Source organism: Procambarus clarkii, chromosome 19 (genome assembly GCF_040958095.1).
Source record: "Procambarus clarkii isolate CNS0578487 chromosome 19, FALCON_Pclarkii_2.0, whole genome shotgun sequence".
NCBI classification, from domain to species: domain Eukaryota; kingdom Metazoa; phylum Arthropoda; class Malacostraca; order Decapoda; family Cambaridae; genus Procambarus; species Procambarus clarkii.
This window is the reverse complement of record NC_091168.1, coordinates 40914265-40986353: the sequence shown is the minus strand read 5'-3', so window position 1 is coordinate 40986353 and position 72089 is coordinate 40914265. Positions and strand designations below refer to the sequence as shown.

The 72089-nt window shown below is 41.8% G+C and overlaps 1 protein-coding gene across 1 annotated transcript; it reads right to left on the bottom strand.

Annotated features, from left to right (window-relative positions):
• Positions 1-35885: 35885 nt before the first annotated feature.
• Positions 35886-42216, bottom strand: LOC138366454 (uncharacterized). The gene is made up of 3 exons (XM_069327501.1): positions 42033-42216; positions 40547-41866; positions 35886-35953 (listed from the first exon to the last, which is right to left on the bottom strand). The coding sequence occupies exons 2-3, from the start codon at positions 41775-41777 to the stop codon at positions 35886-35888; spliced, it is 1299 nt and encodes a 432-aa protein (XP_069183602.1). The 5' UTR covers positions 41778-41866; positions 42033-42216.
• Positions 42217-72089: the final 29873 nt, after the last annotated feature.

Sequence of the window (72089 nt, the reverse complement as noted above, 5' to 3'; positions counted from 1 at the left end):
ACAACAAATTATGATTTGTTATAATAATAAGATTGAAGACCAGCTTATGACTGGATATTCTTAAAAAATGCTATTTGAGCAAAGAATGATGATACCATGTTGGTCACGTTGCGATACAAGGTTATACATATGATCAGAAAAAATACTAAAGGCTTTGCACAGAACATCTGGTCTGGGAAGGGTGAAGTGATACTTGATGGTTTGGGCTTGGAGGGGGTGGGAGGGGGTGGGGGTGGATGGGGGAAGGGTAAGGCCATCCCACTACCTTGTCCATCTCACAACGTCTCAAACCGCCGCGAAGGTTAGACCTTAACGAGACGGATTGCCGTTTCATTCATTCAGGAGTATTGAACATTCTGTGACATTGTCTTGCTATGATAACGCCGTTGTGTGATACAAGCTCTGCACAACAGTAATGGCTGTAGGAAGAAGAGGTGATGGAGATTGAGTAAACATGCATACATTTCAATGATCACAGTTAACAAGAACAATTTGTAGGTAGAGATCGCGTCTTCGTGACGATGTGAAATGTTTCCCTCTTTTAGTAAACGCTAACCTACTGACTTTAACTGAGTTTACTAAGAGATGTGCCATGTGGTGACACTTCTCAGGTCGATGTGACGGTATGTGATCCTGGTCCGTACCACTCTAGAAGGTAAGGGGAAGAGGGGTGCCCCACTCTAGAAGGTAATGGAGGGGATGGAGAGGGGGCCCCTGATGGTATGGGAGAGGAGGGGGATGAGGGGTGGGGGTGATTGACGATGACAGGTGAGCCCCCTGCTGGTGAAAGTAAGACCCTAGCCCCCTCCTTAACGAATCGCAGTGGAGGTAGAGCCAGGCTGGGGTGAACATCTCCAAGACTTGTCTGAAGTCATCGAAAAGCCATTAAGGCAAATGGACCACATCACTCCTCCTTGACTCTGCTCTCTCCTACCCTCCTCTCCCACTTACGGCTTCCTGTAGGGAAAGCTAATGGTTGTCAAAACCGCAAATGACCCCTGAGCAGTCTCACGCTGAGGGGGACCTCCCCTCACCCCTCCCCCCACCCCAAACAACATATCCGATATGTTGGCTACCTGCATACCTACACTCAGCCTCTACATAGCTTACTTACTATCATCAAAACTATTATCTACACACAGGATTAAGTCTACGGCAAACACACATACATATTTAACTACTCCTTCCTCATATTCCACTCTTATCCTTGTATTTCTTACTCTACCACATAACCCACATACTCTCCTACATCCCCAACAACATGACCTCCCATCTTTCCTGACCACATACCCTAACACCGGACGCTCACACGCGTCCGACACGCGCCAAACTTCCGGGAAAATTCCCCCCCAAACCCTTTGCGACTAGACACCTGCGCACCACCTGCCCAGCTGACTCTATAGAGCCACCTGGGCAGATGATGCGCGCGATTCTAGGCGTACTTTACACTACTGACATGTAGCTATAAAAGAAGGACAGAATCAGGTGTACCAGTTTGACCATTGCAGCCTCCAAGTCAGATAAGTTGACTCAACTTTAATTATATTAACAATTATTAATTTATAATTATATATAAATTTTATGTGAATTTCACCTTTAATCATTTAGTTACAGTTTATTGAACTTAATAATTTACTAATCATTTAATTACTGTGTAGTAAAATTTAACCAGAAAAAAAGCTTGTAAGGAGTTTATTAGTGGGGGAAAATTATCATGATTCAGTCTACTTGTTAAATAAATAATTTATTAGTAAAATTGCATTCTTATAATTTAATCAATAAAATAAATGAATAATATAATAAAATTCCACTGGTATTTTCAGGGTCAGCAAAAGGGGCTGATCCTGAAACTAATACCTAAAGAGCAATTACAGCCATCAAGTACCATCTCAACAGAAAACTTAATAAGTCTCAGAACTTGAGCACCCAATCAACAGTGGACTAAATGGAACTGGAAATTGCAGTTAAAGTAGCCACTGACAAATTTGACCTCATTAAACGGTTGATTCAACTTTATTAAATTGAACTCGCAAGTAGTTAATTAACTGTTGATGAATTGGTTGTAGTTCAAGCAGACAGACCAGTAAGAGGATGAAACCCAGCTGAAGTAAATCAGTACACCCTCATGCTGGCGAGGCATAAAGCCTCATCAACCAAATCAGCTTCACCCAATACACACAGCCTCTGTGTGTACTTGTAAGTGTAAAGATAACACTTTACCCTCTGCTGTCAAAGTGAAGAATCACCTTTCCTCCAAGAGTGGCTTCAACTTGCGACTGATGCCGTGTCGTCCTGGGCCACCAATCATGACTTAAGGTCTTGTACCAGAAGTTTAACTGCAATCCGGCTAGTCTGCCCACATTCTCCTGACAACAAGAATAAATTTGGGGCAACTTCTGGAATAGATTCGTTGACTTGGTGGATTCTAAACTCTCGATCCTAAAGCTACCAAATTCTCATACCTCCAAGGTTAACTTAAGGGTGAAGCTGAAAAAGTGGAAGCAAACTTAAGTTTAAATACCGATGGCTAGGATCTTGCAGTCCAGCTCCTTAAGGATAATTACACATACACAGAGAGAGCTATTGCACATCTAATCCACAAATTGTTGGACGCCTCCACCTCTTCAGGCAACTGACTCACTCCAACCCTTTAGATTAGAGCTTGAGTCATTGCTTAACTCTCTCAGCCTAAAGGTTGACATAACCAGTCCTGAGTGGTTCGCTAAAGTTATTAAACAATGCAAACTGCCTAGTGAAATACCAGACATGTTATGCACTCACTACCACAAAAGCATTCTGCCCATACAGGATATTTCTGAAGGTTTACATTCTGTTGTACAAAGAACACACAAATAATTTTAAACCCACACTAATTCTTATGCATAGCAATGCATAACAACAAACCAAAGGGTATGCAAAGTACTCCTAATAAACCCAAACAAACCACTTCCACTTCTTAGTGGAAGTCAAGCAGTGTTGGCACCCAAGGCTATGACACCAAAAATATGCTGTGGGCTGGCAGACATGTATATCTTGCCAAGAGAAACATTCTATTTACCAGATAAGAAATTATCCTGATCGTGCTACCTATGTCAAGCATCGGCGCCGACAGCAACGCTTGATTCTTTTATTTTGCATTGGAAAGCGAGTGTGGTGGTAGGGCCATCCATACTCCAAAGCATAAGAGTTGAAAAACGTATCTCTCACCATTACCGTTGACACTCCTCTCTCCAAGATCTGTGTTACACTCCCTGGTTATGACTTGGCTCGTGCCTTACACAGGAGTAACTAATACCTAGGCCTATCATGTTCTATGATTATGAACCTCAATTCCCTGTGAGGTACTAAAGCAGGCACCAGTATGAATATTCATGGAGGACACAAAACAAAGAACAAAAGTTAAACTTATAATTATGATAAACTTTTAATATAACAACTTATTTCAAGATGGGTTTAATGATCACAATTGACTATATAAACATTGATGGACATACATGTATTATCACTATTATAAAATATCAGATGGACCAAACACACTATGGCTAGGGAACACAATCATACAACTTTAACTGATACTAGATGTTATCACCAAGACCTCCCATATGCTACTAACCTAACGGCAGATACATTCTCTAATTACACACAATACAGACTCAATTCATCACTCTCATTTAGACACAATCACACTAACATAATGTTTCATACATTCTAATAATATAAATAAACTAATAAACATTCTTAATCGACTGAAATAAAAGATTTAATTATATAAAAGGATGTACAAGATGGCAGCACCACTGGCGGACTCCTTTCTCTCAAACTTATGTATATTCACAGGAACTGAACCTAACAAATACATATACCCTTTCAGGCAACACCTAGTCACGTACTCCAAACTACTGTCACATCTTACTATGAACATATTTCAGCAGCCACACCAATATATATACAATATACAAACATTCCCATTATATGCAAATTAAAGCCTATTCATCCTGTGAGTATCACTACTTCTAATACAGTACAGATACGTAACAATCTGGAAAAAAATCCTTAAGATAGCAGGTAAGTTTATTTCATGTCTCACCGGCCTTCACTTCCGCCACCCGCCCTCAACTCAAGTCCATTACATCCAACAGTTGACCCCACAGACGCATTCATAATTGTTTACATGCTGTTAATTCAAAACAGGAGTTTTCTCAAATATAAATTAATATCATAATATATTAGCATATTGTGCATATATATATTCATGGGTTTGGTTAGGTTAGGTGTTTAGGTTCAGTTGGCGACTATTTGTATTTGTAGTACGTGGTTGAAACATTTTAGCATTGTAGTTCGAACAAAATTCGTCAGTGAAGCACTTGTTCCAGAAGTGTTCGAACGTCAGCAGTTGGGAGTCGTGTGTGTACACCATTTTTCATTTATAAACAGGGGGGTTGGCAGGTGGATTGAATCACTTTTGGATCTTTGTTTGGAGGACGGGATGACTTCCGTGGTTCTGTTGTGGAGGATCCGTTGTCGGTTGCGACTGAACTGGGTTCACACTTTTCGACTGTTAGCTCCGGTTCTCATCTTCCTTCTCCTCCTTTCCATTCTTGTAAACCCCTTCTTGAATATTGTTCCTTAGATTTTCGCACACATCCCCAGTTTTCCTATAATGATCTTTTCTCTCTCTCAGAACTCCAGTCTGCTCTGACCCTCTGCAGTTCTACGGAGGCGTGCTCAGATGACATTCATTATGCGTTGCTGCTCCATTTCCCTAAATGCACGTTCCAGTATTTACTGAATAACTGTTTCTGGGAGTCGTCGTCAGTCCCTAAGGACTGGTTTGAGGCGGTTATTATTCCTATTTGGTAACCAGATTCTCTAGGGACATTCCCTAAGGAATTCTGCCCCATTGCCCTAATGAGTTGCGTGTGCAAACTTTTTGAATGAATGGTCAGTGCCAGTCTGATGTGGTTCTTAGAACACTATCACCACCTCTTCCTTCTCAATTTAGCTTTCGCAAGTGTAGCAGCTCAAGTGATGTCTTAGTGAACTTGGTCTATATTCGTATTGCCTTTGCTGTGAAGACTGTCGTTGCTGATGTCCTTTTTTTACCTTGAAACGATGTATGGCACCACCTAGAGATACTATACTGTCCCAGCTTTGTTCTTCTGGCCATTGTGGCAACCTCCCCCTCTTGGTACTACTATCTCTGCCCCTTTTTGGCAATACGAAGGTGTATTCCAAGATAATGTTCTGAGCACTATTCTTTTCCTTGTTGCCTTCAATGGTCTTCTTTCCTCCCTTCCCTCTGAAATTTTCTCAGCTCTCTGTGTTGACGATTTCACCCTCTGCTGTCGGGGTGATGACTCGCCTATCCTCCAACAGCGGCTACAACATGCGACTGATGCCGTGTCGTCCTGGGCCACCAATCATGACTTAAGCTCTTTACAACTAAGATTTACTCTGAAGCAGAACGTTCTTCTCCCTTCTTTGTCGCTTTATAGTAATCCTCTTTTGTATAAAAAGCTCTGCTAAACTTTTGGGGTTAATCTTTGACATTCATTTATCTTGGTCGCCCCTTATCTCTTAACTCCGAGCTGAATGCTCAAAGGTCTTTAACTTACTTAAGGTCTTTTGCCATATTTCCTGGGGAGCTGATAGACGCACTCTCCTCTATTCACATTCCTCTCTCGTGTTGTCTAAACTCGATTATGGATGTCCCACTTATGCGTCTCTCGTCCCCTTCAACTCTCCATCGTCTTGATGCTCTGCACCATACCAGGTTACGCCTAAGCTTTGGTGCCTTTCGTTCGACCTCTATCCTGAGCCAGTATGTTGAAACTGGCATCCTATCTCTACAGGATCCTCGTGATCGCTACTGTTTTCGGTACCTTGAGTGGTCCCTACAAGACCCTCACTCAGGCTGTCATGCTTTGACCGTTACCCCTCCTTTAGACGCTGTTTCTTTTCATCGCCTTCCTTTTTCTGTTCGGTTGCCTCGCTTTGAAAATTCTCTCTCTCCGTTCGTGGAACCAATATTTTTCTGCGTGTCGTACCATCCATGAAGGGGTCCTACTTCCAAAGTCTTGCAAAACCTTAACCCATATCATGAAGGTTTCTGCCCTCTCTAACAGTTCTGAAACGCCTTTTCCTTGCTCACTTTTCTTCACACTCCCACTCCATTTTCGTCTGAACTGCATTGTTCTTCTTACGGTCGTGCTGTAACATATCAGAAATTGAAGGAGGAAAATGAGATTAACTCATAGGGATAGGGAGGTATAGAGGTGGAAGGGAGTAGTGAGGAAGAGTGGTCAGGGTAAGGGAAAGTTTCGAATGAGAGAAAATGAGATTAAAGAGGAAAGTAGAAGAGTAGAAAGTAAGAGTGTTTGAATATTTAGTAAGACAGAAAGTTGCTGCCACCATCCATTCAAATTCATCGTATATAAGACAAGGAATGTAATTTGTCTGCACAACAATATTATTTGGTGTTATAATTTATCAACTGTAAGCATGTACTCGTATACCCAAGAATATTTGTCGTAATTTTCAGCCAGTAAACTTCGGAGTGCTCTCCACTCTAGCTGGCAATATATCATAGAACATCCAACATCTAGGGATCACAATTAAAGACTGTTTAAAAAATAAGTTAATCAATTATATATCTCCTATTAGCTCTTCACTCATATGGATATCATAATTCAGCCATATTATTTGATTTTAAATGTCCACATTCAATATGAGTCGCCACACAAAAAATTGAAAGCACCTACGGCTGACGGTCCCTCAGAATCACACAACACCTAAGTTGAAATCACAATATACGTCACCTTTGTAGGAACCGACCTGTGAGATTTATATTTATTTAATTTATATGAGTTGATATGGAATTTATATTTACGTTAATTTATATATTTCGATAGCAATTTGTATGATGTTTAGTGGACTGTATTTCTGCAAATTCTCACAAATCGATCCTTACACATTAGGGGGGGGTTATATTAAATTTATATATATGAAGCCAATCAAACTACAGTATTAAACTACATATATTTGTATATAAATTGAGGAGGTGCCTTATCTTATTGTACAGCAGGCTTAGTCCACAAGGTATAACTAGGATGTAGACACCAAATAATCCTCGTGGGAGGCTAGCATCCATCACCCAAGTAACTGATGTACCAAGATTAGTTCTTGCTTCCTCTTCTTGTTCCTGTCAAAGGGCACTAGCTGTAAAGCCGGATTCCTAATATATGACAGCTATATCAAATGAAACATTTATATATTATAAGATAAGGACCAAGGCTTAATTACCTGTATTTAGTGGCTCGTTCGCGTCCTAACCGCAATTAATCATAACTACCTACATTACTAGACAATAATGACTTAGATTAGATTTCGGAACGACACTTCCCTTGTGGTTGTTGACAGCGTGTTGATGATGGTAGAACAGTAATTTGATCTCCATAACACTTCGTCCAAGAGAATTATAGGAGCTGAAATTGCTCCAATCACTATGTTCTTAAACAATGGCTGACCTCCCTCACAAATGACGCTTCTGGCTCTCTTTGTCCAGATGTCAATAAGTGACAAAAAGGTCACATTTACTCTATTTTGATACTGATAATTAAGTAAATTCAAATGAGATGTTTTTATGATGTTATAAGTCCAAAGACTACTGTATTTAAGAATAATTCCCAACAGAATAACTGGTGAATTTAAAGTACTATGTGGCAATGATATCCCGTTTTCTATTGATGGAAAATTCCACTACAAGCTACATTTTCTATGGGTTAACTTGTGTATACAAAAGCAGCAATATTATCTGCATATGGCATTTAATTAAATTAATATTAGTAAATGGTGTCAGTTTTTCGTAAGGAAATTTGACTCCTGAGCGTCATTTTTTAGCCGAATTCTGGCTCTCTTTACCTATTTGCAGTTTCAAATTACTATGTTTTATACCGAAAATATGCAAATTACTGAAAAGGCGATGGGTCATATTTAGCCCAAATCCGCCCTGCAGTTTACAAAATATGTAAAAAGTCGGAAATTTGAATCCTGAGCGTCATTTTTGAGCCGAATTCTGGCTCTCTGCACCTATTTGCAGTTTCAAATCACGAATTTTTATACCGAAAATATGCCAATTACTGAAAACAGCGATGGGTCATATTTTGCCCAAACCCTCCCCTGTAGTTTTCAAAATATATGAAATGTCAGAAATTTGTCTCCTGAGCGTCATTCTTGAGCCGAATTTTTGCTTTCTGCACTTATTTGCAATTTCAAATTTCGATTTTTAAAACAGAAAATATACCACTTACTGAAAACGGCGATGGGTGGGATATTTTGCCCAAACACCCCTTGCATTTTTCAAAATATGTGAAATGGTGGAAATTTGACTCCTGAGTGTCATTTTTGAGCCGAATTCATGCTCTCTGCACGTATTTTCAGTTTCAAACTACGACTTTTTATACCGAAAATATTGAATGATTGAAAACGGCGAAGGAACATATTTTGCCTAAACCCCCCCCCCCCCCCCTCGTCCGTTTTCAAAATATGTGAAATGTCGAAAATTTGACTCCTGAGCGTCATTTTGAGTCGAATTCTGGATCTCTACCCCTATTTGTAGTTTTAAATTGCGACTTTTAAAACCGAAAATATGCCAATTACTGAAAACGGCAATGGGGGCATATTTTGCCCAAATCCCACTGCAGTTTTCAAAATATCTGAAATGTCGGAAATTTGACTCCTGAGCGTCATTTTTGAGACGAATTCTTGCTTTCTGCACCTATTTTCAGTTTCAAATTACGACTTTTATACCGAAAATATGCCTATTACTGAAAATTGTTTGGGGTCATATTTTGCGCAAACCCCCCCTGCAGTTTTCAAAATATGTGAAATGTTGGAAATTTGACTCCTGAGCGTAATTTTTGAGCCGAATTCACGCTCTCTACACGTATTTTCAATTTTAAATTACGAATTTTTATACCGAAAATAAGGCAATTATTGAAAACGGCGATGTGTCATATTTTGCCCAAATCTCTCTGCAGTTTTCAAAATATGTTAAAAGTCGGAAATTTAACTTATGAACGTCATTTTTGAGCCAAATTCTGGCTCTCTGCACCTATATGCAGTTTCAAATTACTACTTTTTATACCGAAAAAATGCCTATTACTGAAAACGGCGATGGGTCATATTTAGCCCAAACCCGCCTAGCAGCTTACAATATATATGTGAAATGTCGGAAATTTGACTCCTGAGCGTCATTTTTCAACCGAAGTCTTGCTCTCTGGACCTATTTGCAGTTTCAAATTACAAATGTATTTTACCGAAAATATTGCAATTATTGAAAACGGCGATGAGTCATATTTGCCCAAACCCTCCTGCAGTTTTAATATATGTGATATGTCGGAAAATTTATTCCTGAGCGTCATTCTTGAGCCGAATTTTTGCTTTCTGCACCTATTTTCAGTTTCAAATTAACACTTTTTTTTTTACCGAAAATATGCCAATTACTTAAAAAGGTGATTGGTCATATTTTGCCCAAACCCGCCTGCAGTTTTCAAAATATGTGAAATGTCGCAAATTTGACTCCTGAGCGTCATTTTTGAGCCGAATTCTGTCTCTCTGGACCTACTTGCATTGTCAAATTAAGGCTTTTAAAACCGAAAATATGCCTAATACTGAAAACAGCGAAGGATCATACTTTGCCCAAACCCCCCTGCAGTTTTAAAAATATGTGAAATGTCTAAAATTTGACGCTTGAGCGTTATTTTTGAGACAAATTCACGCTCTCTGCACCTATTTGCAGTTTCAAATTACGACTTTTTATACCGAAAATATGCCAATTACTTAAAACAGCGATGGGTCATATTTTGACCAAATCCCCTTCAGTTTTCAAAATCTGTGAAATGTCGGGAATTTTAATCCTGAGCGTCATTTTTGAGCCGATTTCACGCTCTCTGCACGTATTTTCAGTTTCAAACAACGACTTTTTATGCGGAAAATATGCCAATTAATGAAAATGACGATGGATCATATTTTGCCCAATCCCCCTTGCAGTTTTCAAAATATGTGAGATATCGGCAATTTGACTCCTGAGCGTGATTTTTTGCCGAATTCACGCTCTCTGCACGTATTTTCAGTACAAAATTACTACTTTTTTTTTTTACAGAAAATATGATAACTACCCAAAACGGCGATGGGCCTATTTTGCCCAAACCCCCCTGCAGTTTACAAAATATGTGAAATGTCAGAAATTTTTGTGCCGTCATTTTTGAGCCAAATTTTTGCTCTCTGCACCTATTTGCAGTTTCAAATTACTACTTTTTATACCGAAAATATGCTTATTACTGAAAACGGGGATGTGTCATAATTTGCCCAAACCCGCCCTGCAGTTTACAGTATATATATGAGAAATGTCGGACATTTGACTCCTGAGCGTCATTTTTGAGCCGAATTCTGGCTCTCTGCACCTTTTTGCAGTTTATATTACAACTTTATTTTACCGAAAATATGCCAATTACTGAAAACGGCAATGGGTCATATTTAGCTCAACCCCCCTGCATTTTTAAAATATGCAAAATGTCGAAAATTTGACTCCTGAGAGTCATTTTTGAGCTGAAATCTTGATTTCTGCTCCTATTTTCAGTTTCAAAATACTACTTTTCATACCGAAAATATGCCAATTACTTAAAATTTTTGGGTCATATTTTGTCCAAACCCCTCTTCAGTTTTCAAAATATGTGAAATGTCGGAATATTGACTCCTGAGCGTCAATTTTGAGCCGAATTCTGGCTCTCTGCACCTGTTTGCAGTTTCAAATTATGACTTTTTATTCCGAAAATATGCCAATTACTTAAAACGGCGATGGGTCATATTTTGACCAAACCCATCTTCAGTTTTCGTAATATGTGAAATGTCGGAAATTTGACTTCAGAGCGTCATTTTTGAGCCGAATTCACGCTCTCTTCACGTATTTTTAGTTTCAAATTACGACTTTTTATGCCGAAAATATGCCAACTAATTAAAATGACGATGGATCATATTTTGCCCAATCCCCCTTGCAGTTTTCAAAATATGTGAAATATCGGAAATTTGACTCCTGAGCGTGATTTTTTGCTGAATTCACGCTCTCTGCACGTATTTTCAGTTCAAAATTACTACTTTTTATACCTAAGATATGTCAACTACTCAAAACGGCGATGGGTCATATTTTGCCCAAACCCCCCTGCGGTTTACAAAATATGTTAAATATCGGATATTTGACTCTTGAGCGCCATTTTTAAGCCGAATTCGTGCTCTCTGCACCTATTTGCAGTTTCAAATTAAGTTTTTTTTTAACGAAAATATGCCAAATACTGATATCAACGATGGGGTCATGCTTAGCTCAAACCCCCCTGCAGTTTACAAAATATGTGAATTGTCGGAAATTTGACTCCTGAGCGTCATTTTTTAACCAAATTCTGGCTCTCTGCACCCATTTGCAGTTTCAAATTACGATTTTTTATACAGAAAATATGCCAATTACTTAAAACGGCGATGGGTCGTATTTTGCCCAAATCCCCCTGCAGTTTTAAAATATGTAAAATGTCGAAAATTTGATTCCTGAGCGTCATTCATGAGCAGAATTTTTGCTTTCTGCACCGATTTTCAGTTTCAAATTACGACTTTTTATGCCGAAAATATGCCAATTACTAAAAACGAGGATGGGTCATGTTTTGCCCAATCCCCCGTGTAATTTTCAAAATATGTGACATATTGAAATTTGACTCCTGAGCGTAATTTCTGAGCTGAAATCACGCTCTCTGCACATATTTTCAGTTTCAAATTACTACTTTTTATACCGAAAATATGACAACTACTCAAAACTGCGATGGGTCATATTTTACTCAAACGACCCCCCCCCCCCCCTGCAGTTTTCAAAATATGTGAAATGTCGGAAATTTGACTCTTGAGCGCCATTTTTAAGCCGAATTCTGGCTCTCTGCACCTATTTGCAGTTTCAAATTATGTTTTTTTTACCGATAATGTGCCAATTACTGAAAACAAGAAAGGGTCATGTTTAGCCCAAACCTCCCTGCAGTTTACAAAATATGTGAAATGACGGACATTTGACTCCTGAGCGTTATTTTTGAGTCGAATTCTGGCTCTCTGCACTTATTTTTAGTTTCAAATTACTACTTTTAATGCCGAAAATATGCCATTTAATGAAATTGGCGATGGATCATATTTTGCCCAATTCCTCTTGCAGTTTTCAAAATATGTGAAATATCGGAAATTTCACTCCTGAGCGTCATTTTTGTGCCGCTTTCACGCTCTCTGCACGTATTTTCAGTTCAAATTTACTAGTTTTTATACAGAAAACGTGCACACTACTCAAAACGGCATGGGTCAAATTTTGCCCAAACCCCCCTGCAGTTTACAAAATATGTGAAATGTCGGAAATTTGACTCCTGAGCGTCATTTTTTAGCCGAATTCTGGCTCTCTGCACCTGTTTGCAGACTCAAATTATGACTTTTAAAACCGAAAATATGCCAATTACTGAAATCGGCGATAAGTCATATTTAGCCCAAACCTGCCCTGCAGTTTACAATATATATTTGAAATGTCGGAAATTTGACTCCTGAGCGTCATTTTTGAGCCGAATTCTGGCTCTCTGCACCTTTTTGCAGTTTCAAATTACAACTGTATTTTACCGAAAATATGCCAATTACTGAAAACGGCAATGGGTCATATTTAGCCCAAACCTGCCCTGCAGTTTACAAGATATGTGAAATGTCGGAAATGTGACTCCTGAGCGTAATTTTTTAGCGGAATTCTGGCTCTGTGCACCTTTTTTGCAGTTTCAGATTACGTCTTTTTGTACCGAAAATATTGCAATTACTGAAAACGGCAATGGGTCATATTTTGCCCAAACCCCCCTGCAGTTTTAATATGTGTGATATGTCGGAAATTTGACTCCTGAGCGTCATTCTTGAGTCGAATTCCGGCTCCTTGCACCCAATTTGCCGTTTCAAATTACGAATTTTCATATCGAATATATAAGGCACTTATTGAAAATGGAGATGGGTCATATTTGGCCCAAATCCCCATGCATTTTTAAAATATGTAAAATGTCAAAAAAATTATTCCTGAACGTCATTCTTGAGCCTAATTTTTGCTTTTTGCACCTATTTTCATTTTCAAATTAAGAATTTTTATACCGAAAATATGCCAATTACCTAAAAAGGCGATGGATCATATTTTGCCCAAACCCCCTGTAGGTTTCAAAATATGTGAAATGTCGGAAATTTGACTCCTGAGCGTCATTTTAGAGCCGAATTCTGGCTCTCTGCACCTATTTGCAGTTTCAAATTACGACTTTTTATACCGAAAATATGCCACTTATTAAAAAGGGCGATGGGTCATGTTTTGCCCAATCCCGCTTCAGTTTTTAAAATATGTGAAATGTCGGAAATTTGACTTCTGAGCGTCATTTTTGAGCCGAATTCTTTCTCTAAGCACCTATTTGCAGTTTCAAATTGCGACTTTTTATACCGAAATAGTGCCAATTACTTAAAACGGCGATGGATTATATTTTGACCAAACACCCCCCCTGCAGTTTTCAAAACATGTGAAATGTCGGAAATTTGACTCCTAAACGCCATTTTTGAGTCTAATTCTGGCTCTCTGCACCTATTTACAGTTTCAAATTACGACTTTTAAAATCGAAAATATGCCAATTACTGAAAACAGCGATGGATCATAATTAGCCCAAACCCCCCTGCAGTTTACAAAATATGTGAAATATCGGATATATGACTCTTGAGCGCCATTTTTAAGCCGAATTCGTGCTCTCTGCACCTATTTGCAGTTTCAAATTAAGTTTTTTTTTAACGAAAATATGCCAAATACTGATATCAACGATGGGGTCATGCTTAGCTCAAATCCCCCTGCAGTTTACAAAATATGTGAATTGTCGGAAATTTGACTCCTGAGCTTCATTTTTGAGCCAAATTCTGGCTCTCTGCACCTATATGCAGTTTCAAATTACTACTTTTTATACCGAAAAAATGCCTATTACTGAAAACGGCGATGGGTCATATTTAGCTCAAACCTGCCCTGCAGTTTATAATATATATGTGAAATGTCGGAAATTTGGCTCCTGAGCGTCATTTTTTAGCGGAATTCTGGCTCTGTGCACCTTTTTTGCAGTTTCAGATTAAGACGTTTTTTACCGAAAATATTGCAATTATTGAAAACGGCGATGGGTCATATTTGCCCAAACCCTCCTGCAGTTTTAATATATGTGATATGTCGGAAAATTGACCCCTGAGCGTCATTCTTGAGCCGAATTTTTGCTTTCTGCACCTATTTTCAGTTTCAAATTAACACTTTTTTTTTACCGAAAATATGCCAATTACTTTAAAAGGTGATGGGTCATATTTTGCCCAAACCCGCCTGCAGTTTTCAAAATATGTGAAATGTCACAAATTTGACTCCTGAGTGTCATTTTTGAGCCGAATTCTGTCTCTCTGGACCTACTTGCAGTGTCAAATTAAGGCTTTTAAAACCGAAAATATGCCAAATACTGAAAACAGCGATGGATCATATTTTGCCCAAACCCCCCTGCAGTTTTAAAAATATGTGAAATGTCTAAAATTTGACCCTTGAGCGTTATTTTTGCAACCCGTTCTCACACAAGACAGCACATATATGACTTAATGCTTAAAGTCAATATGTTGAATGTGATTTAGTACATATGTGATATATTCCCAGTTACCTTTTTTACCAAGACCCAAACACATCCTCACGTACCAATTTACGTCTCACAGTACCCGTCCATCAACGTAGATAGCTGAATAGTCGTGATTGGTTCAATTATAATGAAAATAGTAGTTTTCAGGTCCCACATGGGTTGTGAAATTTACCTACTATTGTCCATGCTCTTAGAATATTACAGATCAGCTATATCCTATTAAAGGCTCGTAGTTTTGTTTTGAGAAATATTAGTTGTTCTTAGTAAATTATAATAAGCACTATAAATTATTACATAGAATAACAGTGCTTCACCAATCAATATTTTATACCATAGTTTGTGCTTTAAAAATCTTTAAAGAATGTTTTGTAGGAACGCTAACAGAAAACTATGTTACGTTGAAATGTTTATGGGGTAAACTACTGCAAACAGCATGGTATGGGGTCTACTATACCAAATATTGGATGGGTATAGGGTCCAATACCACCTGTTAGGTGGGTAAGGGGCCCAATACCACCCGCAGGATGGGTATGGGGGTCACATCCACCCACAGGATGGGTATGAGGATCACTTCCACCCACAGGAAGGGTATGGGGTCCAATACTGTAACGGTTCTATTGTTACGTAAAGTATGGTGACAATAAACACAGACACTAAGATACTATATATATATTTGGTCGAATATACAGAAGTACACAGGTGATACTTTGGTGTGAGTTGAGCGCACTGAGCGTCGGTTCAGTATCTCGCAAGTGTCTGCTCTAGACCACATTTGAAAGTAGACTAGTTAATGTTTTGCTATTCTGCTGCTTATATGCAACGCCTCACCTCATTCATCTCCAAAGGTTGACAGGAATATTAACAATGCATTTGGAGCGAGTATATTATTGGGATAATCTACTCGCTACAGAACTCCCCCTCCCAGGGGATGAAAGGAAAAATACTTGATCAAGGAACTTAGCTGGTCGGTGAATTGTACGCCCTGCTCGCGTTACATAACCATCAAAGTTAACTTCCTCCTCTTTGCTGATGTCATCTAACTGGGGTCGCACAGGATCGTCCGTCGTCGTAGGATCAGGTTGTGGTGCGGCTGGTAGCTGGGGTTGTAGGGTGGGAGGTCGTACAGGATCGTCCGTTGTCGTAGTTGGCGGTGTTGCTGGTAACTGTGGTCGAAAAGTGAACTGCGTAGTCGGCGGATGTGTCTCTGGAGGGATGTCTGGGGCAGCGTCACAGTGTGCTGGTTTAAGGCGATCGATGGAGATGTTTACCCGCTGTCCTCGGCGTTCAATGGTGAAGAACTTCGGTGTTCGAGAAACCACTTTAAATGGTCCTTCGTAAGGTGACTGTAGAGGGCGTCGAACAGCGTCGACTCTTACAAACACGTGTTCAGTTGTGTGGAGCTCATGAGGCACATATGTAGCACGAGTTGTCGGTTGGCGTGGTGGTGTAGGCCGAATGCTTGTCATGGCCGCCCGTAATTTCTGGACAAAAGTGGGGTCTGAGGGTGTGATAAGTGGCGTTGGGGTTAAGAATTCGCCCGGAAGCCGCAGGCTAGATCCGTATACTAAGTCTGCTGCCGAGAATCCACTGCCCTCCTTCGTGGCCGAACGGATGCCAAGCAAGACTAATGGAAGGTTGTCGATCCAATCATCAGGGCGTGCTTGAGCTCTTAGGGCAGCTTTTAGTTGTCTATGAAAGCGTTCTACCATTCCGTTCGACTCAGGGTGGTATGCTGTGGTTCGGTTATGTGTGGTGCCGAGGAATTCCATAAGTTCCTTCCATAGATATGATTCGAACTGTCGTCCTTGGTCGGTGATGATGACAGAGGGGCTGCCAAAACGGGCGACCCATCCAGAGAGGAAAGCCTGGACCACTGACTCAGCTGAGATGTTGATTAATGGGATTGCTTCCGGCCATCTGGAGAATCGATCGATGCAGGTGAGTAGATAAGAATATCCTCTTGCCGACGGTAATGGTCCAACGATGTCTACATGCACCACCTCGAAACGGTCAGAAGGTAACGGGAACTGTTGAAGAGGGCTCTTTGTGTGACGATGTGTTTTCGCTTGCTGGCACTGGAGACATGAGCGAGTCCATCGTCGAACATCGACATTGATTCCTGGCCATACAACACGCTCCATTAGTAGTTTCTGGGAAGCACGTACTCCTGGGTGTGCTAGGGAGTGAAATACTGAGAACGTTTTCCAGCGAAACTGGGCAGGAATGTAGGGCCTAAGTGCTCCCGTCCGTGAGGTGTCACAGATTATCCTTCCGCCACCTTCCATGGGAATCTCGATGAACCGGAGAGCTGTGTCAGATGTTCGTAATCGCTGCAGATCAGGGTCTTCCCGTTGGGCCTTACTGATTACACAATAGTCCACCTGAGCTGGGTTTGTCACGACGTGGTTTATGGTGGGTCGAGACAGTGCATCGGCTATGACATTATTAGTTCCTTTGACATGACGGATATCCGAGGTAAATTGGGAAATAAATCCCAGGTGGTTGGCTACTCGAGGAGAGTGAGCATCACCCTTGGCCGCCAGCGCATAAGTGAGAGGTTTGTGGTCTGTGAGGATGTGGAAGTTCCGCCCCTCGAGAAAGTGCCGGAAATGTTGTATGGCTGAGTAGATGGCGAGCAGTTCCCTATCAAAAGTGCTGTACTTCTCTTCAGTGGGTGACAGGCGCGCTGAAAAGAATGCAATTGGGCGCCATTCTCCTTCAACGAGCTGTTGTAGTACAGCACCAATTGCTGTGTTTGAAGCGTCGGTAGATAGATTGGTGGGAGCGTCAGACACTGGGTGTGCGAGCAAGGTGAATTCCGCCAGCTTGTGTTTTATGTCGGTGAATGCTGTCTCTGCCTGGGGAGTCCACTCCAACGGAAAACGGGACGTGAGTTTCCGACCACGTAAGAGGTCGTATAAGTGTCGCAAGATGTCCGAACAATGTGGGATGAATCGATGATAAAAATTCACCACACCAAGAAATTCTTGCAACTTCTTTGGAGTAGATGGGCGCGGGAATTCCTTGATTGCCTCGATTTTCTTCTCTAGTGGTTGGACCCCTGCTGCTGACACACGGTGTCCCAAGAAATCCAGCTCTGGAACATGGAAAATACACTTCTCGGAGTTGAGCTGCAAGCCGAAGTTGCGCAGACGGGTGAGAAGGAGTCGGAGGTGTAGCAGATGTTCTGTTGGTGATGTACTGGCCACCAGCAGATCGTCAATATAGGCGTAGCAAAAAGGAAGGTCCTTAACTACTTGGTCGATGAAGCGTTGGAATGTCTGGGCTGCATTCCATAGACCAAAAGGCATCCGGACGAATTCAAACAGTCCAAAAGGTGTTGTGATCGCTGTTTTCGGAATGTCTGCCGGTTCCACAGGGATCTGGTGAAATGCCCGTACAAGGTCAATTTTCGAAAAAAAACGGTTGCGTTCCTCAATCCCTGTGAGAAATCCTGGATGTGTGGTATTGGGTAGCGATCCGGTAGAGTGCGAACGTTGAGAGCCCTGTAGTCCCCGCTAGGGCGCCATTCCCCTGGGGCTCCCCATCCCATCTGGTCACCATTTGGTCCGGGAGACATCTCCCGTCACGCAGGGTGCAGTCGCACCTCCACAGATCTCCAGTATCATCTATTGATACTGGTGATGGCTCAAAAGGGCCACCACTTACGAGCTATTCATGCCTGTGCCACCTTTTGGGTGGCTTCATCTTCATCTTAACACATTCACAAGGGAGACATCTCCCGTCATGCAGGGTGCATTCGCACCTCCACAGATCTCCAGTATCAGCTCCTGATACTGGTAATGGCTTAAAATGGCCACCACTTACGGGCTATTTATGCCCGTGCCACCTTTTGGGTGGCTTCATCTTCATCTTAACACATTCACAAGGGAGACATCTCCCGTCATGCAGGGTGCATTCACACCTCCACAGATCTCCAGTATCAGCTCTTGATACTGGTAATGACTTAAAATGGCCACCACTTACGGGCTATTTATGCCCGTGCCACCTTTTGGGTTGCTTCATCTTCATCTTAACACATTCATAAGGGAGACATCTCCCGTCATGCAGGGTGCATTCGCACCTCCACAGATCTCCAGTATCAGCTCTTGATACTGGTAATGGCTTAAAAGGGCCACCACTTACGGGCTATTCATGCCCGTGCCACCTTTTGGGTGGCTTAATCTTCATCAATCAATCAATCCCTGGGGCTGTTTTCGGGACCATATGGAGAGGTGAAGCCCATGGACTGTTCGAAGGGCGGATTATTCCCGCCTCCTGCAGTTTATTGAATTCAGCACGTGCTACCGCCAGTCGTTCCGGTGCCAGGCGGCGTGGTCTGGCGAAGGTAGGTGCTCCCGTTGTAGTAATGTGATGCGTAATCGTATGTTGCACCTCTGGTCGAGGGCTGGCGGGTTGGGTCACATCTTTGAATTCATCCAAGAGTGCTTGAAGTTCCGTAGATGCGACTGGGGTGACGATGTTAACTTGTGTAGAGGTACTAGGAGAGGCTCGAAGTACTGCACCTGCGGGATCCACCATAAGTCGATGGTGTTGCAGGAAATCCCATCCAAGAATGGGTTGTTCCACATCCGCTATGAGGAAAGTCTACGTAAAGCGACCCAGAGAGGCGAACTCGAGAACCAGGGCGTGGGTCCCATATGTACGGACGGACGTACCATTGGCGGCTCGTAAGTCCAAACCAGGAGTACGGGTTGGTTTGACCAGTGGGGGAGGCAACACACTAGCTGCTGCACCTGTGTCAACGAGGAAACGGCGTTTGGTTATGACGTCAGATATGTAGAGCAGTGTAGTGTTTGAAATGGCGGGGTCACTGGCCGTTAACAGTCCCCGCCGAAGTAGTTTCCCGACCAGGAACAAGGAGCCCTACAGTTGCGGGCTTGGTGTCCGAACTTCTGGTGGTATGAACAAAGCTCTCCACGATGTTCTCGCTGTCGCCTAGAGACTGATACTGGATTCGCATGGTACGTTTTCCCTGGGTGGAAGAAACGCCGGTTCTGGAGGACGTCGAGTTGTTGGGTGTCTGTAGTCTGCTGTGTTACACTGGGATGGGACAGCGTAGCGTTATCAGACGTCGTATGAAGCCGGTCTGCCCGTGTAGCCAGCTGGTCTAATGGGGTGTCGTCAGCCATACTGAATAGGGCCGGTTGAATGTGTTTTGGACAGAGTTGTATCCACAGTGATCTCACAATCTCGCTGGGGGCTGGGCCAGTTGCAGTATGCATCACAAACTGAATATGCCGCAGAAGCTGAGCTGGTGTTTTGTCTGCTAATCTTTTGTCAGTGAGGAGTTGGTCCCTTTGTTGAATGCGGCGTTTCATTGCTGCCTGTAGAAGAGCGGCCTTCAATGCAGTGTAAGTCCTGATGTCCGGTGATGGCGCGGTGATGACAGCGGAGGCAGTGTGCATAGCCTCCGAGGGAAGTGTTGGCAGGGTACAGGCATATCGGGCTTTCTCAGTCGAAATTTCGTGAAGGTCGAAAATAGCCTCCATCTGCATGAACCAAAATTCTGGCTCATCTGCGTTGTATGCTGGAAACCTGGTAGATAAATCCATGGCGAAGATCTAGTTTGTGACTAGGTGTTCTTTTTCACTCACTGGGTCACCAATGTAACGGTTCTATTGTTACGTAAAGTATGGTGACAATAAACACAGACACTAAGATACTATATATATATTTGGTCGAATATACAGAAGTACACAGGTGATACTTTGGTGTGAGTTGAGCGCACTGAGCGTCGGTACAGTATCTCGCAAGTGTCTGCTCTAGACCACACTTGAAAGTAGACTAGTTAATGTTTTGCTATTCTGCTGCTTATATCAGGGGTCTCCAAACTATGGCCCGCGGGCCACATCCGGCCCGCCACATAATTTCATCCGGCCCTCCAAACAAATCCCTGTGTGGTGGCCTTGAAAAAATAATTATCGTACGAATGGCATCGCAGAATTATTCAAAGCTGGGGCTGCTGACTGGTGGCGCTCAACCCGAGTCAGTTTTCCTCTCTCTCGATAGTGTGACGCACAGATACTAATACTGGTAGGTATGTGTTGTGCATTACAACCAATCAGTTGTGTATAACTGTATATTGTGGGGATGGAGGGCGAGTGGGGCTTCACTGCTTCCGTTTCAGGGAGCACAAACACTGTACAATATTCTTTTCTCTGTACTTTGACAATGCCTTTATCTTAGTTATACAAAATAGCAATAATACTATTGTAGCCAAAAATATTGCATGTTTAAAATAGTTAAAATGGTAACCATTAAGTTTATCAACGAAAGCTGTTGCCATAATATTTACCACTTTATAATAATATGCTATGCTTTTTAACACCACATACAAGCTGTTTTTTTCCTGTAGAATTTATTTCATTTATTTTACCCTTATGTTTTCAGATATGGAAAAGATAAAGAAAAGAAAAGTGGACAGTGAGTGCCGTCGGTTCAATGACGAATGGAAGATAAAGTACTTTTTTGTGATAGCAAATGATAAAGCTTTATGCATAATATGTAGAGACAGTGTTGCTGTTCTGAAGGAATTCATTTTTTATTCCTCCGGCCCGCATAAATATGGGAAATATATAATGTGGCCCTTACATTGAAAAGTTTGGAGACCCCTGGCTTATATGCTCGGGCAACACCTCACCGTGTTGCCCGGGCAACGCCTCACCTCATTCATCTCCAAAGGTTGACAGGAATATTAACAATGCATTTGGAGCGAGTATATTATTGGGATAATCTACTCGCTACAATACCATCCACTGGATGTGTATGGCGTCCACTACCACCCACAAGATGGGTATGGGGCTCACAACCACCCACAGGATGGGTATGGGGTTTAATACCATCCACAGGATGAGTATGGCGTCCACTATTACCCACAGGATGGGTATGGGGCTCCAACCACCCACAGAATAAGTATGGGGTCCAATAACACCCACTGGATGTGTATGGCGTCCATTGCCGCCCACAGGATGAGTATAGGGTCCAGTATCGCCAACAGGATTAGTATATAGGGTCCACTGCCGCCCACAGGGTCGGTAGGGGATCCAATACCGCCCACAGGGTTGGTAGGGGGTTTAATACCGCCCACAGGGTCGGTAGGGGGTTCACTACCGCCCACAGGGTCGGTATGGGGTCCACTGCCACCCACAGGGTCGGTATGGGGTCCATTGCCACCCACATGGTCGGTATGGGGTCCACTACCGCCCACAGGGTCGGTAGGGCGTCCACAGGGTCGGTAGGGGTCCACTGCCGCCCACAGGGTCGGTAGGGGGTCCACTGCCGCCCACAGGGTCGGTAGGGCGTCCACTACCTCCCACAGGGTCAGTAGGGATCCATTACCGCCCACAGGGTTGGTAGGGCGTCCACTACCGTCCACAGGGTTGGTAGGAGTCCACTACCGCCCACAGGGTCGGTAGGGGGTCCACTGCCGCCCACAGGGTTGGTAGGGCGTCCACTACCGTCCACAGGGTCGGTAGGAGTCCACTACCACCCACAGGGTCGGTAGGGGGTCCACTGCAGCTAACAGGGTCGGTAGGGGGTACACTACCGTCCACAGGGTCGATATGGGGTCCACAGGGTCGGTAGGGGCTCCACTACCGCCCACAGGGTCGGTAGGGCGTCTACAGGGTCGGTAAGGGTCCACTACCGCCCACAGGGTTGGAATGGTAGGGGGTTCACTGCCGCCCACAGGGTCGGCAGGGGGTCCACTACCGCCCACAGGGTCGCTATGAAGTCAACTACGCCCATAGTGTTTGCATAGTGTCCACTACCGCCCATAGTGTTTGTATAGTGTCCACTACCGCTCATAGTGTTATTATGGGGTCCACTACCCCTCATAGTGTCGGTATGGGGGTCCATTACTACCCACAGGGTGTGTCTGGGGTCTATTTTTTTCTGTATAGCAGAGGTGGCAATACTGCTTTTCCAATCTCATTTGTTGTTCAATGTAAAATATTTGTTGCTCGACTTGCAACAATATATATATATATATATATATATATATATATATATATATATATATAATATATAATATATAATATATAATATATAATATATAATATATATATATATATATATATATATATATATATATATATATATATATATATATATATATATATAGTAAAGTGCCTTTGCAATAATGTACCAATGTGTGTATATTCATAACCCATTTTAAATTCTTGAAAAATATATAACTACATAGTGAATGCAAGTCAATGTATATTTATTTATTTATTTATATACAAGAAGGTACATTGGGTTAGAGAGAATACATAGCATAGTATTTGCAATCTTGTAAAGCCAATAGTACGCGCAGGGTTTCGGGCAGGTGTTTAATCTAACAGATAATTTTAAGTAGGTAAATTCTAGCAGAATTAATAAAATTATAACAGATACATTGCAAGAAAAAAAAATGAGATGAGAGAGAGAATAGTAAGTATATTAAAGCTCATTGGTTTATTAAAGCTCTGGTTGATTACATTGTGAGAGTTTGAGTTGAGAATTTGTGGAATAAATTGAAATTGGTATAAGGAATTTTAGCTCTGAAAATTTCTAAGAATTTTCTTTATTCTTTAACCTTTATTCCTGTCGTGATATTCAACTAGGTCGCCTGAGGAAGGACTTGCTTAGCTAACACACCAGTGTAGTAAACAGCTCATTCCTCACTTTGGTACCATGTATGAACCATTGACGAGGCGCGAACAAACGCCGAGACCCCAATGAAAATTGAAATCCCCCCCACTAGGCCGCTGACCTTCGCCAATCGCCGAAGCGAATCTAACGAGTAGGTCACGGGCTCTCACAACAATAATTTATTGTTGTGTGGTGCCGTATATTTGATCCAAAGCTCAGAAAATTAGTCTCAATTTTATTAGTCGAGTGTGAAGAACATTTGCATAACAATAATAATGTGTGGGGGTGTAACGAAAAGACAGTGTTAACCATAACAACTTAATTTATTCAATAAAGTACTAACTACTACAACAAAACAAAAGAAATGTCAATGACGTTACTCGATATCCTTCCTGTGACACTATCAATGACAGCTAGACACCAGCCCCTCGGACTGCATCATGAACTAACTCGAACATAAGCGTGACCACAGAGGAATCAACAAGAAACAAGAACTAACAGATCTATAATCACAATTACAACAAATGACACAGTAGGTTCTGAAATACGTCTCCAGTAACCTCCTAACTGTTCTACGCCTCAGTGCAGTCTACACCTGCAACAGCGGTTGCAATGCAATCAAATCAGTAGTCTTTCAATGACAACAATAACTAATGGGTTCACTGGCAACTCCAGCACCCTTCCTCAAATTAATCCTTACGTTAACACTCCGTCCCACGGACGATCAACAATCAATAACAATTGATTTACGTTAATAACACAATAACATTTACGTTAATAACAAGGTAACATTTACGTTAAATTAATAACTCTTACAACTGTCACTAGTAACGCTGAAATTACACAACACTCTACCCGTCGAGCATTCAGTGAGAAAATCCCATTAATCCCTGTACTTCCAGACAGCTGATTAATCTCTTTACTAGTTACGATAATTTACGTTAATCGGTTACTAATCACTCAGCGATGGTAAACTCTGATTTACAATGTCCAAAGTGCTAAGAGAATGGTAATCACTCGTGATTACCTTTAGAGTAATTAATTACTATCCTCAAGATCAATAATTAAACAATTAAAATACGCAACCTTTCACACTGGCTCAGCAATTTACATTAAGGTACGAATTCCGTCTGAGCCTTCCATACTCAGACCAATTCAGGTGACTAATAACAGTAATTAGCCCCACGTTTACGTTATTCAAAAATGACGCTACTCCTCCCACGAGTCAATCAAGTGCCGGTACTTCCGGGCAGATAACGACGTTACGTTAATGGAACAATGTAGCCTTCGTGTGAGTCGATCAAGCAAGGATCGAGATTAATTACTTTGACTTCCTGAAACACGTCAATTACCCGGCCCACTGACCGTTAATTACGACAGACAATACTCTAATTCTTATCTGGCTGATGGCTAGGCTCCTCGAGACTACCGTAGCTGCTTGCAGGAAAGTATATTAACCCAAACGCATTCTACGTTACTCAAATTGTCAAAGAACAAATTCTCTTAAAGCAATGGGCGTTCCCTTGGTTACGTTATATTAATTGCCTCGCAATCACCTCACTGAATACTGGACTTCGATGTCCTACCAGATAACCAGGAGAATATATTTGTATCCAAGTACTCGTCTACAGCCGAGTTCCCCCACGACAATGACAAATCACACTAACTAATCACAGTGATTTACGTTACAATCCACTTGCAATGACAATACTGCAGAACCTAGTAAAATAACCTACAGGACATGAACCCTCTAGAACACTGCCCCACAATGGCTTTACTGGACTGCAATCACATACGGTGATGCTCAACACTAGCAACAATCACCATCAAATAACAACCCCCTTTGCAATAACACACACGGCAAGTACTCTAACTTCCAAATATTAGGATACTGCACACACTTACTTACTTACTGCTGCAAATGACCCCTAGAACATAGGTCAATATATATCAATCACCACACAATAAATAACACAATAACACTGGGCACCGTGACACTACGATTATATATATATATTGTGACGGTAACGCGTTGGTGTTCGGCTGTTTAAGGCTAGGGGTATGGCCTCGTCACATAGTTATAAAAAAAAATAGAAAAACTGGAACTTCGTCTGTGGTAAGGTAAGGAGAAGACACACAAAACACAAGTAAACTTTAGCAATGAAATTTTAATTACGTTAAATAAATCAAAACATGAATAAAATGCACAAACAAATTCTTATAATAAAATCAATCAATCAAAATAATAAGAATACTTAAATGACACAATGAAAAGTTACGTTAAGGCAAAATAACAAGTGCAACACAGAAATAATTGGGAGGTGCTGGAATATTGGCTTTAAGCTATCACCTCTCTCAGTACACGCTAACGTCTAGCTGGGAGGAGTGATAACCACGAGAGCACTGAACATTCTCAGGTCTGAGGTCGTGGCGACCCCAGACATCAAGTAGTATGGGGGGGCGAGTGCAGGTGCAGCCAGACCGGCGACCAATCAGCGGGGCCGGTAGCGATCAACGAGTAGTTTGGCGGTTTGAGTCTGAACAGGTGTCTCTGGCTGCAACGTTTTGCGCTCTGGCAAGCCTTGCTGGTGTTGTTGTCGTTGTTGGACATTTCTTCCATAGTAGTTTTATATAATTCCAACGACGTAATTATGGAGGGAAGAGCAGGCTCAATCTCTTGAAGGAGATTATCGTCACAACTCTCCCCCGAAGCCTGCGGTTCTGGAAGAAGTACGTCGTTATGTGGTGGAGTAATGGATGGAGTTGCTTCTACTTCATAAACTCTGGAGAGATCATGGGCTAAGATGTTGTCAGACTCTTGGTATAGCGTGTCTCCAGGTTGAATTTCTGCAGTTAGCAAGCCCATAGTAGAAGACGTTGAGATGAGAAGTGGGCGTGCTGCAGGTGGTGTAGGGTGGTGTGGTCCGTGTTGATGGTGGACCGAGCACTTTTCAGGTGTGGAGTGAAGTGCTGAAGCTTCAGGATGAGGAAGAGTAGCTCCTTGCCAATTGTTCCGTAGATCCTTGTAGCAGTAGTCGCTGACAGGTGTATTCTTCTCGCCTCGTTGCTGCATCACGACACCACCAACGTCGGTACCATTGGCGTCGACATGGAGGATGAAGGGCTTATCTGACGAGGTGAGAGTGGAATTAGAAGAGGGCAAAGGAGCACGATTATTATCCTGAAAGCATTTGGGAAGATCATTAAGGATTTCGGAATTAGAAAGCGCTGACTCCTTGTCAGTGCTTTCGGGAGGAGAAGCTGGGAAGGTCTCACTGTGGATGTAGGGTTCTGTGAAGGTAGAACAATTAGTCAAGACAGTGGGAGGAGTACCATTATATTGCTTCAGGAGGTTGACGTGGCACAGTTGGGTCTTCCGCCGCCTATCTGGAGTCTCTATGACGTAGTTGTTGTTGCTTCTGCACTCTTTGACGCAGTAGGGTCCTGAAAACCTGTTTTGTAAAGGTGAACCTGGGATAGGGAAATAGGCAAGGACGAAGTCTCCCGGCTTGAATTTTCTTACTTTGCTGGTCTGGTCGTAATGAGTCTTCATTCTCACCTGGGCTTTCAATAGATTATCATGGGCAAAGCGGTGGACTCTCTCTAGAATGTGTTGAAGGTTTTGAAGAAACTGGGGCACATTCTGATGCTCACTGAAGGTGGCATCTCTGAGAGAGTCTTTGAAAGCCTTAAGGGGAGTACGGCACTTACGGCCGTAGAGCATCTCATAAGGAGATACTCCTAGGGACTCATTGGGGAGACTTCTGAAAATACACATTATTAGGTCAATCTGCTTATCCCAATCCTTTGAGGTTTCACTACAAAACTTTTTCAAGAGTGCTTTGATGGTCTGATGACTACGTTCAAGAGAACCCTGTGAAGCAGGATGATAGGGGCTGGACAATACCTGTTTGATGTTGAACTCCTCCAGTGTCCTTTTGAAGAGATCACTGGTGAAGTTGGTACCACAGTCACTTTGAATCTCCCTGGGAAATCCGTATTGAGTGAAGATCTTCAATAGATGTTTTATAACCGTAGCAGCCGTGATGTTCTTCACTGGAACTGCTATGGGAAATCTGGTGGTAGGACACAGGAAGGTTAGGATGTAGGCGTTACCTGAACTGGTCCGAGGTAAAGGACCAACACAGTCTATTATGAGTCTGTGGAAAGGTTCCGCAGGCACCTGTATGGGAATCAGTGGCGCTCTGGGAATGGAGACGTTCGGCTTGCCTGCCATCTGACATGTATGACACTGTTTTACGTACTGTTTGACGTTATTTACCATACCTGGCCAGTAGTAGTCTTGACGAATCCCATGGTAAGTCTTGTTGAAGCCGTAGTGGGAGAATGCTCCGTGGGCCAGGTGTAGAATAGTGGGCCGCAGGCTGGTGGGAATCACAAGTTGTTCGATGTTGGCCCAATCTTCCTCCTCCTTCAGTTTACTGGGTCTATATCTGCGGTAGAGCAAGTCGTTCTCTAGGAAGAACCCAGGAATACTGTCGGGTTGAGTCTCAGCCTGGAAAAACAATGGTGTTAAAGTAAGATCTTCCCTCTGTAACTTACGGAACTCCAACTTGGTCAGATGCGGGGGTAGTTTCTGAGGGTCTTGAGGGACAGCGGTAGCAGTAGAGTCAGCTGGCTGTGGACGTGCGGCTTGTGCACGGGTGGTCACGAGAACCGGAGGAGAAACTTCATCACTCTCTTGAACCTCTGCTGGAACATACTCAAGAATAGGGTTTATTGGCACAGAGTTACACACCTGGGGTTTGTCCATGACGATCAGGTTGGTCGGTTGCAGGTCTTCTGCCAAGTCGTTGCCTAGGAGAAGTTGCACTCCAGGCATGGGAAAAGGCTTTTCCCTGACGGCGACTTGGACTTCCCCGTTCACGTAGGGACAATCCAGGTGGACTCTGGCGAGAGGGTATGGAGTGGTAGCAGTGAGGTCAGTGATGAAGACGGTTTCTCCGGTGTAGACGATGTTGGGCACAGCCGACTTCAAGATGATCGATTGTAGAGCCGCTGTGTCCCTCAAGATCTTCAATTTGAAACATCCCTCCGGATTTGAACCGTTGACAGAGACAGTTCCAGTATACAGGTGGTTACTGAAAAGAGAAAGATCATTAACATTAACACCAACATTCATCACAGGCTTACCGGACTTAGGAGGAGTTGGTTTGGGTCTTTGTTGGTCAGTGGTTCCCTTGTATTGAGACTTACCACACTTGTCTATGGTATGTCCATAGAGTCTACAATACTTGCAGTACAGTTGTGAACCAGCTTGATCGGGGCTCACCTTCTCGTAACTGTACCATGACTTCTTACTGGAGGATGGTTCGGGTGTCAGCCGGTGGATGAGGCTGTAAGTGTCAGCCGACTTAGCACACTTCAGGTAGTCGGTTTCTTCTTTATCTGCTAAGTAGAGGCGGACAGGAGGCGGCACACGTCTCAAGAATTCTTCAACAAGCATCAGGTTGACGAGTTCTGTAAAAGTAGAGACATGTGCTGCTTCCAGCCATTTCATGAAATACCTCCGTTTCGTGTTAGCAAACTCGAGGAAGGTAGTGGTACTTGCCTTCAGGTGGTCACGGAATTTCCTTCTATAACTTTCAGTAGAGAGGAGGTAGGCGTCCAACACTGCTTGTTTCAGAGTGTGATAGTCATTCTCAGACGCCAAAGTACTGAGTGTGACTGCAGCTCTACCTGTAAGATGGACTCTGAGAAGTGTGGCCCATTGGTCGACAGGCCAACTGAGTTGATTAGCAAGGGTTTCAAAGGTGGTAAAGAACACATCAACTTCTGCTTCTACAAAGGATGGCATTAACTTACTTGCATGTGATATATTAAAACTGACGGGAAGATTGGCAGTAGCTTGCTGGCGTTGAGTGAAGTGGGAAGTTTCCAAGGCGATTTCACGTTGACGACACTCTAGAGCCAGAGTTGCTTGTTGCTTGTCATGTTCGCGTTGTAACTCTAACTCGCGTTGTTTGGTTTCGAGCTGTAAGCGTTCCCGCTCCTGGAGTGTTTCAAGCTGTACTCGCTCACGTTCATGGAGCAAGGCGACCTCACGTTCGTGGAGGGCGAGTCCACGTTCGTGTTCTTCTCTCCTCAAGGCGGCCTCGCGTTCTCTGAGGGTGATTTCTCGTTCTTGTTCTTCTCTCCTCAAGGCAGCTTCGCGTTCTTGTTCGTCTCTTCTTATGGCAGCTGCTTCCCTTTGCTGCTCACGCTCAATCTTGGCCAGCTCTAGTTTAAGTTTCATCGTTGCCAAGTCAGTTTTCTCTGCAATATAGTAAGTTTCATGAGTTTCAGAGTCTATCTTACCTTGCTCTAAATAGTAATCCAGCAACAGGTTGTGTAGGTCATTTTTGTTGGCTTGGTAGGGAACTTCTAGTTGATACTCGTGTGCAAGAGTTTGTAATTCAGTCTTCTTGGCACGACTTAAAGTCCCTATTTCACCTGCTGGATTTGTACGGAAAGCTTGGAGACGAAACATGGTGAAATTAGCAAATAAAGGTACACGAATATTCAATAGTGAATGTCAGAAACAGGACAACGTGGCAACTGGTACCTATCCTGTGAGATCTTTAACAATTAAAGTTAAGTAAAAGATGTTAAATTATTAAATTAAATCAAGGGCGCAGGAAATCTTGTACCCGGTACTCATGTAAGAGGGTAAGGGCAAGAAAATCCTACTAACAAATGAAACAAAGTTTCGAAAACAAATGAAACAATTAAATGCTTCAAAAGTAAAATTGGTAGTCCAAGGATGTAGGCATACCTTGCCACGTCTCTATAGGACATAAAGCAAGTTTTTCCTACGGAATTTAATATGATACTTACAGAATTAGCGAACTTTTGTGCTCTGAAAAAATAAGCTAATTCCCTACCGTTGTATGTATCATCATCTCTGACTGACGTGTAGGGGTGCGAGGTGTCAACTGGTGACGAGAACTGCTGCTGAGGTCCCAATTCAGCAACTAAAGTTCGAGCTAGAGGAACTATGGCCCTCTTTGTCCTCCTACAGTCAGATTGCAGAAGATTGGGTACTCTTGACCCGGGGCAGACCACAGTACCAGGGTACCAATATGATGATCTGTCAGAATGAGAAATATTCAAGGGACATAGATGGTAAATACGAGTAATAACACGGAGGGAGAGATGACCAATTAAGAGTATGACTGCGGCCTACAGTCACCACGTAATCCAAAGTTGTCTCACCTTCACTATATGTTACTCTCGTAATGCACAATACACCGCACCTTATAAAAAATGAAATTGAATATGAAAAATAGTAAAGCTACGTTAACAAAGTTAAATACGCTTACCATAAATTACCACTTGGCACCAGTACCTGAGTGAAGCTCCTAGGACAGGCCCCCATATAACTTGTGACGGTAACGCGTTGGTGTTCGGCTGTTTAAGGCTAGGGGTATGGCCTCGTCACATAGTTATAAAAAAAAAATAGAAAAACTGGAACTTCGTCTGTGGTAAGGTAAGGAGAAGACACACAAAACACAAGTAAACTTTAGCAATGAAATTTTAATTACGTTAAATAAATCAAAACATGAATAAAGTGCACAAACAAATTCTTATAATAAAATCAATCAATCAAAATAATAAGAATACTTAAATGACACAATGAAAAGTTACGTTAAGGCAAAATAACAAGAAGTGCAACACAGAAATAATTGGGAGGTGCTGGAATATTGGCTTTAAGCTATCACCTCTCTCAGTACACGCTAACGTCTAGCTGGGAGGAGTGATAACCACGAAAGCACTGAACATTCTCAGGTCTGAGGTCGTGGCGACCCCAGACATCAAGTAGTATGGGGGGGCGAGTGCAGGTGCAGCCAGACCGGCGACCAATCAGCGGGGCCGGTAGCGATCAACGAGTAGTTTGGCGGTTTGAGTCTGAACAGGTGTCTCTGGCTGCAACGTTTTGCGCTCTGGCAAGCCTTGCTGGTGTTGTTGTCGTTGTTGGACATTTCTTCCATAGTAGTTTTATATAATTCCAACGACGTAATTATGGAGGGAAGAGCAGGCTCAATCTCTTGAAGGAGATTATCGTCACAATATATATATATATATATATATATATATATATATATATATATATATATATATATATATATATAATTACTGCTGACACATGTAGCCTACAGCTATCAAACGTTATTGGGAACACTAAGGAGAATCTCACACTCCTTAAATCACATGGGTGAGTGATTTAACGGTCACGCATGCCGATAAACACTCGAGAGTTACGTTACTCGACAGAGCGGGGGCGGTCTCTCTAGATGGCCTCGTCACTCACCAAAATTACGTTAATTAATACTGCAACCACAATATATATTTATATAAATCACACTTGTCACGGCCCTGGGAACAATACAAGAAATTTAAGCCACACTGTGGTACACCACCATAATCATTGCCAGGAACCACTGGCATTACACATACCTGAGCGCTCAGTGTTGGAATTCCACACCTGCAAGACCACACATGGAAATGATATCACTCCGTCCCTCGGACGATCAAAAATGATTACCACAATGAAATAATATACTTATTACATGGACATCCTCTCAGTCCTTGGCTAATCTATGTATATTCTGTTCCCGTGTGTACCCACACACACACACACACTGTACGTCTGTGTACACCAGACTTAAGTCCCTCAGGACTGACAAGATGACAACACAGGTGATTAATCTCCTCGCCCACAATTCACTCCACCTGAACAGGTGCTGCGTGACAATGTGACGGAACACTTGACCTCGAATTCAAGCTTTAGAGACTACTAATCACCAGAAATACACACATAGGTACTTACTCATTCACACTGCCGGCTTTACACACCATTCCCATACATCAGGCACCCCGCTTTAGGTGGCTGGCTCGTCCCAAGTGGCGTAAGCGGCGGTAGTCTTTATTCGAAAAATTGGCGCACACTCGAACCCCTCCCACTCAACACAGCTGAGTTCGCACCCTCGACTCCCCGGTGAAGTGAAGCGTTCATACCCAGGTGACGCGCACAACTTTAGCGTCTCACACAAACATGGGAAATTGCCTTAACACTGACACGAATTTCCCCGTTCCCATCGACTGCTACAGAGCACTAGCAAGTCTAATCATCACTGGTATGGGATCTATGAGTCTGTTGCTGCTCGTATGCACATTTCCCCACGATCCCAGATCACTGTACCTCTACCCCCTGAATAACAATGTCTTAAACCCCTCCAAGCGACGACTTCGGCCGGATTCTGTGACGACCATTGTCGTAGGTGAAGCAGGAAGCATCAGCAGTGGAGTAGTCCAGCCACCACGACGCCCTATACTTCAATTTGGCCGAATTGAGTACAGGAAGCGTCCTGACTAGGTGGCGGCTGAGTTCAGAATGAGGCTACACCGGCTACTCGCCGCGTCCTTCTCGAAATAACCAATGAGAGGAAGGCATACAGCGGCCTACCCCTCTCATCCAATCAGCGACGGTGTAGCATAGCCCCTAGGGCAGCTCCAAGATGGCCGACCAACATGGCGGCTCAAGATGTTTACTAAGATGGCGGCTGGTTTCCATGGCAACAACACAAGTGGCTAGCGAGCGAGCGCAGAAGGCCACACACCCACGCCAGCGGCCTAGCTGTTTCCCGCGCAAAGTTGTCTGGCTCCATGCCATACAATGAGATGATGCTATCAGCTCTAGCACTGTCCACAGACATGCCACCCCGGCCAGGGGTGACATTTATGGACTGCTGATGACTGGGGCTCTCACATGAGCCCAAACACTAGATGTTTCGGTTGCTGGTTACCAAACTTAAGTCCGCCCACTTAACAAGTGCACTTAACAAGTGTACTGGCTCCCACAGGCATAAGAGCACTATTGTAAGTGAGCTGGTGAACCACCTCCTCACATACATTGACAACTTGATTGGTAATTTAAACAAGATTAACAGACACCGTACAGCTGATTGATAGCACATATAAGAAGACAGCAATGATCACGATGGTAAAGATGTTTGGATTGGGTACATAAAGATAGGGAGATTGGGTAGCAATAGATACAGTGCAATTTTAAGGCAACAAGGTAAAAAAAACTATGCAGATGAGATTAGGTACTTTTTAGTTTTGTTTTTGAATGACGCAAAAGTTGGACAGCTTTTCAATTCATTAGGGAGTGAGTTCCATAGACTGGGTCCGTTTATTTGCATAGAGTGTTTACACAGATTATGTTTGTCTCTGGGGATATCAAAGGAATATTTATTTCTGGTGTGGTGATAATGGGTCCTATTACATCTGTCCAGGGAAAGTTTCAGAGCAGGATTTGCGTTTAAGAACAGGGTTTTGTAAATGTAATTGACACAAGAAAGTTTGTGGAGTGAGATTATGTTTAGCATGTTAAGGGAGTTAAACAAGGGGGCTGAGTGTTGTCTGAAAGCAGAATTTGTTATTATTCTGATAGTAGATTTTTGCTCGATGATGATGGACTTGAGGTGGTTTGCAGTGGTTGAACCCCATGCACAGATACCATAATTAAGAGAGGGATAGATTAGTGCACAATATGTAGAGATGAGAGCAGAGTTAGGTACATAATATCTGATTTTGGAGAGTATCGCAACTGTTTTAGAGACTTTCTTAGTTATGTGTTGTATGTGGGTGCTGAAGTTGAGTCTCTTGTCTAGGAATAGGCCAAGAAACTTTCCATTATTTTTATTGCTAATGTTTACATTATCTATCTGAAGCTGAATTGCATTTGTAGATTTGCTTCCAAATAAAATGTAGTAGGTCTTTTCTATGTTAAGTGTTAGTTTATTGGTTGACATCCATAAGTGGACTTTTTTTAGTTCATTATTAACAACATTATTTAGTGTATGTGGATTGGGGTTAGAGTAGATGAGGGTAGTGTTGTTCCGAACCATAATGGAAACTGGCCCAACTATGGGATGCGTTAACCCAAGTATCGCGTTTCCAAAAGGGTCGCCCATGTTGGAAAAGACAAACGCCGAAAAAATATTGTTGAAAACATCTTGATGACTTATTAAACCAAAATTATTTATTAGTCAGAAGGAAGACAAAAACGCGATCTGTATGTAAAACTTCTACCAGACAAATATTTTAAGTAAAACTGATGATATTTGTAGTTTTATAAAAGGGGCAGTTTGCATCGCTCGTCGAGCTCGAAAACCGCAGCATTTATTTATTTATGCATTTACAAGAAGGTACATTGGGAATGTGAGGATACATAATATGGAAATTACAGTCTTGTAAAGCCACTAGTACGCGCAGCGTTTCGGGCAGGAAATCTCAGAACCATGCCTATTTCACGCAGATTCCTTAATAAACGTAAGAGTTTTATATGTCACAAGAAAGATATAAATATAAGCTTCATTCTAAATACCTTACCATGGGCATATTTAGATTTAAAGCGAAGATACGTGTACTTTTATAATAGCCGAGCTTTGACCCCGGACAGATTGATCGACCGAGCAACTCTCTCTGAGAACAATGTTTATTTCACGTGAATTCGTTAATAAACATATATGTTTTATATGTCTCAAGAAAGGCAGACATATAAGCTTCACTTTAAACACTTTACCATAGACATATTTAAAGTTCTAATGAAGATACATGTATTTTAAAAATTATGGAGCTCCCACCCCGTACAGACTGAACGACAGAGCAACTCTCTCTCAGATCAATGTTTATTTCACGTAAATTCGTTAATAAACATAAATGTTTTATATGTCTTAAGCAAGATAGAAATAAGAGCTTCATTTTAAATACATTACAATTGACATATTTATAGCTCAAGTGAAGATACATATGATTTTATAGTAGCACCCAGTAGCTTGTCGGGCATGGAGTGCAGACGCCTACGCACTTGCCTATATATTGTATAATTAACAAAGATACGCTAATAAAGCCTAAAATCTTATATGCCTCCTGAAAGACCGAGATATGAACATTATTATGATTGCCCCAAATGAAATATATCATGTTCGAGAACAAAGATATATCAATTTTAAATTAAGTTTCGACTCTTGCTCAGGCGAGAGAGATGGGGCGACTCTCGCCCCATCTATTGAAGATTCTGTCCACTAAAGACCCAAAGCTACTCAAACCCTCCAAGCATTATTTAAGTAATGAAGTAATATGGTATATTTACTCACTATAATGTGGGTGCTGAATGCATAACATGAGAAAACATATATTTACTCCAAACTAATATAATTTCATTATGAAATAAGTAGCATCAAAGCAAGTCGACGGTCCAAGCGTCAATGTTGTGGAGCGACTTATCCAAGATATATCGTTGTTTGGAAAGTGTTTGTTGGCATATCCAGTTGTCGCACTTCTCTGCACAAATTATCACAAATAACATAACTAGCCAGAAAACATTTAACATTTATTAAAAAATATATGTTTGGAAGTTAAATCGACTTCATAGGACAATAGTTTTGTTATATATACTCGTTATTCGTTGACGTGCGTTCGCTACTTGAACTACCATGTACTGTACTTATGTAAAATCTCCCATGTCTCTTCGCTCATCTCACCGAACCCTACAGGCTCTGTGATATATTGTTAAATTAATTGAGATTCACAAATAAAGCTTATAATTGTATATGTTATCAAAAAGGCAGAGCTTAGCTTAGTTCATTTATTATGCACCCCATACCCATCCTATGAGCGATAGTGGAGTGTTACAGAGGCACATAATGGGCTCAGGGACTTAGCCCTACAATTCATATAGCCAATCAAGTTATAATCTTGATAAGGTAGTTACAAAAGTCAATGCAAATTGTCACATCAACAATAGGCTCGAGACCGACCACAAGTACAGTTTAAACATATATGGAGGGCTAGTGTCACAATTGATATGTTTATCCTACACATAACCCCCTCTTCCCCATCCAATGGGCAGCTGTGGATAGGTTACAATCAAGTCGTTTTTTGCGATTTATTCAGAGATTAGATGTTATTGGGTGACGAAAGATATTCATATTTTAAAGAAGGCTTCTTGGCTGATGCTCTCCATTGATGGAAAATATACAACCTTTTGAAAATCAATGTTAGTTTGATCAAGCACATATTCGGTTCAGGAACTGAACCCTCTAGTTCGTTTAGCTAAGCAAATAACAATATTTGACGCTAGTTACAAAATTATCAATGTTGTATACACATGTACACACCCTCATACATACATGTACATATATATATACGTATACACATATACATACACATACATATCTAATCACCAACACAATTACACACATCAATAATTTTTGTGTCACAAGCGACACAAAGAGGTGTCACAAGTGACATTACAAGAGGCTCACAACAGTCACTATACGAGGCACTTTACATCTATAGTGAGTCACTAGTCTTGCTCCACACCCACCCAACTGGGCGGCAGCTTTACAGTCATGTAAAGTCATGTACAGTCATGTCATGTCATGTTTTTTAAGGAGCGCTGTTTGTTGACATAATTGTATTTGTGCTGTTTTTTCACCTATGTTTTCATTTTACTCTTTATGCTCAATTAGTATTAAGCTTGTCATTTATGTTTTTCATGCCCGAAACGCTTTGCGTAATAGTGGCTTTAGGCATTGTATGTACTAGCTCTATCTATAAGTCCACCAATCTTTGTAAAAATTTCTTGTATGTATGTACCTTACCTAAATAAACATTTATTTATTTTATTTATGTGCATGCATTACATACAGTAAGCAAATTTTGGATACTTCGCTAAAATTTCGGGCAGCACATCATTATGATTGAAGTACTTACACATTTCTTGGACACTATTGATGGTGTTATAGTAGATTAGAAGGCGCCTCTGTGTGCCACCTATGTAGGGAGATCAGATAAGAAATCAGAAGCGGGGAGCCACATAGTGCCACTCCATATTAGGTCACCCAAGGTGTGAGTGGTAGCAGTCGAAAAAACAGTGAAGATAGGTATCTATTATGCGCCACTATGATCATGTTCATTTACAGTAAAGTAGCTACCTATGAAGGGCAATCAGATAAGAAAATCAGAGGCGGGGTGCCACTTAGAGCCACCCCATATTAGGTCGCCCAAGGTGTGGGGCAGCAACAATCGTAAAATAGTGAAGATAGGTATCAATTATGTGTCGCTATGTTCATGCTCATGTTCATTTATACAGAAAAGTATGACAGTATATTTGTATAATAAACACTCAGGTGAGCGGCAGTTACCCCCCACCTCCCTCTATGGGACAGGTGTAAAAACAGGATCCTCGCAGTAGGGGCGGTCCCCCCCTCACCACCCCTCCTCATACTTGATGACCTTGAGTGTACCGTAAGAGGGACCAGCCTCCCTTAGTTGTTTTTAAGTTGGATATATTTTAAGCCTCTATACTTAAAGAAGGAGAAAAAGAAATAATCCTGATGATTTATAGATTATATTATCAAAGTACATAGGGTTAAACATAGTCGTATTGTAGGTCATCTCCCCCCACATAATATTTATTAACAAGACCTCTCCTTCTCGCCCACAAGTCCGTTGTGGGGTCTTCCTCCCCCTCCTCCTCCTGGGACGAAGATGATGACTCATCATCTCCCAGAGAGTGAATGGGATGTAGTGCGCCTCCCTCAGGTGACTGACTGCTGACGTCATAGGGTTCACTCTCGCTGGTGGGGCGTTGTCCTTCCTCTCCTTGTGGTTCAATGACGTCACCACCTTCACTCTCGGTGGACATTCCTTGGGCTGAGGTGTTGGGGTGGGGGTCGGGTGGTATGTCTGGGTGACCATACCCTAGGCTAGTGTATTTATTTAGGTAAAAACGCTTATCATCAAATGCACTTAAACCCCTCTTAGTATTGAATGTGGTTGCCATCTGCCCCCCTATGTTTCTTATTTGGGAGAAGTTAAAAGTATTCACTACACCATTGCTGTGTAGGGTCTCTTTAAAGTGGTTTTGTGTTAAAGATCTTTGCACAGCTCGGGGAATACCCTTAGCGGTGATGGAATTTTTATTGTCAAGCAAAAGCACACTATACATTTTGGGCTTGAGTGCCACAACTTCAAGGATGTGTTTATCTGACACCTCTGACTTTAACAGCCCTAAAACACCCTTTTTAGAAGGATCATACAAGGGGTGAGTTTCAGGAAAATTACTCGTATTCATCCACAAACTAAGGGGTTCTTTCCCCATCTCATTAAAGACATCTTCAGCTAGTAAGGTGAAAATGAAACTGTCTGTATCACTATACACCAGTTGTACCCTATCTGAATAGTGGTTCTTAAGCACCCTGTACCAAAAATGGTACAAGCTGTATTTTGCTAGCTCAAGAATCTGGAACCCAATGTAATTAGGATGAGTAATTTTAATGAATGGTCTGGAACTGACAGACAATAATTTATTGTCGCCTAAATGCACCATTCGTTTAAAGCGGGGATTCTTCACCTCTCGTAAAAAGACCCTAGCTGAAGTCACTAGTTTGGTGTCAATGGCATAACGAGCTGGATTCAGTAGCGTTTTACCAAAAACACTGTTCGTCAGTAATTTGAAGAGTGTTTTCCTATCATTACTGCTGGAGGCATTTCTATTGTTAACGTTGGTGTTAACAAATTCTGCCATAAAATCTGACTGGTGGAACTCGTAAATTGCATGTATTGTTTCAATTCAAGTCCTATCTCAATAAATAATTGTAACAGGTGAAGAGATATGAAATAATGTTTTTTGGGGAGATGATCTCCAACCAGTTTGATGTTTTTTGGGGGGAGGTGTGTGATGTTATTTGTTTCCAGAAGTCCCCTACTAAATGGTGAGATATCCTCCATACTTATTCCCCTATGGTGTAAACAAAGGGGCAGATCGTCTGTTAGTCTAGCTATTTCGGGTCTTAAAAGTTTGGTGTCAATTAAGAGCCAGTACCCTTTGTTAGAAGAGAAAGGCTGTTCTGTCATTATCTTCCCCCCGCTAATGAAGGAGTTCATCTCATCAGATGATAGTCTCCTTAGTCACCCATGGGGCAATTTCCTAGTCATACAACTCCCATAGAGGGAGTTGAAATCAAGATATAGTAAGAATGAAGACCTATCCTCCTGGGGGTTAAAAGATGGGTTGACATAGCGGTTGTTAGCTCTGACATAACTCCTAACTGCAGTTGTAAAACCCCCTCGTATGTTTTGTGATAAGAGATTGTGCAACGTCACATCTGCACTTAACTCCAACGATATTCTACTACTTTTCAGGAAGCAGTCGTAGGAGTACCCTGGGAGGCTGCAATAGTGTGTCAATTCTAAAGAATATATATCATTTAGAATTGCCCTGTGGTGTGTAAAAATGTCAGCCAGTAATCCTACATCACACCTCAAATAAATGAGGAGGTAGTCTTTTAATGTCCTACACCCTGTAGCCTCCCATACTAATTTAGAATGTCTATATTCGTCCAAAGTTATACCTGATTTGTTTAGGGAGCTGTAGAACATTTCAATAGGAGGGAGTGTTGTGTCATTAAAGCAGCTGATTTTTGTGGTATATTCATAAGGGAAAAACTGCTTACCCTTTAAGAGTAGGTGGTGACTCTTTTTGGGCAAACCCTCTATCATTGAGTGAGTGAATGTTAAGGGGCTGGCTGAATCAATGTGGGTCTTTGCTAGGGATGAAAGACTACCTGTAATAAAAGCCAGTGAATCAAGAAATTTAAGCTTCCCTATTTCCACATTAAGATATTTCGTCCCCTGTCTCATGAGGATATTGCTCTTAATATTTGAATCCATGGTAAACTCCCTCAAAATTAAGCCCATGTCATAAGACATATTATGGGCAATTAGAACTAAACTCTCCAGAGCATTCTTGTGGCGGAGGTTGCAGTAATTACATAGAGCTCCAATATAATTGAGCTTTTCCCTAAGGTGATCATGATGTTGAACCTTGAAATTGGAGGGGGTAAATACCCGCTCACAAAACTGGCAGTGAGTCTGTCTCCTAAAATGGATCATATCCTCAAGAGACATGTCTATTTCATAATGGTGGAGGGTAGATCTGATAATTTTCCATTTGGTAGCAACTCGCTGCATGAAATGAGTAACACTGTCCCCCCCAAAATAAGTAAATTTATCAACGACAGTGTGGTTCCTATCAACAATTATATAGCTGTATGCTATAGGTCTATGTATGGCTGTAACAGAACCTAGACAATCCTCAATGCTTAGGACACACTCGAAATCAAAATAGCCCACATGGGAAGGGGCGTAACCTTTCCCAGTATTTTTAAAATGGAGTGTGTCCCCAGGCTGAGGGTAAATAATTTTCTGAGTGATGTCGCAGGAAGATGAGTGATTTGTTAGCTCAGACGAATTTTGATATTCTGAGAGACAGTTTCTACAGAAGACTGTCTTTCGTTTGTGGCTGCGAGTAAAGTTCCGTAGGAACTTATCGAACTCTTTAATCAACGCCACATGAGATTCCCCCAATAACAATAAAGGAACTATGACCGAGTACTGTCTGCTACCACGACGACAAAGAGAGACGTGATAGACGCCATCTGTATGTTTGTGTATTGAATACAAAAAAATGGATAGTTTATTTCTATTCTCCAATTTAGAGATATCCTCCCAAGACAGAGGGAAGGATAAATTGTCGTATTTGACCATTTTCCTAATCCTAGAGTGAGACTCTACAAGTCTCCCTATACGTCTCCACTTCCACCCTTGTTGTGACGCCAGAAAAGCAGCAATGCACTGAATAATACATGTTTTATTGTTACCAGCTGGGTTTGGGTTGAAGACCTCATGCCGTCCCCTTAGAAATGGGGGATAAGGGACATAATCCCCCAAAACTGACCTTACACTTGCATTACAGATGACGATTTTGAGGAAATCGACATTATATAATATGAAACCACTCCCCTCTGTTTCTGAAAGGAGATCTTCCAGTCGTGTAATCATATAAGCCACCCAGCTATCAATAAGATTACCCACATCCTCAAGAGTTACCAGTCTAGCGGGTGTTGTTATGAAGTGTTCCCTAAAGTCATCATCTTCCGTGAGTCGTTGTTTCAAAAGTGTTACCTTTACTTCGAGGAGGATTTTTAATGATGAAGTAAAATTGCCATGTCCCCCAAGAGAATTCATGTAATTCTCTATTTCAGATATGTAATAGTCCCTAAAGTTGCTTAGGAGTCCTATAGGGTCTGTGGCGAAGGCTGAGGGGATGGAATATTCCAGCCTAGTAAAGAGATTCCCCAGAGCCCCCACCCTATTAATTAAGTGGGGAGTGTCTATAGCATCCTCCTCATCTGGGGAATTTTCATCACTATTTAGGGCATTAAGTCTATTGATGACAGGGGGTCTAAGACCACTAGGGCCCGGCTGAGAGATGTCACCCCTATCACCATCATCACCATCATCATCATCACTCATCGCTTCCTCTCCCCCCTCCCCTCCACCTAAGGGGTTATTGTCACGCTGTGCTTTGTCATGTTCCTCCCCTACCTGCCTCTGAATCGCTCCTGGAATGGAATAATAATAAATAATAATAATAATAATAATAATAATAATAATAATAATAATAATAATAATAATAAAAAGGCAACACCCTCTCACTAAACCCCATGACATAAGTTCTCAAAAAAAAGATTCTTAAGAGAAATAAAGGTGGAGGGTTTATTCACTCACCACGGGGGCATGTTTGTAGATGTTCAGAGGTCAAGTCCTCACACACAGAGGTCCCACAATTATCACAAGGGAAAGTGTGGTGAGGTCTCAAGGTTGTATTTCCACACAAAAAGCACAAGAAGCCATCCTCTCTGGAAGGGAGGGTGGGCTGGCGACGTTTACCTAATGAAGGAAATAGTGTATAATTTATATACACTCTCTCTCCCACACTCGCGGAGAAGGGGAAAACCCATCTTAATATTTTTCATTTGAAATAAATAAATAAATAAATATATAAAATACGGTCATACCTCTAGCACAGGTTCTCCTGTGTTCACCACTAGACTGTACACATACAGTTTCCCGGCAGAAGAAACATGTGTAACACCTATGAACGAAGAGATGTGATGAGCCCCATCCACAAATTCTACAAATATCACCAACTCGAGACATAACGATCACGCTTACCTAGAATAAATAAATATATATATATATATATATATATATATATATATATATATATATATATATATATATATATATATATATATATATATATATATATATATATATATATCCCCCAGCACTCAAATCAGTCCACTTCTCATTCCTGCCCCTACTTATCTATATAAATATATATATATATATATATATAATATATTTATATTTATTTATATATATATATATATATATATATATATATATATATATAACCCTTATAAGAAATAGATACTAATTTACTTACATCTCGGTCTAGACGGGGAGGAGAGTGGATGGTTTGGTCACAATTCAATAATACATGATGTGGGGGAGGTGTAGCGTCCTTTTATTGACTCGGAAACGTGGGGGGCAACGTTGCCACATACAACACCTCTCAGTCCTTTTTGTTAGAGAAGGGTTAGGCCTGCTGTAGAATTTTTTTTTTTTTTTTCTCTCTCGTCTGGAGGTCATCACTAGGGGACTTCTACTTCAAAAAAACATCAGGAGGACTGGCTATATCCTGAGGGAGACACATCCCTTGCTGGGTGAATACACTCACACTCACACACACACACACTCTCACACACTCACACACACACTCACACACACACACACTCACACACTCACACACACACACACACACACACACACACACACACACACACACACACTCACACACACACTCACACACACACACACACACACACACTCGCTATCACACTCTCTTTCCCACTCCCATATATATATATATAAATACATATATATATATATATATATATATATATATATATATATATATATATATATATATATATATATATATATACATATATATATATATATATATATATATATATATATATATATATATATATATATATATATATATATATATATATATATATATATATATAATATGAATATATAAGCGACCGTCCCATAGGTAATTGAACCATTTATGGGGAAAATATGGTGGAGTGTGTGTCTGTCACAGACGAGCAACTTAATATTTTCCACCACCCAGCAAGAATATTTGTAGCTGGATTCAGTAATTCTGGGAAAACGACCCTAGTGGGGAATTTATGTGTTAAATACCACGGAAAATTCTCAAAAATTTTAGTGTCATCTGCAAATAATACAGAACAGCCTCTTTCAAACATTCCCTCTCTGCGAAACAAGGTTACTGTCTCCCAGGACCTGATTAACCCACTAGAGTATAAAGATCCTTTTTCAAATGAGTCAGTTTTGTATATAATTGATGACTTATACCTGGAAGCCATACAGAGTCCAATTATAGCCAATATCTTCACAAGAGGGAGACACGGTAATATTTCCGTAATTCTAATTAGTCAAAATTTGTTTCCCCAGGGGAAATACGCCAGGACAATAACTCTGAATTGTAGTCATTATATATTAATGAAGCAGAGAGACATAAGCCAACTTGAAATTTTAAGTGGACAGTTATATGGGCGAAAACTACTAGTAGTTTCGTTGAAATATACCGTCGGGCAATATCCCAGAACAAGTATGGTTACTTATTGGTCGATCTGACGGTTCCTGAGGCATTACAACTACGAACGAGCATCACCAACGAAGACCACTGTGAAATTGTGTATCAAATGTAATCAACAACGACAACAAAAAAATGTCTCTAACGACACAGAAACGAACAACCAGCATCTATAATGACATTTCTAGCCCAGGTGGTTTCACAGGGTCAATTCAAAAATTGTATAAGGCTGCCAGACTTAAAGACCCCAACATTAGTGTTGCAGATGTGAAGGAATTTCTCCATGGGGAGCGATCTTACACATTACATAGAGGAAATTTAGTTAGGTTCCCCCGACGGAAAATATTAGCCCCTAAACCTCGTACCATAATTGCCTGTGACCTAGGGGACTTTTGTAGTTTACAAAAATACAATAATGGTGTTAAATATATTTTAATTTGTGTCGATGTTTATTCCCGCCTAATGCAGACTCAAACTTTAAAAACAAAAAATTCGAGTGAAGTGTTAGTCGCTCTGAAGAAGATATTAGAGGAAACGCCTCAGTTTCTCGGTGTAAGGCGGATATTCACTGACCGAGGTAGAGAATTTTACAACAAGTCAGTTCAAAATTATTTTAATAAGAAAAATATTAAATTATATAGTGTATTTTCGGAAATGAAATCTAGCATAGGGGAGCGAGCCATCAGAACTTTAAAACATAAACTGTATCATTATATGACTCAAGCTAATTCATTAAAATACACCCACATCCTCCCTAAAGTTGTGGACGTGTACAACCACACTTTCCACAGGATGCTAAAAAATACTCCTCATGCCATTCATAAGTTGCAAAATATTGAAGATATACGAAGACAGTTTAAGGTTATGTATTTAAACAATGACTCCTCCATAACTGCCATCAGTCCACGGTTGCACCTTGGACAGCATGTGCAATTGGCAAAGCGCAGGAATATATTTCACAAAGGCTTTTGGCACCAAAATACAGAAGAAATATTTGTAGTGTCACATATTGACAGAACACATCCAATCCCGACATAAAATCAAAGATTTAAACAACGAGTCGATCAGTGGCATGTTTTATGAGCAGGAATTGATTCCAACATCCCTCCCAGACTATTTTCCTGTAACGGTATTACAGTCTAGGAAAACATCGAAAGGACACAGAGAATATTTCAAGTGGAGAGGGTACCCAGATTCTGCCAATAGCTGGATTAAAGCTCAAGACATCGTCAAATTTAACAAAAAATGACAGTTCAAGAGGACTCTCTCGTAGAGAAACATCATCAGTTGTTATTTTTATTAAACAATTTATCACCCAAGAAGCGGAATAAACTAATCAAGGCTTTAAAACGGCAGGAAATTGAATCAATTTGTGAAATTTTTGCCAATTTTCTGAAACGAAACATCCCAGTTCAACCTCAGATAATTAATGGCTTACAGAGATATCAGAATGACATACGTTCTGTAGCGCGTAAGAAAACTCCTTTATACAAAAAGAAGCTCATACTGACCTCCAGACGTGGTGGGGCGATATTAGCAGCTCTGCTACCTTTGGCTGTATCGTTAATTTCCTCCCTAATAAGGTAATTGTGTAAATAAGTAACGTGAGAATAAAATGGTGAAAGAATATTGCCTGGTACCACGATTCATAGCTGAAAAATATTTATTTAATAAAAACAAGAACTCACCATCACCTCCTAATGCGGTGGGTCTGCCCTCCCCCGGTGGTGATGGTAGTGAAAGTATGTCCTTCTCTTTAAAAAACGAATCCAACTCAAGTAATAATATTGGGGGAGCCCGTAACCTACCCACCTGCGACTCTGGTAGGGGTGATGGGGGGGTGGGGGAAGAGGACACTCCTTCCTCCCACCTGACAACAACGGGCTGTGGGCGGTGTTGCCGTAGTAGCACCTCCAGACGGGCGGGGCTGGTCACACACCCTTTAAATGACATTGGGGCCCCCGGCGACCGTCGCCCGCCGCCACCCTTAAAAAGAAAAAAACGCGGGCCGCCCGGCGCGACCATCGCCTTTAAAAAAAAAAAATAAATAAAAAAAGGGGACATTCCACCCTCCCGCCCGAAGTGCAAGTAATTGTTGCTGGCCACACTCCTCATAAAGCCACCATCACACCCCAAAATCCAAGTCTGGACAACTTAATAAATGTGAATTTTAAAATTGAGGAAATTCCTCATGTCAAAGCATTATTGAACATGTTTGGACAAAACAGCCAACAGGTGATGTGGGATAGTCGTGGAAATTTATTAAAGCCTGTACAAAATTTAAATATTTTAGATATAATTAAAACTCTAGCCTTCACAAAGGGACAATTTAGGGCACGTGACAAGGAAGATGTAAGGGTTTTACTGAGGGTGGCTGGCATAGACCCAACCCTCATACGTAATTATCGCGCCAGATCACAGTTAAAAGGGGGGAGGGGTATCCATAGGAGACCCCATTGGGAGCCGTATTGAAGACCTATATGAAGGCCATCTTAAAGACCACCATATTCAGTTGCATATCCACCATGGAGCAAGCTTCTAGACCCACTCCTCCCCCAGCTACACCTCCAGAAGACAAATCTCCCTTATTAAAGAAGTTGGTTGCTACTCAGCGGTACTACAAGTATGTCGAACACAAATGTAGATTGATATATGCATTGTGGGATTGTTATGACCGTCTTGTGTTGAGTGCCCCTCCAGAACGGTTTTTTAAGTCATTTGGAGAGACGGTGAAACGTTATGAAGAATATTCATCCCAGGAAATCCAGACGGAGATATGGCAAATGGAAAAATTAACCTTCCAACATCGAGACCAGATTACAGCCTTCGAGACTGGACGGAGAGTGTATGGACTTTTAAGGTAAGGAAGGCAGCCTCTACCCCACACCCCTACATTCCTCCCCCTCCAGGTGGGGGACACAGGTGTATTTAAAGGCCTCCACCGTCACCCTCGGTCACCATAGTTGACGACGACTCTCTCGTTCCTCTCAACCGCCCCTCCGCCATGGCTTTATCGTCCATTAAGTCAATAGACAGCGACATCACCGACACCCACGCCTTTGGGGTCGGTGATGTGATCGTTTACGATCTCCCCGCTGCTGTTGTGCGTCCCTATGGACTGGCAAGTGTAATATGGAAATGTTACAACTATGCCCGTGTGGAACGTGAAGGACTGACTCGTGTCAACAGGGCCACAATACGTTACCGGTCTACCCCAGGGGACATTGAAGTGAAGATAGCTCCCCTACCCTCCGACGGTCAAGACATTGTCGAAGAGCCAGTCTTGTTCTTCCGCCCCACCATCGTGGCGCTAATTTCTGCTTTCGGTGCAGGAGCACCCTTCGAGTCCAACCCTATAGCTCAGGAGCAAGTGCAGTCTTCCGCCGACATCCACTACATCACCAATGTCACCCTGGATACTGCCAAAAATTGGTTATTTTGGCTGAAAACAGCCCTAACAAAGGTTGGCAATCTTATGGTAAGAACTCCAACCATGTTTCGGTTGGTGGTACCCCATGGGCTGGGGGCCTCCCGTGATGGCATGGACAACTGGCACAAGGACGTCGGGCCCATGCTCATTTCGCTCAACGCTGAGCTGGGCAAGCATAACAAGGAGTTGGTAATCCTCAAACGTCCCTCTACCGTCACCCCATCGATGGTACCCCTCCCGAATGATGATCCCAGGGGAGAGGGTGATAGTAAAACTATCACCCTAGATGCAGTGGTGGGGGAGGGTGCCACCACCCCAGGAAGCTCTTCTCGTTCTACACCACCAGCACCACCAGCTACCCCCAGGAAGAAGAGACACCTACAAGAGTACTCATCCACCTCCAGCGCTGCTCCACCCCCACCCACATCATCTGGCACAGCCAAACGACGGATCGAAACCACTATTGACTTCGACCCCCTCTCAAATCATCGTATTGACACCATCCTCGATGGAGAGTCACAGGAAATATTCCTGTTATCCTCATCACCGAAAAAACAACGAAAGCTGTAACCAACAACACTCAAAGAAGAGGTGGCAGCACCGCCGCAGTCAGTAACAGCAGCAGCAGCAGCAGCAGCAACAGCAGTACCTCCATCTACAACAGCTTCGGTGGTGGTAGCAGTAGCAGGTCCACCGACGACGGTGACAGTGTTGTCAGCGGTACCTACAGTAGCGGTAATGGTAGCGGCAACAGTACCACCAACTACAGCAGTTCCGGCGGTGACAGCGGCAGCAACAGTACCATCATCGCCAGCAGCGGTAACGGTAGCGGCAGCAGTACCACCAACTACAACGGTTCCAGCGGTGGCAGCAGCAGCAGCAGCAGTAGCAGTACCGTCAGCGGTGGCAGCGGTGTCAGTGGTACCAACAGCTCCCCCAGCAGCAGCGGCAGCAGCGGACGACAGCAGTACCAACAGCTGCTGCTCTTTATATGTAATTTGTTATGGGGAAACAAAATGTAGTTCCCCCTGTTGTAGTTCTTTTAAAAGTAATATTTCCTTAGTAGATTAATAAAATAAAATATAAGTAATGATGTTTTATTCCCACCCCAGTCAGTACATAAGATAACAATGGACGAGGAACACTACATATACCTCACTAGCCTCGACCAAGAAGATATATACAACAACACAAGTTCAGCATTTACAAACACCATCCCCACTCTACATTTAAACCCTTCCATTAAACATGAAGTGGCCTTAGTCAACATACTCCTACCCAGACGAATTAACGCTATCATCAAGGATGAGGGGGAGTCTGGCATAGACGTCTATGCTACTTTTAAGCAAGGAACTCTTTCTAAAAGCCCAGAACACCTCATTTACACCTTCCTCCCCAAAACCAACATATTATCCAGAAACATCACATTCATCACGAGTGAGCTTAGCCGACAAATAATCACCGACATGAAGCTTAGCTTCCGAGGTGATTTCAAAATATACTTCTCAGAAAGAGAACCAATCCTCACCTATGATCAATCCTTAGAGCGAGTATTACTAGCCTCCACTCTTAACAATGAAGGCACTGGTTCCTTATATTCTCTTAGCCTTCAATTTAAACACAGAATAGCTAATGTACTTGGTTTTGACAGCAGTCGCAAATACACCATTTATCAGGCAAAATCAGATGACATTACAGCAGCCTCCAAGGTCGTGGCCTCATTCCCCCCAGACAATGACGGAGGTTGTGACTATTTACTCATTTATAGTGACGTCATCGAGCCGGATCGTTACGGGGGACAAATTGTAAATATCTTAGATGCAATCAATTATCATGACTCTTATTCTAGAGGGGCTCATCCCCTAGTGTACAAGACATTAAATACTAACACGTTGGAGAAAGTGAGTATTAAGATAACAGATCAGTTTGGACGAAAGGTTAGTTTTGAAGATGGGAGGTCGGTTACGGTAGTCTTACACCTCTGCTCTAAGGTATAACAATATAATCTATATAAATATAAATATATATATATATATATAGAAGTGTTTACCCACATCATCGGTTATTATAAGAAGAGGAGTCGGGATGCGAGTACCTTTCCACACACCCTCCCAGAAGGAGTACGGGGAGATCTTTTCCCCCCTCTCTGGGAGATACGGGGTGAGGGGGGGAGCGATGAATGACATACGCACATTCCAAGCGCCTTATCTCAGATCTGGTGGTGGTTTTTTTGGGACCTTAGCCGGCTTGGCTCGATGAGCCATACCATTTTTCATGAAAACTGTAACGCCGACTGCTATCGATTTTGGGAAAAATGTTCTTGGTGATTTAACCAGTGGTAGACGGGATGTAAAGAGCGCTCTGAGAACTCACGGTATTGATGCTCCGAAGACTGTGGGGAAGAAATTGGTAGCAGGCGGGAAAATTAAAAGACTCTCTAGGAGAAGAAAAAATAAAAATAATAAATGTAAACGAGCCCTTGGGTATAAAAATGATGTATTTTCACTACAGTAAGCAGTCATACTTCACCTTTCGGAGGAGATCATGGCGGAGGCTAGTGGAGCTGGGTTGAAAATCCCTGTAGAATATTATACTTCCAGTATTATTGACCAATTTCCTAGAAGTAACAGAATACGTAATGTGGAGAGTTCAATTGCCTCCACACAGCAAATAGACATTCTACCTGTTAACCTCCCTATTAATCAACGTTTGCGGGATAATTACTTAGAATTCCGCATCCCTGGAACCCAGGGCGCCTTCTTAGATTTAGCTAATATTGTTATAGATTTTAAGGTATCTTTAACGAAAGATGACGATACCACAAAATTGGAAGAGGATGACCATGTGGAATTTGTTAATGGGTTGTCAAATACCATGTTTAAAGGTGTTCAGGTGTTTTTAGGAGAGCAGGTAGTTGAAACAAATTCTAATTTTAATTATTGGTCGTTTATTAAATTAATTACCTCCATGCCTCCATCAAAAATGTCTTCCTTGGGGAGGATTGGAGCCTTTCGTAGGGACTGGAGTGATGATGGTGTAATCCCTAACGAATTTACTAATACATTTTTTACTGGGGCAACCGCCAAGGATAAAAAATTTATGACCGATTTAAAAGGTAAAGGATTGTCAATGTGTTTTCCCCTACTATTGGACGTAACAACCCTAGACCAATACATATTAGATAATATAGATGTGCGCCTAAGATTGGAGCTCTCCCCACATGCTTGGGTGCTAAATACAAGTGTGGACGATGGCTCTAAGTATCGGCTGCATATGGATTATGCTAAGTTGTGGGTAACACGTGTGTTCCCCTACCCAAGTGCTTACCTAGCCTTAAACAGCTCACTGTTAGCATCCCCCGACCCCATAAGCTATACTTTCAATAAAACCATTTCTAAAACATATGTCCTAGCAGGGAATCAAACTAGTCTCTTAATTGATCAGCCTTGGGCGCAAGTAATTCCTCACAAGATATTCATGGTAATTGTGCCAATTAATTATTTCGCTGGCCTTCACCAAGGTAATGGATTATATTTTGAAAATGCAAAACTGAAAAATATTGCCATGTATTTGAACAATAACGCAATTTACCGAATTGGTGGTGATTTCGACAATCATTATGCCCGCCTTTATTACGAAACTTTGAAGACATTAGGCTTAGAGCGTGATTCACTTCTAGCCTATGACACTTTTAATAAGGGAAGATCGATATTCGCCTTTGACTTAACCACCATTCAAACAAAGGATTCCCTCCCTGTGGAGAATCTGGCAACTTACGTATGGAGCTTGAGTTTGGCGGTGGTGTTACATATAACAGACTGGTTTTACTGTTTGGGGAAACGACCGGGGTACTATCCATCGACGGGCAGAGAACTGTTCTGTGTGACGTGCGAGCTTAAAAACATAATGAATTGTAATGATATAAATATTAATTTAAAAAATAATCTAGGGGATCGAGCACTCTACCTAGGTTGTTATAATGCTGATGAAATAAAACATTTAAATATCTCATCAAGAAAACCTATTGTTCTCATAACTAATATTTTACCATCACATAGCAGATTAACTATGGGACATTGGGTAGCTATTTATGTTGATAAAGTTAAACATCGAATGTTTTTTTTCGATAGTTATGCAATGTCGGCGGTTACTTATGGACATTATTTTCAAGGATTTATTAAAACTAACACAATAACAAAGGTGTTTGGAATGTGCTACAGACTCCAGAGTGATTTTACCCTTGCTTGTGGACTGTATTGCGTAATGTTCGTCCATAGGGTGAGTCACCTGGGGTTGCCTTCAACAGTACATTACTTACATAATGTATTTTCAAGCGTTAGTTTAAAATTAAATGATAAACGTGCCCTCGCTTATGCGAGACGATATTTTCCTATGAAACATCACTGTGTTAGGACATTTTGTAGAGGAGTAAGGGTTGGTTCTTATAGGTGGTGTAGAGAATATTTTTGTTAGCTAGGCAACCCACCTAACAGGGGGATTACCCCCATATAAAACCCCTCTCACCCCACAACCTCCCTAGAAGACCCCCATCTCCCTTATCCTACAAATGGAAGGCGTCTCCCCAGAAACACACGCAGGGAAGATTGAAGTCCTCGAAGGGCCTGGTTAGTATTACCCTCACTTTCTGGTAAAGATTTATTTTTTTTCCCACAATAGAAAGTTTGCACAACCTCTATTTTACCTCTTCTTTTTTTCAGTGCAATTCTTAGGACCTGTCCACATTTGTAGAGTAGTAATTCTACGAGGAAGGTCTGCCCCAAACAAGATGCTGTTACGTACCCTAATTGATGATGCCTGCTGTAGAGGACACAAGGTCGCTCCTGCAGGGGGAGAGGTATGTACTAGCAGTTCTTAGAGGAAATAGAATATTTTTCAAATAAAAGATATAGTCCTATAAATTATTTTCCCCATCTCTTTCCAGAACACTTCAGATGAGAGTCAGAAGGAAAGTCGTCCAAAAGGCAACCAGCCAACTCACCCCACTCCCCCAAGAGAGGGGGGAGGGGGTCAAGACCTCCCCCCACTCACCACGGATGGGGAGACGTCAGAATTCTACTCAGATGAGGAAGGGGAGGTGGAGGGGGGGGGATAGGGGTCATAATTAACTTCTTATACATCATTTGTGATTTTTACCTAATAAAACATTAATAAATTCTTTGATTTTTTTTTAACCCCTGGAGGAGATTTATAATTTAATACCCCTATATAAGACCCACTCGACCTCCGCTGGGTGTGGAACTCTGTTACGGTAAAGTCAAGGCCATTAGGTGCGAGGAAGGGTACGGGCGACCACCCTCACCGGGAGGAACCTGTTTTACACCTACCCCATGGAGGAATGTGGGGGCGTAACTGGCACTCACCCACGAGTGTTTATTATACAAATAAATTCATTTTTACTTAAATATATTGTCATACTTTACTGTATAAATGAACATGATCATAGTGGCACATAATAGATACCTATCTTCACTGTTTTTTCGACTGCTACCACTCACACCTTGGGTGACCTAATATGGAGTGGCACTATGTGGCTCCCCGCTTCTGATTTCTTATCTGATCTCCCTACATAGGTGGCACACAGAGGCGCCTTCTAATCTACTTGTTATCTCTAAATTCCGGAATTTTTTCACATTCCATTATATAATGACGCAAAGTATGTGAATAGTTCTGCTGACAGAGTTTACATTTAGTCAAATCTACATCAGTAGATGTTAGAAATTCCCACAGGTACTTGTAGCCGAGCCTAAGCCTAGCAGTGGTAACATCCAGAAGTCTGCTAACATTATTGGATGACCCATAGACGTGCGGTTCTTCCGCACTTGCTTGGCTAAGTGAATTGTGGGGTTCGGTCCATTCATTTTCTTTCTTTATTATGCACCCCATAATACACATCCCGTGGGCGGTGGTGTAAAGGATTACAGAGGCACATAATCGGTTCAGGAACTAAACCCTCTAGTTCGTTTAGCTAAGCAAATAACAATCTTTTGACGCTAGTTACAAAATTATTAATGTACACATACTTGTGCATACATGTACATATTCATACGTATACATATACATACATATTTAATCACCCACACAAATACACACATCAGTAATCTTTTGTGTCACAAGTGATTCAACAATAGGCTCACAACAGTCACTATACAAGGCACTTTACATCTATGAGGAGTCGCACAGTTACTAGTCTTGCTCCACACCCACCCAACTGGGCGGCAGCTTTACAGTTACCTGGTGTTATTCTTCACCTATATCTTTTTCTGGTTAATCCCTATTTACATTATGCAGTTCAGGTTTCGTCGCCATACTAAAGTTTTTAGTTTAGTTAATTTATCACATAATGGGTTCAGGGACTGAACACACAATTTATTTATCTAAGCAAGTTACAATCTTGGGGAGCTAGGCACAAAATTCATAACACATCGTCACATCAACAACATGTGTTCGAGATCGACCACAAGTACAGTTTCTAAATTAAGCAAATGACATATGTGGAGAGCTAGTGTCACAATTGATATGTTTGTCCTGCACATTTCCACAGTAGTTTGCTTGGGTTCTTTTAATTATCTTAGATATCATTGAAGAGAACCTCCTAGGTACTATACTGTATATATACTGGTAAGAAGTATAATAATCCTGAGAAATCGTGTAAATTATGTTGTACGAGTGCTTCCAGTTAAGTAACATTGTTCATTTGTGTGCGCGTGCTTGAAGAGGAAATGTTATCCCCCCCCCCATTGTAAATATTTGTGGGTTTCAGACCATACGGCCGCGGCTTACCCTCTCCGCGGTCGAGGGTAAGAACACTGGACTGGATGTATATACCCAGTATTACAAGTAAACATTAGCAATAACAATTATACATAGACAAGAGACTGAACTTCAGCACCCACATACAACACATAAGGAGATGCTCTGAGAGAGAGAGAGAAAGAGGGAGAGTAAAAATATCCACTGAGGTCTGATTAAGTCCTTTTGGGGACCTTAATCATTAGGACGTTCAATGATTAACGCAAAGTGAAGCGTATTCAGATGGTATATTGACAACATTCAGCATATCTCATACTGACCTAGTAGTACTTGGTGCACAAATACTTTTTCCAAAGGAATCGCAAAACATAATTAAACACAACTGTACCGTACAGTGTTATATAATTATTTCAGTTTGAAAATTTTTTAACATTAAAGGATAAATCCTTTAATTGGTTGAAGTTGGTTCTAACATTCGAAATCTAATTTGTTGATGTTAAATAATATAAGGTTCAAATTTATTAAGATACATACTTTAAAAACTATTTCTATTTGAAATTTAAATAACATAAAAAGAGTACAGAATATAACAAATACCGACTATATAAAAGACCTGACACTTGCAGCACTTAATTATGCTATTGTAACACATTGAAAGTAATAACATTATTTGATTCAGCAAAGCATTTGGTAAGGTTATAATAATAATAATAATAATAATAATAATAATAATAATAATAATAATAATAATAATAATAATAATAATAATAATAATAATAATAATAATAATAATAATGTATTAATTAAGTATTTTAAATTATAATTCACAACTTGCTAGCGCACAAGAAACAAATCCACGAATCATCATTACATTCTGTAACACCTTCTGTTTGGAACCTCCATGGTTCCAAATATTGCAACGGTCACAGCATAAAATCAGCTTCAAATCATTTGGCTTTCTGTAAATGCAGTACACTTCCATCGAGCATGACCGGATGATTCGTTTTCTTCTCAGTGTCTGAGCTGCAGGGAATGAGATGAGACACTTTCCTTTAAAGTTCTCTTGAATATGTTGTCTCATTCTGCACATCATACGAAGTTCACCGGATCTACACCACTTGCAAGTGATGCAGCAAACGCCACAGCATATACTCCACTCATACTTGAGTCCCTGTGTCTGCTGACATTCATTATATTGCATATCAACTTATCATCCTGGCAATTAGCAAGAGCACACAAGATAACTGCAGTAGATTTGGATGATAATTTATGCCTGGTGTCGTATATGTTAATTTGTCCAGTTACTCCAATGTTGGAAACGTTGATGGCTGGTGACGCAGTGACAACCATCAACTTGGATAATTTGAGTAAATTCACCAATTGTAACTGGCCAGGAGAGGTCCCGCTACAACGCTGGGTCATGAAGGCCTTCTACGCTTGGCACAGTTTGTTTGATGAGGTCACATGCAGATTATATATGAAGGTCAGAGAGCTGTACATTTGTTCCAATGTTCATTATCTCGTCATCTGTTAAATAATTTAACATTGTCGAATGTGAAGCACTGTTATCACTCTCCTTATTGTTGCATTGGTGTGAGGAGTGGCAGTGAATGGTGCAGTTTATTCTTTCTTTAAATAGGGACATATATTTGTACTGCAGATACCAGTACAGTTGCACCGTTTCTTTATATATTTTATACTTGGGTTAGCAAGGCGAGACGCTTCTCTTAACGTGATACTGTTGGTATCAAATAGAAATAGTTTTTAAAGTATGTATCTTAATAAATTTGAACCTTATATTATTTAACATCAAAAATTTGATTTCGAATGTAAAACCAATTTCAACCAATTAAAGAATTTATCCTTTAATGTTAAAAATTGTTCAAACCGAAATAAATATATAACACTCTACGGTACAGTTGTGTTTGCCTGCCACAGCCTGCCACAGCCTTGAGAGCACGGAGCCTCTCTCTACATTGGCGACCCAGTCTGGCTAAAACATTGCGGTACAGTAGAACCTCAAGACCAAGGTATTTGTATCTGGTAACATAGTCGAGCAGAGAGCCATCATCCAACTGCATTTTACGAACGGCCCCACCCCGTCTGGGTGAGTGTCGGTTCAGGATCTTTGTTTTCTCTACTGAGATGACTAAGCATAGTTCCTGACATGTGTACAATACAGAGTTCAGAATATTTTGGGTGTTGGTATACCCATTGGTGTGGATCAGTATATCATCCACATAGCTAATGATGTGTTCGCTGGACCTTCTAGTTACTAAGTTTAAAAGTGCATTGATTAACACATTGAACAGAGTACGACTGAGGACACCTCCCTGTGGAGTGCCAAGTTCAAAATCTCTCGTTACACGCCTATGCCCTTGGAACAGTACAGTTGATTTCTTGTTGGATAGATAGCCTCTTATCCACCGTACAAGCCATCCTCCAACATTCACTTTAGCAAGTTCGCTCAGAATGACGTGTGGGTTAGCAATGTCAAAGGCTGACTTAAGATCTAGGAAAGTGGTATATGACCTATCGGTATGCAGGGTGAGGAATGTGGTAATACAGTGATGTACACTCTTTCCATGCGTAAAGCCATATATCTGGGAAGACAACATGTTATTAATTCTGTAAAGGAGACGGTTGAGAACCATCCTCTCAAGACACTTACAGAGACAACTAGTGAGGGAGATTGGGCGAAAAGCACTCGGCTGGTTAGGTTTAGGAATGGGAATAAAAAGACTGTTGGTCCATGACTTAGGAAGCTCCCCAGTTACATAGCTCATATTATACAATTGAAGCAAGGGATTCCCTGGAACTAGCAGAAGCATACGCAGTATGCCGTAAGTAACTCCATCCTCCCCGGGTGATGTAGCTTTGCCTTTATGTAGAGCAGAGTCTAGTTCGTATTCAGTAAAAAGCATGTCACAGTCATCCTCTTGATGAAGCATGAAGTCAAGGAGCCTTGCCCTATCAGTATATCTATTATTTAATTCATTCGGTGTGGGTAGAGGAAGACTGTCAAAGCTGGAAGTCGTGGCCCAAGCACCAACAAGCTCATTTGCTCTGTGCAGAGGATTAGGGTACGAGATCTCTGCAGCATTTTTCCCATTGACCTTGTTGATATCCTTCCATGCCCGACTTAGTGGCGTGTGAGAATTGAGACCACGGACAAAAGTTTCCCAGTCTGTCTGCCTCAGCTCCACCATACGTTCCCTGGCCTTAGCCAGAGCCACTTGAAAGAGCCGAAGCATTTCAGCAGTGCGGGTCCTTCTACAAGCTAGTCCAATTATTCTGGCAGTGCGTTTTAGTGCATGCAATTTAGAATCATTATAATAAGCATAAGTGCTATGACCAGTGTAATTTGGGTTACGTGGCCTGGACGATGGATCAAGTGATTCTATAAACTGCTCGATAGTACCTGTGAGCTCATTGTTAAAATCTTCAACTGATGAAGGCTCAGATGAACTGCACCAATCTGACACATGAGCAACAAGATTGTCTCGTTGATCGATGGGCACAGCCAGCCTCTTCCGCTTGAACACTCAGCCGGGGAGGATAGAGCTTCCAATGCTTACAGTGGCTAATATGGCCAGATGATCAGACGCCATATCTGGCACTATTGACGAGGCGCACACGGTGTGGGAGACGTTGAAACCGAGACATAGACCAAGAATACCTCCGTAGATATTCGTCGGTTCAAGGCCACCCACAATCTGTGCATCATCGTGACTACCTAATAGTGACAACAGTTGGTTGCCGTTACGATTACTGAACTGCGAATTACCAATATTCCTATGTCTAGCGTTATAATCACCTATAATGATGGTAGGCTCAGTCTGAATACAGATAGGAAGGTCAGCATAATTAAAGTTACAAGGAGTTGATTATTTAGTACATAGTTGTTTTTCTCTTTAATTGGATGATAGAGGGGGAGTCTTTAACGTGATTGGGAATACATACATACATTCATACATACATACATACATACATACATACATACATACATACATACATACATACATACATACATACATACGTACGTACGTACGTACGTACGTACGTACGTACGTACGTACATACATACATACATACATACATACATACATACATACATACATACATACATACATACATACATACATACATACATACATACATACATACATAAATACATACACGTCCAGTCAGCATATAGCTATTTCGAGACAAAATCCAATGCAGTTTATATTGGTGAGACGCTACTGTGATGAGGAGTTTAAATATCACAGGAACTGTAGGTTAATGTGTGACATAGGTGAGGTTAGATGAAGCATCTACAAGCATCAGCTGGAGGCTGATGGAGTGTTGTGGAGGCTGGTGGTATTATGCCCAGATGTTGGAGGGTGAATTTGACTCTCCCACCCTCCCTCCCGCCCCCCCCCCCCCCGACATTGACCGCAGTACGTATAAGGTTACTTTTCACTCTCGCTTACCAAGGGTATAACCCCCCTCCCCCTCCCTAACACACACACATGCATCAGATTCTTAACTTACAATATTTATGATTTACCAATTTATGTTACTAGACTGACTCTCAATTTCACAATATTGTATAAACTTTGATGAATCGCTAGTCTATGGGTCATCCAATAATGTTAGCAGACTTCTAGATGTTACCACTGCTAGGTTTAGGCTACAAGTACCTCTGGGAGTTTGTAACATCTGATGATGTAGATTTGACTAAATGTAAACTCTGTCAGCAGAACTATTCGCATACTTTGCGTCATTATATAATGGAATGTGAAAAAAATAGCTGAATTTAAAGATAACAACATCAATAGTGTCCATGAAATGTGTAAGTACTTCATTCATAATGATGTGCTGCCCGAAATTTTAGCGAAGTATCCAAAATTTGCTTACTGTAGGTAATGCATGCACATGACTGTAAAGCTGCCGCCCAGTTGGGTAAGCGTGCAGCACATGACTGTAAAGCTGCCGCCCAGTTTGGTGGGTATGGAGCACATGACTGTAAAGCTGCCGCCCAGTTGGGTGGGTGTGGAGCACATGACTGTAAAGCTGCCGCCCAGTTGGGTGGGTGTGGAGCACATGACTGTAAAGCTGCCGCCCAGTTGGGTGGGTGTGGAGCAACACTAGTAACTGTGCGACTCCTCATAGATGTATATATGTATATGTATAAATATGTACATGTATGCATAAGTATGTGTACATTAATAATTTTGTAACTAGCGTCAAAAGATTGTTATTTGCTTAGCTAAACGAACTAGAGGGTTCAGTTCCTGAACCGATTATGGGCTTCTGTAATCCTTTACACCACCGCCCACGGGATGTGTATTATGGGGTGCATAATAAAGAAAGAAAATGAATGAACCGAACCCCACAATTCATTTAGCCAAGAAAGATACAATCTTGATGAGCTAGTTACAAAATTCACTATAAGTCGTCACATCATAAATGGGTTCGAGATCGACCACAAGTAGTTCATTACATAATTTATCAGTATTGTGCAGCCTGTGATCCCCGCCTGGCTGGATACTGATACCTAGGTAGTTTTCATGTGTCCGGACACCGGCGATAAGGTGGTATTATTTATTTAACTTAAGAGATATATATTTTTAAATGTTGTCACATTAACGGCTACATCTTCCTTTCTTCTGACATATAGATTTTTAAGATTAATTAAAATATATGGAAACTAATTATACAATTTATTGGCTGGTGTGCAGGGCTTCCCACTCTCAGAGCTAGCCATCAAGTAACTATTAAAACGCATATATCTTCGTTTTCACTTCAGTTATATTTATGACAAAGGATTTTAAATGTAGCCTATATTTCTACCTTTCTGATGACATAAATACTTTCGTTAATTACAATATCTAGATCAAACTAACATTGATTTTCAAAAGGTTGTATATTTTCCATCAATGGAGAGCATCAGCCAAGAAGCCTTCTTTAAAATATGAATATCTTTCCTCACCCAATAAGATCTAATCTCTGAATAAAACGCAAAAAACGACTTGATTGTAACCTATCCACCGCTGCCCATTGGATGGGGGAGAGGGGGTTATGTGTAGGATAAACATATCAATTGTGACACTAGCCCTCCATATATGCCAGTTGCTTAAATTATAAACTGTACTTGTGGTCGGTCTCGAGCACATTGTTGATGTGACAATGTGCATTGACTTTTGTAACTACCTTATCAAGATTATAACTTGCTTGGCTATATGAATTGTAGGGCTCAGTCCCTGAGCCCATTATGTGCCTCTGTAATACTCCACTATCGCTCATAGGATGGTTATAGGGCGCATAATAAATGAACTAAACTAAGCTCTGCCTTTTTGATAACATATACAATTATAAGCTTTATTTGTGAATCTCAATTAATTTAACAATATATCACAGAGCCTGTAGGGTTCGGTGAGATGAGCGAAGAGACATGGGAGATTTTACATAAGTACAGTACATGGTAGTTCAAGTAGCGAACGCACGTCAACGAATAACGAGTATATATAACAAAACTATAATAATAATAATAATAATTTTTATTTAGGCAAAGGTACATACATAAAGAGATTTTACAAAGTTTGTTGGCTTTATAGATAGAGCTAGTACATACAATGCCTAAAGCCACTATTACGCAAAGCGTTTCGGGCAGGAAAAAAAACACTACTGACTAAAGCTTAAAACTAATGGGTAAAAAGAAAAAATGCGTTGAGTACAAATAAAAATAGAGGTAAAAGAGGGGGGAACATTGTTGAAAAAACAGCACAAATACAATTACAAATTATTACAGAAAATTACATTAAAACAGCGTTGATTTGAAAAACAAAAAAAAACAAAACAAAAAACATACATGGGTTGACAATAGAGGGGTAAGGTAGGTTACAGGGAATTTATTAGGTATAGCTTCGTTTTTAACTTAAACTGGTTGAGAGAGGTACTGTCTTTAACATGGTTGGGAAGGTCATTCCACATTCTGGGCCCCTTGATTTGTAGAGCATTTCTGGTTTGATTAAGTCGTACTCTAGGAATATCAAAACTGTATTTATTTCTGGTGTGGTGCTCATGGGTTCTGTTACAACCTTCTATGAAGCTTTTGAGATCAGGATTGGCATTACAGTTTAGCGTTTTATATATGTATAATACACATGAGAGAATGTGCAGTGACTTAATGTCTAACATATTCAGGGATTTGAGTAGGGGTACCGAGTGATGTCTGGGGCCAGAATTGGATATTGTCCTAATAGCAGCTTTGTGTTGAGTAATTAGAGGACGTAAGTGATTTTGGGTAGTAGAGCCCCAAGCACAAATACCATAGTTGAGATATGGATAGATAAGGGAGTAATAGAGAGTCACCAGGGCAGGGCGTGGTACATAATATCTGATCTTAGAAAGAATGCCCACCGTTTTTGAAACTTTTTTTGATATATTTAGAATGTGTCCCTGGAAATTCAGCTTGTGGTCATTGTCCTATGAAGTCGATTTAACTTCCAAACATATATTTTTTAATAAATGTTAAATGTTTTCTGGCTAGTTATGTTATTTGTGATAATTTGTGCAGAGAAGTGCGACAACTGGATATGCCAACAAACACTTTCAAAACAACGATATATCTTGGATAAGTCGCTCCACAACATTGACGCTTGGACCGTCGACTTCCTTTGATGCTACTTATTTACTTATTTCATAATGAAATTATATTAGTTTGGAGTAAATATATGTTTTCTCATGTTCTGCATTCAGCACCCACATTATAGTGAGTAAATATACCATATTACTTCATTACTTAAATAATGCTAGGAGGGTTTGAGTAGCTTTGGGTCTTTAGTGGACAGAATCTCCAATAGATGGGGCGAGAGTCGCCCCATCTCTCTCGCCCGAGCAAGAGTCGAAACTTAATTTAAAATTGATATATCTTTGTTCTCGAACATGATATATTTCATTTGGTGCAATCATAATAATGTTCATATCTCGGTCTTTCAGGAGGCATATAAGATTTTAGGCTTTATTAGCGTATCTTTGTTAATTATACAATATATCGGCAAGTGCGTAGGCGTCTGCACTCCATGCCCGACAAGCTACTGAGCGCTACTATAAAAACATATGTATCTTCACTTGAGCTATAAATATGTCTATTGTAATGTATTTAAAATGAAGCTCTTATTTCTATCTTGCTTAAGCCATATAAAACATTTGAGTTTATTAACGAATTTACGTGAAATAAACATTGATCTGAGAGAGAGTTGCTCTGTCGTTCAGTCTGTACGGGGTGGGAGCTCCATAATTTTTAAAATACATGTATCTTCATTAGAACTTTAAATATGTCTATGGTAAAGTGTTTAAAGTGAAGCTTATATGTCTGCTTTTCTTGAGACATATAAAACATATATGTTTATTAACGAATTCACGTGAAATAAACATTGTCCTGAGAGAGAGTTGCTCGGTCGATCAATCTGTCCGGGGTCAAAGCTCGGCTATTTTAAAAGTACACGTATCTTCGCTTTCAATTTGAATATGCCCATGGTAAGGTATTTAGAATAAGGCTTATATTTATATCTTTCTTGTGACATATAAAACTCTTACGTTTATTAAGGAATCTGTGTGAAATAGGCATGGTTCTGAGATGAATGCTGCGGTTTTCGAGCTCGACGAGCAATGAAAACTGCCCCTTTTATAAAACTACAAATATCTTCGGTTTTACTTAAAATAATTGTCTGGTAGAGGTTTAACATATAGTTCGCGTTTTTGTCTTTCTTCTGACTAATAAATAATTTTGGTTTAATACGTCATCAAGATGTTTTCAACAATATTTCACATGTATTTCATGTTAACAATGTATTTCAACAATACAATACAACAAATACACAACATTGAACAACAAATGAGATTGGAAAAGCATTATTGCCACCTCTGCCATACAGAAAAAAATAGACCTCAGACACACCCTGTGGGTAGTAATGGACCCCCATACCGACACTATGAGGGGTAGTGGACCCCATAATAACACTATGGGCGGTAGTGGACACTATACAAACACTATGGGCGGTAGTTGACTTCATAGCGACCCTGTGGGCGGTAGTGGACCCCCTGCCGACCTTGTGGGCGGCAGTGGACCCCCTACCGACCCTGTGGGCTGCAGTGAACCCCCCTACCAACCCTGTGGGCAGTAGCTAGTGGACCCCTACCGACCCTGTGGACGCCCTACCGACCCGGTGGGCGGTAGTGGACCCCATACCGTCCCTGTGGGTGGCAGTGGACTCCATATCGACCCTGTGGGTGGCAGTGGACCCCATACCGACCCTGTGGGTGGTAGTGAACCCCCTAGCGACCCTGTGGGCGGCAGTTGACCCCCTACCAACCCTGTGGGCGGTAGTGGACCCTTTACCGACCCTGTGGGCGGCAGTGGACCCTATATACTAATCCTGTGGGCGATACTGGACCCTATACTCATCCTGTGGGCGGCAATGGACGCTATACACAATCAGTGGGTGTTATTGGACCCCATACTTATTCTGTGGGTGGTTGGAGCCCCATACCCATCCTGTGGGTGATAGTGGACGCCATACTCATCCTGTGGGTGGTATTGGACCCCATACCCATCCTGTGGGTGGTTGTGAGCCCCATACCCATCCTGTCGGTAGTTGTGGACGCCACACACATCCAGTGGATGGTATTGGACCCCATACCCTTCCTGTGGGTCTAAGTGATCCCCAAGTTTGCAGTAGTTTACCCCATAAACATTCCAACATAACATCGTTTTCTGTTAGCGTTCTTACAAAACATTCTTTAAAGATTTTTAAAGCGCAAACTATGGTATATAATATTGATTGGTGAAGCACTGTTATTCTATGTAATAATTTATAGTGCTTATTATAATTTACTAAGAACAACTAATATTTCTCAAAACAAAACTTCGAGCCTTCAATAGGATGTAGCTGATCTGTAATATTCTAAGAGCATGGACAATAGTAGGTAAATTTCACAACCCATGTGGGACCTGAAAACTACAATTTTCATTATAATTGAACCAATCACGACTATTCTGCTATCTACGTTGATGGATGGGTACTGTGATACGTAAATTGGTACGTGAGGAAGAGTTTGGGCCTTGGTAAAAAAGGTAACTGGAAATATATCACATATGTACTAAATCAATCACATATTTTTTTTTTTTTTTTGAGATATATACAAGAGTTGTTACATTCTTGTACAGCCACTAGTACGCGTAGCGTTTCGGGCAGGTCCCTGGAATACGATCCCCGCCGCGAAGAATCGTTTTTTCATCCAAGTACACATTTTACTGTTGCGTTAAACAGAGGCTACAGTTAAGGAATTGCGCCCAGTAAATCCTCCCCGGCCAGGATACGAACCCATGACATAGCGCTCGCGGAACGCCAGGCGAGTGTCTTACCACTAAACCACGGAGACTGCAATATGAGATATGTACTAAATCACATTCAACATATTGACTTTAAGCATTAAGTCATATATGTGCTGTCTTGTGTGAGAACGGGTTGAAGTCCGGTAAGCCTGTGATGAATGTTGGTGTTCATGTTAATGATCTTTCTCTCTTCAGCAAACACCTGTATCCTGGAACTGTCTCGACCAACGGTACAGATTCGGAGGGACGTTTCAAATTGAAGATCTTGAGGGACACAGCGGCTCTTCAGTCCATAATATTGAAATCAGCTGTGCCTAACATCACCTACACCGGGGAAACCGTCCTTATCACTGACCTCACTGCTACCACTCCGTATCCACTCGCCAGAGTCCACCTGGATTGTCCTTTTGTGACCGGTGAAGTCCAAGTCGCCATCAGGGAGAAGCCTTTTCCCATGTCTGGAGTGCAACTTCTCCTGGGCAACGACTTGGCAGAAGATCTGCAACCGTCCAACCTGATCATCATGGACAAACCCCAGGTGTGTAACTCTGCGGTGGACAATCCCATCTTTAAGTATGTTTCAGCAGAGGTCCAAGAAAGTGATGAAGTTTCTCCTCCGGTTTTGGTGACCACCCGTGCACAAGCTGCACGCCCGCAACCAGCTGACTCTACTGCTACCGCTGTCCCTCAAGACCCTCAGAATCTACCACCGAATCTTACCAGTTTGGAGTTCCGTAAGTTCTTCTTCTTGTTGATAGTAGGTGCAGTTTGCATGAAGGGTTTGTCCTCCCGATGACTGCACCAGTACTGATGTTGTTGAACGCGTTTATGTTGAAGATGATCGGAGCTACCAAGGTGCTTGTTGCGTTGTGCTGTAAATAGAGGAACGGTGATTAAAACAGAGGTGTGTGTTGTAGGGAGACTTGCCGCACCGTAGGGCGGTGTGTTGTGTTTATGGCGTCAGCTGATCCTTGGTGCTGCGACTAGGCAGTTGTTTTCTGTGTTTAGCTGTTGGTGGCGCCAGGTATAAATGTGGCGCGAGTCAGATGTCACCCAATTTGTTGGTCGACTGCAGATATTTAGCCAGTGCTTTGACTATTTGGTATTTTTCTTGTAACGAGTGGTCGCCACCTCCTAATATATGCTCGATGGTGAAGGGTATTTTAAGTGCGATAAAGACTTGTTTGAAATTTACTCTGGCACTATGATGTCGGAAGCAGTGCAGGAGATAGTGTTCGACTGTTTCAGGCACCTGACAGTGAGTACAGAGTTCATTGATGTCTGTTCTGTACTTAGAGCTGTGTGCTGCTAGTTTGGTGTGTCCCAGCCTTAATCTGGTCATCGTTACATCAATTTCTCTGCTTTTATATCGGACATGTTATCAAGTTTCCCATTTCTTTTTAATGGACCCATAGTGCAAAGGTGAGCATAACGTTTTCCAGTTTGTTTCAAAATCCTGGGAGATGGTATCTTTGAAGGCTCCTTAACGTGCAACATGGGGAATTGGATGACGGGTAAGGTGAGGCGCGTTGTGCATCGCTTTCGCTAGCTGGTCTACAAGTTCATTATGGAGAATACCACAATGTGCTGGGACCCATTGGATAGAGGTGTCATAACCGTTCAATTGATGTTTGTGAAGAAGTTGAAGACATGGGTAGACAATCTCCTTGCATGTTTTCGAAGAGTACATAATTGCTTGAATCGCGCTCTTGGAGTCACTACAGATTGTATATATCCCAACTGGTAATGTTGTGATGGTTTGGAGAGCTTGATACAAGGCATATAATTCTGCTGTGAAAATAGATAGTTGGTTTGGTAACCGCCATCCCTGCTTGAGATAGTATTCCGGAATCCATACAGCACTAGTGACCGAGGGTACGTTGTTCATGAAGATGCGAGACCCATCTGTGTAAATCTCTGTGGTATTTGGGTAGCAATTTTTCATTGTTGAGAGAAAGACTGAGGCTATGGCTGAGTTTGGTGCAGATTTTGGAATGTTGTCTTCGAGTTGAACTGCTGTATTAGGAGTTGTATAAAGCCAAGGTGGAATGGGGGGAACAGGAAGTTGGGTTTCACAGTTTTGGAGTAGGGAGAGGTCTATATTGAGGTTATTTGTAGCCCGTGTGAGGAAAGGTTGCGAGTGAATGGTTGGGGAGCGGGGGTTATGTGGGTTAACTGTTGGGTTAATTTTTGATCTGTATGGGTGTGTCTGGTGAGCAGTTGTACAGAGTGACAGATAGTTGGCACACATAATGTCTCGTCTGGTGGCTAGGCTTGTGAGGCCTGTTTCCCCGTAAAGTCCGAGGATTTGAGTTGAACGCATTGCGCCACATATAAGTCGCATGGCATTATTTTGTATGACCTCGAGGCTCTGTAGGTTAGTGGGCGCCGCCGACGCATATGCTTGGCAACAATAGTCTAGTTGGCTGCGAATGTAGGTTGTATAGAAACGGAGCAAGATTTTATGGTGTGCTCCCCAGGTGGTACCAGTGAGGGCTTTAAGTATGGCGAGTCGGAGTTGTGTCGTCTGTTTAAGGTGTTGAATGTGTGCTTTCCAGGTAAGTGAGGGCGAGTCTAAGTGCATGCCAAGGTATTTATGTTCTCGTACGTGTTGGATGGGAGTGTTGTGTATTGTGAGGGTGGGTAGATGAAGTAGTCTTTTTTTAGTGAAAATCTGATAGCAGGTTTTGGTAGTACTAACTTGAAGGCCTCATTGTTGTGTCCAATCTATGAGGTGGTCAAGTGCTGTTTGCATTGTTGAGACTGTATTAGGTAGGGCATTGTCTGAATAATACAATGTTAAGTCGTCGGCGTACGCCAAAAGGTGAGCAGGATGGGTGTTAGGCAAATCTGCTAAGAATGCGACAAATAGGGTTGGGCTTAGTATGGAGCCTTGTGGGACACCTGTTTGTATTGAGATGCCATCGGAAAACTCGCCTTGTATAAAGACTTTGGAGGTCCGGTTTGTGAGATAGGACTGCAACCATAAAAGTAATCTTCCCTGTACACCTAAACGTGCAAGCTTTGCGAGGAGGCAAGTATGAGGAATGCTATAAAAAGCTCCTTTGAGGTCTAGGTAGACAACAAGACAATATTTACTGCTTCTGAGAGAGGTGCGGATTTCATGTTCAAGGCAGAGTATTTGATCTAGCGTGGAGCATTGCGGTCGAAATTCAGCTTGGAGTGACGGTATAATATTGTTATACTCTAGGTACCATTGGAGGCGAGTATGTACTAGCCTTTCCATGACTTTACTGAGGCATGATAGTAGGGAGATAGGTCTGTATGACGCAGGTTGTGATGGGTCTTTTCCTGGTTTAAGGAACGGAAGAATAATACTGGTCTGCCATTGTGAAGGAATATTTCCGTGAGTCCAGCATAGGTTGTAATAGTTTAGAAGAGTGCTGTGTGCAGTCGGTGGAAGATATTTGATGAGTTCATATGGAATTCCATCCTCTCCAGGTGCCTTGCCATTAGGTAGGCGGTTTAAGGCCAATCGTAGCTCGCTTAAGATGTACATGTTGTCGACGCCGAGCATGGGCAGCGGTATGGCACGGTCAATTTCTTGTCTGAGGGAGAGTTCTTGGGCATGAAATAAGGGTGTTGAGAGGGTAACTTTAAGGCATTCAGCAAGAACATTTGCACGCTCCTGAGGTGTTTGACAGAGTGAACCGTTGATCATCAGGGGGAACGAAGGGAATGCTGGGCGACCTTTAATGCTGTTAAATGTAGCCCAGACTTTTGAGTGTGGCGTTGTGGGTGTGAGGCTATCACAGAATGTTGCCCATGATGCTCGCTTTGCTGATAGTATGTTTTTTTTTGGTCGCTGCTGTGACCCGCCGGAGATTGACCCAGTTCTGTAGGGAGGGTTGACGTCTTTGTTTTTGTATGGCTCGTCGGCGTAAAGCGACTGTTCGTGCACATTCCGCGTTCCACCACGGCTTAAGTGGTTTGTTGGACCTATGTCCTGAAGTTTTCTTAAGCATTTGGCATCTGCAGAATTTATGGCCGAGGTGATTGTGGACAGTCGCTTGTTAGGGTCTACTTCGTCTGTGTCTGGGAGGCGGACAACATCAGCCCATTTTTTCTTGTCTAGGTACTTAATGTTCCACTTGGGAAGCGTAAGCGGGTAGGTTGGTGGCTGAAAGTTAGTAAATTTTAAAATGAGGGGTTTGTGGTCACTTCCAATATCTGGTCCAGTATGAAACTGTAGTTCATGTTGAAAGTGTGCAGAGCCAAAGCAGATGTCCAGTGAGGCTTCATAATTGGTTCTGTAGTTAAAGTAGGTTGCAAGGTAGGGCGGCGAAAGAAGAGTATATGATGTAGTGTCTTAAGTAGTTGTACAGATCGGTGCCTGCAGTATTTTGGGTACCTCTACTCCATGTGGGGTGGTTAGCATTGAGATCACCTGTAACAATGATCGGGTGTCGTAATTGGTTAAGATAAAATTCCAGTTCATTTGAGTTTATGGTGCCTCCAGGGTTGTATATACCCAGAAAGGATATGTGTGTACCATTATAAGGTATTAGGCATGCTAGAACTTCTAATTTACCGTTCACAAAATACGTTAGTGTTACAGGTTTACATGTCATATTACTTCGTGTTAGAAGGAAAATACCACCCCCCATACGGTTGGGTCTGTCCAGTCTCTGCATCTGAAAGTTTTTAAATACGGGATTTTGTTTGGGAGTGAGCCAGGATTCGGTGATGAATGCTAAGTCCGGTTTGGATGAGTAGAGGAATTGTTTTAAGTTCTGTGAGGGATGTTTTGACGCTTTTTGCGTTCCAAGTCATGAAGGTTAGGGGAGCCATTTAGGATGTTTGGGTTGTGGATGTGTCTGTTTTCTTTGGTGCGCCAATAGTGGTACGAGTTGGATATCTAGATGTGGATGGTGGCTGTATTTTACTCTTGGTACTGGTGGTTGGGGTTTGTGGCACGTCAGCCTGGGGAGTGGTTTTGGTGAGGCGCGCTAAGGAGGTAATTAGGAGTTTTTCCATCATCTGATCAAACAATGTGTGTCCAGCATTGGTAGCTTTATTTGGGCGGATGTCAGTGTCTGTAGCTGTTGATGGGGGGTCTGTTGGGTCAGCCTCAGGGCTGGGTTGTGGTACTTAGGCAAAAAATTTTGTTAGGAGTCGGTCCAGGGTCTTTTCCAGTGCATTTTCGATGCGAGTGACAATCGTTTCAATAAGATCATTTTCGATGCGAGTGACAAGAGTTTCAACTAAATCAGGATTCAGTTGTGCATTTTGTGAGAGATGGTTGGACCCTGGGGTTGCGGGATTGTCGGAGACAGGGATATCCGGTACACGCGAAGGTTGTGGTTGAGTGTGAGGTAGAGGTTGGTGATGGGCTGAGGAAGGTTGTTTTAATGCACTGCTGTATAGCAGGTTGGTGGTAGGGGGAACCTTCATTTTTGCTGCTGCTGCTACGTAAGAAGGACATTGTTTAAATGTGATGTCATGATCGCCACCACAGTTTGAACAGGTGAGTGTATCTGATGCACAGTCTTGTGTGTAATGGGAACCAGAGCATTTCCCACATTTGATGTCTTTAGTGCAGCCCTTCGAGGTATGGTTAAAACCCTTACATTTAAAACATTGGGTGGGACGCGGAACATACACCTCTAGTTTATGGAGGAAGCCGTTCAACCAAATCCTATCAGGGGGAACGTAGTCCAGAAAAGTAAGCAGGGCGGTGCCTGTATCACTCAGTTCTCCGTTCGTTAGTCGCATAAATTTTTTTATTTCATAGAGTGGGGTGCCATTCGTCTTGAGTTGTGCCTTAATGTCTTCTGCGCTGATGTCTACAACATGCCGGATTACATATTTCACTAATCTGTCTCCTAGTGGTTTATAGCACTTAACTTTGTAACCACAGATGTCAGTAATGTTTGAAATCTCCAGTTCCGCGCTGTGTTTGTGATCCACTGCGATCAGGTTCTTTAGTTTATTTGGTCTGATATCGTGCACGTCGATTTCGAATTTTTTGGGAATGGCATTATATAGGATGCTTTGTGCCCTACTATTTCGGAAAATACTCTCATCTTCGCCCTCAAAAGCAATGATAAAGGTTTGTAACTTAGAAGAGCTTGGCCTACCTTGGTTGAGCGGTGGGTGTTGATACTGAGGCCGCGTGGCGTCGGCCTCATTTCTGTTTACCTCTGCTAAATGGCGGCGCTTTGCCTCCAGTCTGTTTGCCTTACTATGGTGTTTGCTGTCCAAGAATTCTCCTTCGGGTTCCTCTTCTATGATCGGGTGAGAAGAACAGTTTCGAAGTCTTGTTCTTCTTCCTTCTATTGATACTCGTCCCTCTCTCTGGCTTCGCTATGTTGATGACATTTTTGCTTTATGGCCTCATGACCTTAATCTTTTCCAGCCTTTCCTCGCCTCTCTTAACAATCTGGCTCCTTCTATCCATTTCAAAGTTGAGTGGGAATCTAATTCCCTCCTTCCTTTTCTTGATGTTCATGTTCACAGCTCTGTGTCTGGGTTCTCTTTCTCTGTCTACCGTAAACCCATGCATAGTGGCATGTACATTCACTTCTTTTCCTACCATCCTCTTTCTGTTAAGAAAAGTGTCCTCGTCTCTCTCTTCCTCCGCGCTCTACGCATCAGCGACCCTCAGTTTCTTGATTCTGAAATTGCCTTTATCTACAAATCATTCTCTCGCCTTGGTTATCCTTTGCATTTCATCAACTGTGCCCACTCTCAAGCTAAACGAAATTTCTTTCATCCTAAACCTGCTTCCAACACTAGTAGCACTGTACTATGCCTTCCCTTCATATCTGAACTCAAAACTTTTACCAATACCTTTCGTCCTCTTGACATTAAACTCGCCTTTCGACAAACTAACACACTTCGTAGCAATCTAGTTCACACTGCTCCTCCTGCTACGAATGCTGCTGGTGTCTACTCTATTTCCTGTTCATCTTGTCCTCTCCAATACTTTGGCGAAACTGGCCGTACACTGAACGACAGACTTAAAGAACACAAGAGAAGTGTTATGTCTGCAGACACTAACAATGCTCTCTTCTGCCATGTGAGGGATTCTAATCATCCCATTGATTGGACTTCCTCCAAAATAATCTTTCCTGCCTCTACTCTACACAGACGCCGTCTTGTAGAATCGGCTCGTATTAACAATGTACCCAACATGAACTTGAGTCCTGGCTTTGTTGCTGTGGACTCTTCCCTTTCACAGTATATACTCAAATGCTCTAATCTTTCTAACAAACGTGACTTAACATAAGCTTTCCCCCTTCCATTTCTTTCTTTCCCTTTCTTTCTCTCTTCTCCCTTTTTCTGTTCATTGTCTTCTACGCTCCCTTGCTTTCCTCTTCTTATTCCTATTACTATCTCCTTCGGTGGTTATAATAGGAGCTGCCTCGTATGGGCCAATAGGCCTGCTGCAGTTCTCATTACTACTATCCCCTACACCTGACTTTCCTCCTCAGCTCTCTCTTGCCTATTTAATGCCTGTCCCTACCTGTCCTCATCACA

Excerpts from the sequence above, each read along its gene's own strand:
- LOC138366454 (XM_069327501.1), bottom strand. The coding sequence starts at position 41,777 with ATGAGTGATGATGATGATGGTGATGATGGTGATAGGGGTGACATCTCT. Across the intron at positions 35,954-40,546 it reads AAGCATTGAGGATTGTCTAG|AGCCTGTAGGGTTCGGTGAG; the intron begins GTTCTGTTACAG and ends AATATATCACAG.